The 62,842-nt window shown below is 42.8% G+C and overlaps 2 protein-coding genes across 2 annotated transcripts in view; one reads left to right on the top strand and one right to left on the bottom strand.

Annotated features, from left to right (window-relative positions):
- Nucleotides 1-6,688: 6,688 nt before the first annotated feature.
- On the bottom strand, nucleotides 6,689-36,622 carry TOP2A (DNA topoisomerase II alpha). Its single transcript, XM_044248030.1, has 35 exons — nucleotides 36,489-36,622; nucleotides 35,463-35,618; nucleotides 35,149-35,239; nucleotides 34,597-34,660; nucleotides 33,030-33,175; nucleotides 32,553-32,650; nucleotides 32,135-32,347; nucleotides 31,615-31,788; nucleotides 31,322-31,423; nucleotides 31,079-31,216; nucleotides 28,757-28,895; nucleotides 25,973-26,130; nucleotides 25,568-25,693; nucleotides 25,119-25,229; nucleotides 24,875-24,980; nucleotides 24,674-24,783; nucleotides 24,332-24,424; nucleotides 23,472-23,586; nucleotides 23,246-23,367; nucleotides 21,836-21,984; nucleotides 19,462-19,693; nucleotides 19,075-19,209; nucleotides 18,765-18,965; nucleotides 18,390-18,585; nucleotides 17,013-17,104; nucleotides 16,745-16,909; nucleotides 16,537-16,620; nucleotides 14,651-14,833; nucleotides 14,241-14,331; nucleotides 10,720-10,872; nucleotides 10,358-10,484; nucleotides 10,194-10,237; nucleotides 9,657-9,797; nucleotides 9,011-9,210; nucleotides 6,689-7,780 (listed from the first exon to the last, which is right to left on the bottom strand). Exons 1-35 carry the CDS (start codon nucleotides 36,507-36,509, stop codon nucleotides 7,652-7,654), a joined length of 4,605 nt encoding a protein of 1,534 aa, XP_044103965.1. The 5' UTR covers nucleotides 36,510-36,622; the 3' UTR covers nucleotides 6,689-7,651.
- A 20,830-nt stretch (nucleotides 36,623-57,452) lies between these two features.
- IGFBP4 (insulin like growth factor binding protein 4) overlaps nucleotides 57,453-62,842 on the top strand; it is a 13,287-nt gene continuing 7,897 nt past the window's right edge. The window contains exon 1 of the mRNA XM_044248029.1: nucleotides 57,453-58,149. Coding sequence (XP_044103964.1) covers nucleotides 57,801-58,149 — 349 coding nt within the window. The 5' untranslated portion in view covers nucleotides 57,453-57,800. The remainder of the gene's footprint in view (nucleotides 58,150-62,842) is intronic.

Genomic DNA, 62,842 nt, shown 5'->3' with positions numbered 1-62,842 from the left:
GGCGCATGGTCACCCTGCGCTGTCCCCAGCCCCTGATGCCACAGGGCCAGACACGGGAGACTCTGCAATCTCTGGGGCCCAACCTCCTTCTCAGATAGTGTTGTCCAGCTAGAGAGGAGGTGTCACTGATGCTGTCCAGGGCTGGTGACACATGGCCCCATTCTTGGCCGTACTCAAGATCGGGAGTCGGGCTAAGAGGCCCAACCTGCACGGGGTCCCACTCAATCCCTGTCCCAGACACCTCGCCCTAGCCTGTGGGGCTGTGGAGCCAGTTCCCATTCTGTCACACACGGACACATGTGCTGCCACAGCAGGGTCGTACCCAGTAAGTGACATCATCAAGACACAATTGTATTTCCTCCTCCCTGTTGCCCCTCTGACAGTTTTTAGTCTTCACAGAAGTGTTGCCTTTTAGTGAGGCCTTCCCTAGCAGCCCTCGCTGGAATTAACCCCTTCCTTCCTGTCCCCTTTCTCAGCTTTATTTCCTTCGCACTGGTTACTACCTAACATACTTGGTATCTTTTATTTTGATTTGTTTATCCTGTGTGGCACCCATCTCCTTCATTAGTATGTCAGCTCCATGAGGGCAGGGCTCTGGTCTTCTGTTCTCTGCCCTGTGTCAGCACCAACAACAGTTCCTGGCACCTGGTAGATGTTCAGTAAATATTTGCCAGGGGGATGAACAAAGTGGGAGGGGGTGGGAGGATTGCAAAGGGTGCAGGTCATCTGCACCCCAAGACCATGATCACGTTGATGGGTCGCAAGCCTCAGTTGCTCACTCTGCTCTCCTCTAAGGCTTGCGATCACTGAAATGGCCAATTTGGTCCAAGATCAGTAATCAGAATGTCCAGTCCTGAGTAGAAATGAAAACGCCACAACTGGTTAATGGCAAAATTCCTCCCTCACTTTCCTTCTCCCTCGGCATGGGTGGGAAAGGTACCGGCCTCAGAAGGTGGGTGTGTTCCTTTCTGATTACTGGGTGGCACCTCCCTACCACCCCCCACCCCTTCCGTGGCGTAGTGTCTGACACTTCAAACCCTTTCCTGGCTCCAAAACCCTCCAGATAAGCGACCTTCTGTTCACAGGTGGTCCCCGCTCCTCTCTCTTCTTCCCCAGCCTTCAGTCTGTGGCTCCCAATACCCGTACCCTACGGCTCTGCGTTTTTGTTATTTCTTTATTTAACAGAGAGAGAGAGAGAGATCACAAGTAGGCAGAGCAGCAGGCAGAGAGGAAGGGAAGCAGGCTCCCTGCTGAGCAGAGAGCACGATGTGGGGCTCATCCCAGGACCCTGAGACCATGACCTGAGCGGAAGGCAGAGGCTTAACCCATTGAGCCACCCAGGCGCCCCAGGCTCTGCGGTTTTATCACCCATGAGGACCTGCCAATCCGCTACCTCCTCCCTTGGCTCTGTAACTAAGATTAGGTTCAGCTGTAACAGCAAAACGCAAAAACAGTTGGCTTAAACAAGGGAGAAGCTTGTTTCCCTCTCGTTTAATAGGAGGAGGATGGTGGGCTGTCCAGTGGTGCCGGACAGCGCTGTGCTCCTCCCAACCCCTCCCACGTTGTGGCCCACGTTCTCCACCGTAGTGTAAGCCGCGCTCTAGGCCGCGCACGAAGCGATTAAGGCGGGAGAAGTAAGTGCTAAGCCGTCTCTCTCGGAAAGTCCTGGAAGCTGCCACGTGACCGATGCTCACATACCATTGGCCAGGATGACCTTCCGCAAGGAAGGCTGGGAAATGTAGTCTTTTTTTAAAAGACCCCCTCCCCCATGGCTTTGCACGCCAGAAAGGGGAATTTCAGCTTCACTATCACAGATCTGCTTCTGTTATTTGAGGTGGGGATTCAGAGATGGGGATTCAGAGAAACTCAGTTTCCCCAAGTCTGCTTCGGCCCCCTGAATAGTCCTATTTAGGTTCTCCCCGGTTTGGATGATGCCCACCCACATTGTTAGGAGATCTGTACTCAATCAACTGATTCAAATGCTAATTTCTTTTGGAGACGACACTCTAAGAGACACAAGCAGCTATCTGGGCATCCCTTAACCCAGTCAAGTTGACACATACAGTTAACCATCACATCCTCCTCATATTTGCAATGGTGCCGCACATGACTGAAAGACACATGAGACTGATTCCTGGAGTGGTTCAACTTCAGCATCATATTAGACCTGGAACCCACATATTACTTTTATAACCTGGAAAAAATTATGGTTATTTTCATTTGGAAAGTAGACATGTAACATTTACTATTTTTATAAACTATAGGAAGATGCAAAAAAGAAAAAAATAAATCACCCAAATCTCATTCTCCAAAAAAAACACATTTCATTTTGCTGCAACTTGCTGTTGGCCTTTCAATGCACATAGTGTTGGTCTCTAACTTCAGGTTGCATTAGAATTAAATGGAGTCAGTCCTTCCTTCCTTCCTTTCTCTCCACTGGCAGCATGGAGCCCAGCATGGGGTTTGAACTCAACAACTCTGAGATCAAGACCTGAGCTTAGATCAGGAGTCAGACTTAACCAACTGAGCCAGCCAGGTGCTCCTAACTGGAGCCCTCTTAAAACAGATGATTTTGGGGCACCTGGGTGACTCAGTTGTTAATCATCTGCCTTCTGCCCGGGATCCTGGGGTAGAGCCCTGCATTGGGCTCCCTGCTTGGCGGGAAGCCTGCTTCTCCTTCTCCCACTCCCCCTGCTTGTGTTTCCTCTCTAGATATCTCTCTCTCTGTCAAATAAATAAATAAAATCTTCAAAAACAAACAACAACAACAAGAACAAAAGGTGCTTTTAAGTTACCCAGTTACCCATTTCTGGAGTGGGCCTGATAATTGGAATTTCTACCAAGCTCTCAGGTCATGCTAATACTGCTGCTCTAGGGACCATACACAGAGAAGCAGTGGTATGTAGTTTACACCTTCGCTTTTCCAAGTTGGGTCTCCAAACAGCAGCAGTGACATCACTTGGGAAATTGTTAAAAATGCCACTTTAGACTCCACTCCAGACCTACTGAGTCAGAATGTGCAGTTCAACAAGATTCTCAATGGATTTTTTTTTTTTAAAGATTTTATTTATCTGACAGAGACACAGCGAAAGAGGGAACACAAGCAGGGGAACCGGGAGAGGGAGAAGCAGGCTTCCCGCCGCGCTGGGAGCCCGATGTGGGGCTCAATCCTAGGACCCTGGGATCAGGACCTGAGCTGAAGGCAGACGCTTAAGGACTGAGCCACCCAGGCACCACACCCCACCTCAATGGATTTTTAAGTACAAGTCTGAAAAGTACCTGTTTATATTTGAACCTTACACTGTCTAAAAGTTAGTGTTTTAAAATTCATTATTATTATTATTATTTAAGATTTTATTTATTTATTTGACAAAGAGAGATCACAAGTAGGCAGAGAGGCAGGCAGAGAGAGAGAGGAGGAAGCAGGCTTTCTGCTGAGCAGAGAGCCCGATGCGGGACTCCATCCCAGGACCCCGAGATCATGACCTGAGCCCAAGGCAGCTGCTTAACGGACTGAGCCACCCAGATGCCCCTAAAGGTTACCTTTTTTTTTTTTTTTTTAAAGATTTTTTATTTATTTGTTGGAGAGAGAGAGAGATGACAGGCAGAGAGAGAGGGGGAAATAGGCAGAGAGAGAGGGGGAAGTAGGCTCCCTGCTGAGCAGAGAGCCTGATTCGGGGATCGATTCCAGGACTCGAGATCAGGACCCTGAGATCACAACCCCAGCTGAAGGCAAAACTTAACCCATTGAGCCACCCAGTCGCCCCTAAAGGTTACCTTTTTATTGGAGTGTTTCTACACAGTAAAATGCACCATTTTATAATATAATCCAATGAGTTTTGATACATTATACAGGATAGTTTTTGTATCTTTTTCTCCCTGCTACCCAACGTGACTTTCCTGTTGTTAAATGTTCTGGGAGAATAAGACTTTTGATGACTCTGTAGTACATGGTAAGAGTGTACCAGTTTAACCAGTTCTTCCACTGTAGGTCACTTATTCCGTTCCCAATTTTTCACCAGTGTAAATAATGCTACAATGAATGCTTTTGGACACAAGCTTTTTGTTTTTTGGACTTCAGAATAATTTTCCAAAAGTGGAATTATTGAGGAAGGGGACACTGGGCAGGTCAGAACAGATATCCATCACTCTAAAAGCCAAAGTTAATGAATTAAAAAAATTTTTGTTGGGTGCCTTGGTGGCTCTGTGAGTTAAGCCTCTACCTTCAGCTCAGGTCATGATCTCAGGGTCCTTGGGTGGAGCCCCGCATCGGGCTCTCTGCTCAGCAGGGGGCCTGCTTCTCCCCCCACCCCCCGCCTGCCTCTCTTCCTACTTGTGATCTCTGTCAAATAAATAAAATCTTAAAAATATTTTTTGTCTTTGGGTTTTAGGAAAAAATGGCCAGAAACCACTTAAAAAATTCCCTTGCAGCAGAAGCAGTGGGATGCAATGTGTTTTAAAAGGCTTAGTAAGCTTATTGTATTATTTATCCATGAATGCAAGCTTTGAATGCCTTTTCTCAAGAACTGTTCTTTCGTAATTCTAACTGATGTAATATCTATTTATCTGAGCAGTGTTTCATGTGTAGGAAATAGCTATTCTATAAAGGATCTAAATGTACATAACCAGGTTGATTAGCACTAGAATTTTATCTTCTAGAAGGTCAGTTGGCTTAAGGAATGAAGTCAAGAGATACATTCATTTGGAGTCTTAGCAAGTGTTTTACTGATCAGGAGCAAAATTCTACCTTTTTTAAAAAAGGTTTTATTTATTTATTTATTTGACCGAGAGAGTTCAAGAGAGCACAAGCAGGCAGAGCAGCAGAGGGAGAGGGAGAAGCAGGCTCCCCACTGAGCAGGGAGCCCTACTCAGGGCTCAATCCCAGGACCCTGGGATCAAGACCTGAGTCAAAGGCAGTCCTTTAACCAACGGAGCCACCCAGATGCCCCAAACTTCTACTTTTAAAAGGTGAATGTCTTGGACTTTTTTTCTTTCTAAAGAGTGTTTATATGCTTTCCTCTGTCAACAAATGCATACTTAACAGACAGGGACTTCACCTGATTCGTAACCTGCTTTCTTCACTCAGTAAGGGTATCTTTTCATGTTAATCAGTAATCTACATGATCTTCTTAAGGAGTACCTGATAGTCCTCATTGTACCATAATTTGTTTAAACTAATTGTTTTATCTGACGTCTCTTGTTTTTGGACATTTAGATCACTTTCAATTTTACTAGACTTCAGCGAGCATCTTTGTATGTGGCTTTTCTTGAGATAATTGTAGATGTACATGTAATTTTAAAAAAGATTTTATTTGGAGAGACAGAGAGAGCGAGAGAGAGCATGAACTGGGGGAGAGACAGGTGGAGAGGGAGAGGCAGACTCCATGTGCCCCTCTCTCCCCTAATGGTAACATTTTGCAAAATTATGTGACTAGGATATTGAGATTTCCTGTATTTCTGAGCATTTACAATACTTGTAAATGTCCCAAATATCTTCTTAAAAAAGTTTTTATAGGGAGGAATCTTAAGCAGGCTCCACACCCAGTGCGGTCTGCTGTGGGGCTCATCCTCATGACCCGAGATGAAATCGAGTCAGGCGCTTAACCGACTGAGCCATCGAGGTGCTCCATGTCCCAATTTTTCTCTTGAACTACGTTTCTTAAAGTGAGAATTGTTAGGACAGAGTTAGACCTTTTGGACCAGATTCTGATGAGAGCGCTCATTTTTCCAGATCTTTCTCAACCCGTGGAGCTAGGTTTAAGCTCTCCCTCTGTAACTCAAAATTCCTTTTCTTTTGGTACCTTTTTAAATGGTTTTGTTTTTGACATTTTAATATTGTCTGTTTGAACTTAAACTTTGGTATAAGATGTGAAGGACTGGATTTATCTAACATTCTAACATTTCTTTTTCTTTTTCTCTTTTGACAGACAGAGATCACAAGTAGGCAGAGAGGCAGGCAGAGAGAGAGAGAGAGGAGGAAGCAGGCTCCCCACCCAGCAGAGAGCCCGATGAGGGGCTCAATTCCAGGACCCTGGGATCATGACCTGAGCCAAAGGCAGAGGCTTTAGCCCACTGAGCCACCCAAGCGCCCCTAACATTTCTTTCTTTTAAATGATTGTCCAGTTGCCCTAATGTCATTTACTGAGACCCTCAGGTAGTTGTCCTGATTATCAAAATTGTTAAAGGGATCATTAAAAAAATAAAACAAAAAAAACCCCAACCACACATATTTGACACTACTTGCTCATGGGGGGGCCAAGGCTTTCTGATGTGAAGGAGAGGGAGAACTTTGTACTCATGTATAAAAACCCAGGAAAAACCTGACTGGCTTTGATTAGGTCATGATGCCTATCTCAGACCTATGACTATTGCCAGGGGCTGTTAGGTAGGTACATCAGCAAATGATCAGAATTTCCTTTCCCTCAAAGGGAAGTAAAGGTGCGCCTGGGTGGCTCAGAGGGTTAAAGCCTCTGCCTTTGGCTCGGGTCATGATCCCAGGGTCCTGGGATAGAGCCGCTCATTGGGCTCTCTGCTCAGTGGGGAGCCTGCTTCTTCTCTCTCTGCCTGCTTCTCTGACTATTAGTGATCTCTGTCAAATAAACAAAGTCTTTAAAAAAAAAGGGAAGTAAAGACGAATATATTTTAGAGTAAGGAAAAGTGTATAGTGCAAGAGAAAAAAGGCAATCAATGGGTTGCTATCTTTAGAACATTTTATTAAAGTAAAAAATTGTTAGAATTAAGTGAAATAGAAAAACATAGTAAATATTTACAAAAACATTGATAACACTACTCAAGTCACACACATGTAAAAATGCAGAAATGTTTTACAAAGTTTGTAAATTGATAATTATGGAGATTTCTCAAAATGGATATAACCGCTCACTGCTGAGTATGGATGGCAATGATATAAGATCTTTGAGTGAATGTTGCCCCCCACTTTTTTGCAATCCAGTGGTCCCTAGAAATTTGCTCTTTGGGAGATTCAAAGTTGGAAACTGCCCAAGGGGACAAGTCAAGAATTGAGATGGACACGACACCAATTTTCTTCATCCTCTTGACTGTGTTGAGGTTATATGGACACAGCCAGGCTGTTTTTCCTCAGCCTCTGCTAGTATTCAAAAGTATATGAAGAATATGAGCAATTTCTCATTGCCTGAGCAAAAATTCAGCACATAAGAGGCTGAGAGGGGATTATTTGTACTAGAACCATAAAGTTCTATCTGATGGAAAATTACCTATAAAACTAAGGTAAAACAGAATTAATGATGCTCTATCTCATATTTACTGAAAGTAGGAAAGGAGGCAGAGAAGACATTTATAAGAATTTTAGCTTAATGAGTGGTCAATAAACTATATTATGCTGAAGTGACCACACAACTATCTCCAGAGCTCAGAAGAATTTAAAAGCAGATTCTAAAGACAAAAGAGAAGACACTCCAAACATAGACAAAGCAGAGAAGAAAACAATGCCCATGAGGTGATCACTACTTAGACAGTAATAGATACCTGGGCTTGACACACTTCACTTTGATGGTTCTGGATTAAAACCACCTTCCCCAAACAAAATTCAGAGGGGAAGAAATTAAGGGACTCAGGTAACTCTAAAACCAGTCTTGGGCTCAATAAGACCATTACTTAAAATAATCACGTTTTAGAACAGATCATCTTCATCTGATTCTTCGAGGTACTTTATAGGTTTCTTTGCCCGTCCCGATTTGGCCCGAGGAGCCATAGCTGAGTCTAAGTCCAGATGGAAGTCCTCACTCTCCGCCTTGGATTTCTAGAAGAGGAAGACCAAGTAATTTGCACAATGTTAGTTTGACAGCAACATTTCATTGTAAAAAATATATCAGTAGACTACAGTTCAATGAGTTTCTCTCCTTCTAATAAGTACTAAGAAATAGATCTAAGGCAACTCTCGTCGACTAAGTGGTATATATATATATATATATATTTTTTTTTTTTTTTTTTAAAGATTTTTATTTATTTGTCAGATAGAGAAAGCACAATCAGGGGAAGTGGCAAGCAGAAAGAGAAGCAAGCTCCCTGCTGAATAAGGAGCCTGATGGTGGGACTCAATCCCAGGACCCTTGGATTAGGACCTGAACTGAAGGCAGATGTTTAACCGACTGAGTCACCCAGGTGTCCCATAAGCAGCACATTTTTATTTTTTTTAATTTTTATTTAAAGATTTTTATTTATTTATTTGATAGACAGAGAGAGATCACAAGTAGGCAGAGAAGCAGGCAGAGAGAGAGGAGGGAAGCAGGCTCCCCGCTGAGCAGAGAGCCCGATGTGGGGCTCGATCCCAGGACCCTGAGATCATGACCTGAGCTGAAGGCAGAGGCTTAAACCACTGAGCCACCCAGGCGCCCCAGCAGCACATTTTTAAATGTAACTTGTTACAACTAGTAAAAGCTAAATAAATTATGAGATTTATATTTCTTTCTTTCTTCTTTTTTTTCTTTAGATTTTATTTATTTATTTGAGAGAGTGAGAGAGCATGAGCGGGTGGGGGGAAGGGGCAGAGAGAGAGGGAGAGGGAAGCAGGCTCCCCAGTGAGCAGGGGGCCTGACATAGGGATTGATCCCAGGACCCTGAGATCAGGGTCTGACCTGAAGGCAGACACTTAACCATCTGAGCCACCCAAGTGTCCCTACATTTATTTTCTTAAAAAGTGTCAGTTTAGTATTATTTATTTTTAAATCGATTCTTTTTTTTGTTTTTTTTTTAATTAAAGACTATTTGACAGAGAGAGACACAGTGAGAGAGGAAACCCAAGCAGGGGGAGTGGGAGTCGGAGAGGGAGAGGCAGAAGCAGGCTTCCTGCCGAGCAGGGAGCCTGATGAGGGGCTTGATTCCAGGACCCTAGAATCATGACCTGAGTCAAAGGCAGACACTTAGCGACTGAGTCACCTAGGTGCACCCCAAAATGTGTCAGATTATTAAGAACAAGTCTTGGTTATTTTTTTAAAACACCTACAGAGAAAGGACTGGCTAGGATAAATACCTTGTTTGTGACTGTTTTAGAAATCATTTTCTCAAAATTAGAGTCAGAATCATCAGAAGTGGATGGTTTCCTTTTGCGGCGAGTTTTGGTTTTGGGGGGATCAGGCTTTTGAGGTACATCGGAATTCAAGCCTAGATCCTTTTTAGTTCCTTTTGATGCAGCCCGTTTTTTGGCACCTGTAGTGGAGGTGGAAGACTGACCTGCAATTCAACACAAGCATTCATCATGAGGCCACTCTTAGACAAATTGTTCTCACTGTGAACTTTCTGTAGTAAGCTATTGATTGCTTATATTTAATATAGAAAAAATCTAATAGAGCTGAAAATACATTAGAGAATCAATGTATTTTAAGCATCTAATTTTTTTTTAATAGGTTTATGTTTTACATTAAACTTTTGCACTGTTTATAAACTCTGTCTCTGTCACAGAAATGAGCTAGAGAATGCCTGGCATTTTGAGAAACATGGTGATTTGAAACCTTTTGACCACCAATTTTGATTATAAAGAGCTAAATATTTGCTTTCATTTGGAAAAGGTTTTTAACTCCAATATTAATAGTAACTTTTGAGAGTAAAAAATTAGAATTGACTTGAGGAAGCCAGCTACTTAATCCTAATATTAACCCAGGTCAAAAACCGAAGCTCACTTTTTGCCGCTGTCTTCTTCACCACCACCTTCTTTTTAGGAACAGGGTTTATGATTTCAGTTTCAGTTGAGAAATCAGCAGCAGCAGAACCTGGAGGAAGTGGTACACTGTCCTTGGCATCATCAGCATCAACGTCCATTACTACGAATGGAAAGGAAAATAGTACATATAAGCAACACATAAAAATCTGTTTCCTGCTCGGAATTTCCATTTAAACGCCAAGTCCCTGACTCTTCTAGAATATTTAAAACATCCTCTTACAACTTTGATCTAATTTCTGGATTCTTCATCAGCAGTTATTTTTTGTACCTCTAGGACCCAGCACAGTAAACAGGAAGCACGAGATGACTTCCAGTATATGAAGTGTAGAACCCCTTTCTGTGAACTAACCCTAAAGAATAACATCAATGTAATGCTAATAAGAACCCACTTTTATCTTCTAAGGCAGGACTTAGATAATGTAGTCAGATTAGAACCCAGCAGGAACCGAGCGTCACAGTGAAGCAGACGTTTCTATATTTTTACTTAAATACATACCTGACGTGGCACTTTTCTGTGGCTTCAGTTCTTTGGTAGCATGTCTGGAACAAAAAAACCAAAAACATCCTGACAACCAATTCTAAATGTGTCAAGTAACAAAGACGGTATCATTAATCATTGGCAACAATCATGATAAAATCCATATTAGAGAAGATGCTTACTTTGGGGAAGCTTTGGTCTTAAGTGGGCTAACATCTGATGATGGGACAAAATCTTCATCTTGAGTTTTTTCATCAAAATCCGAGAAATCGTCATCTGAATCCAAATCCATTGTGAATTTGGTTTTTGCTATAAAAAACATACGTAGAGCAAAGAATAAGAGGGTAACAGAAATAATATTTAATCCACAGATTGATATAACATTTCATGAAGATTCCAGCTTTAGCTTAATCTCCTAAAAGATATGTCCATTTTTCAAAAACTTAAAATAATTACTTCTCTAAGATATAACAATTTCTGGGATTAATGCCTTGAAATACACTGGCCACTCAGATCTTTCAGCACATTCAGCACTTTTCCTTACTTGCTGCTCTCCGTGGCTCTATCTCTCGTGGAGGGACATCAAAGTTACTTTCGTCACTGCTCATATCTGATTCTGACTCAGACCAGGGGTTTCTCTTCTTTCCTTTTTTGATTGGTTTAAATGACAATGTAGTTTGCTTCTTTGTCTTGGTACCTAGAAGCGAGATAGGAATTAACCACCTTTACATGTTCTTTGACTCACTCTTCTCCATCTATTAACCAACCGTCTTTCAAATATTTATTGAGCTCTGTGCTAGTATTGGGAATACAGTGGTGAAGAGAAACGGACATAGTCCCTCTTCCTGTGGAGTTTATAGTTTGGTCTTCTAATTCCATAAATAAATTGTTGTCACCTCTAGTTATGTAGATGTGCACCTACACTGATCTCACCTTTCTCTCAGTCCCTACAATGGCTAGTATATACTGCTTTAATTTCTGTTCTTGATAAACCCCTTGAAGGTAAAAAGCCATGCTCTCCCACTTCTTGTGCCCTCACATTATTTGAGAGTAATCAAACTCATGGGAACATGAAGGGTCAAAATACTCAAATGATTCATTGGTTTTATATGCTAAAAGATCGCTAGCTAGGTTCAAAGTTAAAGGTGTGCTGCATTCAAAGGTCAGTCTATGACTTTGCACAGTATGGCATCCTTTTACTATTTCTTTAGTTTAATACTAAGATGTTTCCATTAGTTTTATTCATCTTTGTATGCCCCACAGAACTGAGCACATATTACCTATTAAAAGTAGATACTCAAGTTTAGACATATAGATCAATCGATGGAATAGAGTTGAGAATCCATAAACTCTAAAATTTATGGGCAATTGATTTTTTGACAAGGGTGAAGACAATGTAATAGGAAAGAAGGTTTTCAGTATGATGCTGGGACAAGAGGATATCCACATACAAAAGGATGAGGTTGGACTCTTTCCTTATGCCATATCCAAAAATTAATTCAAAATGTATCACAGATCTATAAGAGCTAAAACTAAAACTCTTAGAAGAAAACATAGGGGTAAATCTTCATGACCTAGGATTCAGAAAAAGATTAGACATGATACCAAAAGCACAAGCAACAAAAGGGGAAAAAAAGGATAAAATTAGACTGCATCATAATTAAAAACTTGTGGTTCGAAGGACACTATCAAGAAAAGAAAGAGAGGGCACCTGGGTGGCTCAGTCATTAAGTGACTGCCTTTGGCTCAGGTCATGATCCCAGAGTCCTGGGGTCGAGGCCTGCGTTGGGCTCCCTGCTCAGCGGGAAGCCTATTTTTCCCTCTCTCGCTCCCCCTGCTTGTGTTCCCTCTCTCTCTGTGTCTCTCTGTCAAATAAATAAGTAAAATCTTCAAAAAAAAAAAAAAAAAAAAAAGTGGCACCTGGGTGGCTCAGTTGGTTAAGTCTTCAACTCTTGATTTTGGCTCAGGTCATGATCTCAGAGTCATGAGATGAGATTGAGCCCCGTGTGAGGCTCTGTGCTCAGGGTGGAGTCTGCTTCAGATTCTCTCTTTCCTTTTCCCTCGTTCCTCCCTGCCTTACACACCTGTGCTTTCTCTCTAATTAAAATAAAAATCTTAAAAAAAATTAGAATACATAAAGAAATCTTACAACTAACTCAACAACAAAAGATAAATAACCCAATTAAAAACATGGGCAAAGGGTCTAAATAGATATTTTCCCAAAGATATATGAATAGCCAATAAGCATATAAGAAGATACTCAGCATCATTAGCCAATAGGGAAATGCAAATTAAAACCATGAGATACCACTTCTTATCCACTAGTATGGCTAGAATGAAAAAAAAAATGACAAGGGATTAACTGTGCTGCTGAGGATATGGAGAATATGAACCCTCATACATTGCTGGAGGGAATGTAAAATGGGGCAGCTGCTCTGAAAAACAGTGTGGCAGTTCCTCAAAAAGATAAACATAGAAAAAATCATATGACCCAAAACAATTCCATTCCTAGGTATCTACCCAAAAGAAATAAAAACATTAAGTCCATATAAAAACTTGTATATAAATATTCCTAGCAGTGTTCACAATAGCCAAAAAATGGAAAAAAGCCAAATACCTATGAACAAATGAAGAAATAAATAAAAAGTGGTATATCCATACTATGAAAAACTATTTGGTGATAAAAAAGAGTGAAGTAGGGGCACCTGGGTGGCTCAGTGGGTTGAAGACTCTGCTTTCGGCTCAGGTCGTGATCCCGGGGTCCTGGGATCGAGCCCTGCGCAGGGCTCTCTGCTCAGTGGGGAGCCTGCCTCCCTCCCTCTCTCTCTCTGCCTGCCTCTGCCTACTTGTGATCTCTGTCATATTAATAAATAAATAAAATCTTTAAAAAAAAAAAAAAAAGAGCCAAGTATTGATACATGTCACTACATAGGTGACCCTTTAAGACATTATGCTAAGTGAAAGATACCAGGGAAAAAAAGAACAGCTATTACATGATTTCATTCCTATGAAATGTCCAGAAAAGTAAATCTAGAGACAGAAAGTAGATTAATAGTTGTCTAGGAGGAAGGGAAGCTGGCAGGAAATGGGGAGTGACCATTAAACAGGTAGAGTGTTTTTCATGGGTTGAGTATACTAAAATGATGGAATGGCACACTTTGTTTTAAAAAGACTTTATTTATCTGACAGAGAGAGAGAACAAGCAGGGGATGCTGCAAAGAAAGAGGGAGAAGCAGGCTCCCCACTTAGCAAGGATCATGACATGGGACTTAATCCCAGGACTGTAGGATCATGACCTGGGCCAAAGGCAAATACTTAATTGACTGAGCAGTCCAGGTGCCCCTGAATGGTATACTTTAAGAGGATGAACTTGGTATGTTAGTATCTTATTAAAAAAAGTAGATACTCAGTAAAGGTATAATCAAATGGTTAGTAGAATTCTTAATTTTATTTAATTTACTGAGTGCTACTTATATTCTAGGCATTTTGTTCAACTTAAGGGATAATACAAACGTGACTAAGATGTGCTCATTGTTCAAGAAGCTTTATATATTAATTTAGGGCCTTATAGTTGGCTAGAAAAGTGGAATTTAATAAACTGTGTTTTCTTTAGATCCCAACTAAGAAACTCAAATTGCCAAATTAACAAACTATTTCAAAATGATCTCTCTCTTTTTTAAAAGATTTTATTTATTTATTTGACAGAGAGAGACACAGTGAGAGAGGGAATACAAGCAGGGGGGAGTGGGAGAGGGAGAAGCAGGCTTCCCGCCAAGCAGGAAGCCCAATATGGGGCTCGATCCCAGGATGCTGGGATCACAACCTGAGCTGAAGGCATGAAGGCAGAGGCTTAACCCACTGAGCCACCCAAGTGCCCCTCAAAATGATCTCTTCTAACATAAATCATATCCAAGGACAGTATTAGGGAGGTTCAAGTAAACTTTAGATATAGCCTTCCATCATATTACTCAGTAATGACTTACCAAACATCTATGTAGAATGTACTTGGTAACAGACACAACTTAATCTCAATTCTATACCATTTTACTTAAAATTTTTTCATACCTGGTTCTCTTTTCTGTTTTTTCTCCAACCTTTGTTTCAGACCTTCTAGTTCGTTACTGTCTTCTGGAGGGTTCCCTTCAGTGTTTTCATTCTAAAAAAGAGCAAGACAAAGATGGTCAAGTTCTGGTAACTTATAATTTGGAATAATGTAAGGTCAAATATACAAATATTTATCTGGTCGAAGAGTGATTTTTTTCTTTAAATTTTGGTTAAGAGCTCTGAATAAAGGTATGGGTATGACTTTTTCAAGATACTTAAACATTTTAAAAAAATCAGGCACATAGGAAAGCAAAGTTATGATTAGATACAGGATTAACTACAAACTATGGGATTCTAAGTTTTATATCATTGTGTAATTTTAAGCCAAAATAAGTCTTAAGTATTTATGTATAACTTTTTAAGAGTAGTACCTTAATTTTCTTTTTAATTTTCTTTTCCGCCTCTGCTTTCATCTCTACGGTCACTCGGGGGATGACTCTTTTCCCACACGGAGAAGGCAAAACTTCAGCCATTTGTGTTTTTTTCCCCTTTGCTTTCCCCCCTTTCCCAGGAAGTCCTATTTGTTCTTCTTGTTTTTCCTTTGTTTCAACAGCCTACAAAAGGGATAAGAGAAAGCAAGTTTATAAGCCAACAAAGACACTATAAAATCTAGGCTGCTTTATAGGGATAGAATAAAAGGCTGGTTAAACTGATTTCAATTTGTTACATTTTAAGATAAAATTTTTTCTTTAATTTATGTATATATGTAATCTCTATACCCAGTGTGGGCTTTGAACTCACGACCCTGAGATCAAGAGTTACATGCTCTTCTGACTGAGCTAGACAGGCACCCCACATCTTAAATCTGTGAATAGCTGTGCCACAACAAAGTATGCCATTGCCATTGAAGATATATATAATTAAGGCCCACTTTGATAAGTGTGGACACAGAAGACTGGGTTCTACTCTTGATTCTACCATTTAAGTTTTCTAAAGATAAAAAGGGGAAACTGTGTTAGGGATAAAATGCATAGATTTATATACACATATTTGTAAACTCAAATTAAGAAGTGAAAAGATGGCATTGGGGAGGGTATGTGAAATGGTGAGCGCTGTGAAGTGTGTAAGCATAACGGTTCATAGACCTATACCCCTGGGGCAAATAATAAATTATATGTTAAGAAAATAATTTATAAATAAATTTTTTAAAAAAAAGTGAAAGGATGGGATTCCACTTGTACATCCATACTAAAGTGTAATAATATAAAACTGCATGCAAAGCATTTTAGCTTAATTTATGAAATGCCTTTTTTAAATCTTAAAATAATTTTAGAAAACAAAGCACATTAGTGAGATTTAGATAACAAAGTATCTTTTGAAATTAATGAGCTAGCCCTGAAGGTAAACATCTTTGTCCTTTTAGATTGAGTTGGGAGATTGGGTTGGTCTTTTTCCATATTTAAGTAAATATTCTTATTCCATACTATTCCCAGTTAGTCAGAAATCAACTCCTACCCTTTTCTCTTTTTGTCCAAAAAGTTCTAGTAGTATGCTTCTGGCCATCATTTACTTTATTCTAACAATGTTCTTTTATGTGTTACCTTGGAATGTTTTCTTATGCCTTATTCTTTCTATTGCTAATCGTGAAATGTCTTTTTAAAAAATTTTTTATTTTTTATTTATTTATTTTTATTTAATAATTTGACAGACAGAGATCACAAGTAGGCAGAGAGGCAGACGGAGCAGGGGGGGAAGCAGGCTCCCTGTTGAGCACAGAGCCTGATGTGGGGCTCGATCCCAGAACCCTGGGATCATGACCTGAGTCGAAGGCAGAGGCTTTAATCCACTGAGCCACCCAGGCGTCCCCCCAAAAGGTTTTTTAAAAAAGATTTTATTTATTTATTTGAGAGACAGGGGTCGATCCCAGGACCTGGGGTCACAACCTGAGCTTAAGGCAGACATTTAACTAACTGAACCACCCACGCACCCCTAACTGTGAAATTTCTTGACCAAGAGGTATATTGTTAGAATTGTATATTGTAGGGGCGCCTGGGTGGCTCAGTGGGTTAAGCCGCTGCCTTCGGCTCAGGTCATGATCTCAGGGTCCTGGGATCGAGTCCCGCATCGGGCTCTCTGCTCAGCAGGGAGCATGCTTCCTTCTCTCTCTCTGCCTGCCTCTCCATCTACTTGTGATTTCTCTCTGTCAAATAAATAAATAAAATCTTTAAAAAAAAAAAAAGAATTGTATATTATATATTGTTAGAATGTACTATTTCACTAATAAAAACTCTAACATTAGCAATTATAAACTACATACCTCCAGCTCTTCAATAAAAGCAGCCAAGTCTTCTCTCCACAAATCTGATGGACTCTTTCTCTTTAATGTTTCTAGCTCTTGCTCCTTCATAAGAGAGTCAGAAAATTAAGTTAATTTATGGGTTAAATAGCACAAATTTTCATGAGGCACAGTTTTTACTTTCACCACTTTAACAACTGAGCAATGTTACCCTCCACCAACAACTCACTTTTTCATTTCTCAGTTTGCACAGTTCATCCTTCTTCTCCTTAGTGAGATACCAAAGAGGCATATCAAGAAGGTAGTTGAAGGTTGGTCCAGAATCTCTTACAGAGTCACTCTTTTCAGCTTCATTTTCATTGTCACTCTCTTCATTCTCTTCTTCATCTGGTACCTAGAGGAGAAATTAAAATGTAGCTTTAACAGGAAATTTGAAACAGAGACATTAGATTCTACATAGTCTTCAATAATATAGAACATGCTAACTGAGAATTTACCTTTTGCTGTGCCTCTTTCCAAGCCTTCACGGGATCTGAATCGTATCCCCTCTGAATCAGAACTTTAATTAATTCTTTCTTAGGCTTATTTTCTATTAAAAAATGTAAACAGAGATAATGGTTTTGAGGAATATTTTAGGAAAGGAATAGGTTTTACCATATGAATTCAAAAGACTAAAACTAAAAATTAAACTTTATCTTGCATATATCTATACATCCTGGTTTACAGGGAAGTCTTTTTCCTAAACCACTGACAAATGTAAATTACCACAAGTGGGACAGTCAAATCATATTATGAAATTGTTGATCTAATTATAATTCTTAAAAGAACAGGAGGCAATCAAACCTTTATTTCTGATAAGTCTCTACCTCAATTATGCTCCCTTTTCAAAACTTTAACATTAATTGGGCAATAATTCATGCCACCAATCCAACTGTGTTATACCCATTCCCTTTTTCTAGAGTACCTTTCTTCCAGTGACTACTGCAGTCAATTTATTACACTTTGAGGGATATTGAGTTACTAGCTACAAGGTATTTTGGGATGAATTTCTCAGCACCATTTTTTATCAATTAATTTGATACAGATTACATGTGTAGGCCCCCTACATTTTTATACTCAAGAAGACTGCATAGTCCTATTATTCCCTAAATTCTGGTAAACTAGACACAAATCTTACTTTCTGTTTTCTTTGAATCATGTCCATTATCACTCATTTTAGCTTTGCTTTAAGCAATAATTCTAAGAAATTAAGGGGTGCTTATGCTAGTGTTGTTAAAAAATATTCATGAATTTGAACATGTAACTATCAAGTTAAACATTTTTGTGTACGACCAGAAAATTATTCTGTGATCACCAGGAATTCATGTTGCCATGTTTTGGGACTTGCTACTATGACCCATAAGTTAGTTGCCTAGCTTTCCTAGTTAGCACTGGCCAGTGTTGAGTTTTTGTTTTTTTTTTAAACCTCCTTACAACCCAGCTTTTATCAAAACTGTTTCCTTCCTGGTAACTTAAACCCTGACTTAGTTGCTTCTAGAATGTCTTTAAAAATAAATAAATACATAAAAACCCAAGACATGACTCTTTCAGTCTTCCAGTACACAATTTAATTGTAATATAAACCATTTATAATCTTCCTTCTGGACTTTTTCTCCCCTCTCAGACTTAACAATTCTTCTCTTGATCAGTTTACACAGGTACCTTTCTATCTCTCTATTCTCTATCTACATGTCAACTAAATCTTGATTTTTCAAGATGTTCAATCTAAGGAAAGCTATATTTTCCAAACTGTAAATGACTAGGTATTTAAAAGAAATGTGTAAAAAGTTTGGCATAATTGTAGTTTTAGTACAGTTATTGATCTAAAAACATACCAATGATTATTTTGCCATCTATTTTCTCTAAGATAAAGCGAGCCTGATTGTTCAGTTTAGCAGATTCAGCACCAAGCATTCCTAGAAGCCATTCCTTTCTTAATCCATAATATTTAAGTCTGAGTTCAAAGAAGTCTCTTAGAATATCCAACACCGTGTCATATTTCTTTAAACATCCTACATGGTCGAAAAGCACCTAGAAAAGAAAAACAGATTATAAAGCCAAGAACAGTTGGACTGGCTAAACTTTAATGGTTTTAGAGAAAAGACTTTATTCTTCAAAAACATAAAAGTATTCCAGGATTTCCTTTTAAAACTGATATTAAACTTTAATATAAACGGAAACATGGGCACCTCTCATAAAATAAGACATACCATAGAGTTGCAAGTGAGACTAGTTTGGAGTTTGAAAACTTTGTGTAGTCCCACTCTCTCTGCCTCTGCCAGTTTCTCTTCAGTCATTTTCACAACAAACTTCACCGTAGTGTCTGTATGGTATTCCCTATAGTCTGTTATGAGAGGTGGAGTCTTCTCAGTTCCATTCAACATGGGTTCTAGAACCTGTTCTTTATATGTCTAAAGAAAGAGATAATCCTTTTTAAATACAGGCTTAGGAGTATACATCAAGTAGTACAAAGTGTTTCCCTGATCACAAAAATCAAAGAAGAAATCCACAGTAACTTACCTGGGTCCATGTTCTGATTGGAAGCTCTGAGATTTCAATGGTTGTGGAATTAAGAATAGCCACTTCACCACTGATCACATACTGATTTGGAGCCAGTTCTTCGATAGTACCCTTGAAGTTCTTGTAACTTGGAAGCTAAATTGATATTTTAAAGAAGAATAGGTTTTCAAAATGTGACATTAAAAACAGAAATCCCAACAGCATTAAACAATAAATCTGATAAACATTAAAGAAATCCCAACAGCATTAAACAATAAATCTGATGAACATTAAAATAAATCTGATGAACATTAAAACAATAAGTTTTATATGTGTCCTCTGACTATATAGTCTACTGAATTGAAGCCAGAGGAAAATGAGGGATCCCGATTTACACAGAATAGTTACCATTGGCAAAGGTTCTTCTCCATCCATCAAACGCCTGATATTATTTACAACTTCACGAATATCAAAGTTGGGGATTTTGCAGGACCACCCAGTACCAATTCCTTCAGCACCATTTATCAGCACCATGGGTATAATAGGAATGTACCACTCAGGTTCAACACGCTGATTGTCATCATATAAAAACTTCAATGTGTGATCATCTTTTGGTGGAAATAACAACCGAGCCAAAGGGCTAAAATAAATAATCAAAGAATGTTATTTTACAAAAACACTGACTTTGTACTTAACTTGTGAAAAGGACATGTGTTAGCTCATATCTATGCATGAAAATTACTTTGGCTTTACTTGCTGGCTGTAATCATTTAACAGTATTTTCTGTGCCCTTTGTATGTGCCAGTTACTGCAGACATAAAATCTCTAAGGAGCTCACATACATGGAGATAGACAATGCACATACATTTTGGCAGGTGGTGGGGTAAATGCTAAGGAGAAAGAAAAAATAGAGGTGATTGAATGATTAGAGGTGCTAAGGAATAGTAACACTTTCTGAAAGGATGACATTAGAGTGAAGAAACTGAGAGGATGAACCACCATGTGGTTATCTGGAGAAAGTATTGTAAGCAGAGGGACCAGTAAGTAAAAATGCCCTGAGGAGAGAGTGTGACTGGCAGGTTTGAATATAGGCAGAGGTCAGGTGTTTTTGGACCAGAGACAGTATGAGATGGAGTCAAAAGATATGGGGAGTGGGCACATAGATCATGTAGGTCCTTTAGATTTTACTCTAAATGAAAAAGTTGGAAGGTTCTGAACCAGAATGATCTATTTAAAAATATTAGTTGGCTGCCATAAGAAAGCAGGATGGTATATTATAGTACTTTAGATAAACGGGGTGCCTTAGTAAATATTGAGAGGGTAGTCAGCTATAAGAGATTCAGGATTGGAGCTGTTGAAACTAGATGAATGGGGCGTGCCTGGGTGGTTCAGTGGGTTAAGCCTTTGCTTTTGCCTTAGGTCATGATCCCAGGGTCCTGGGATCAAGCCCCACATTGGGCTTCTCTGCTCAGCAGGGAGTCTGATTCTCCCCCAACCTCTCTGCCTGCCTCTCTGTCTACTTGTGATCTCTGTCTGTCAAATAAATAAAAATCTTAAAAAAGAAAAAAAAAGGAAAAAAAAAAACAAAAACTAGGTGGATGGGTTATCATCCATGGATGGAAAGTGAGTATAGCTAGTGGAAAGAGAACAAATGAAGGAGCTTTGGGGCAGGCCAGTAGTTAAGAGTCTGGAGAGATGAGAGGGACCCAGGAAAAATGATAAATAAGAAAGAAAGCCAACAGTTTTGTATCTTGGAGGCCAAAGGCCAAATAAAGAGTTTCAAGGAGGATGAAGTAATTAACTAGTTAATGCTGCTGAAAGTTTGAATAAGATGACCGCAGAAAATTGACCATTCATAATGTACTTTCCATAGAGTATAATTTCAATTGCAGTATTTAGGAAGAATTAAGCTCTTCTTTACTCTGATCCCAAGTCTACAGCAGGGTTTCTCAACCTGGGCATTACTGGTATTTTGGGCCAGAAAATTCTTTGTTATGGGAGCTATCCTATGCATTGTAGGGTGTTTAGCAGTAGCTCTGGCTGCTGCCCACTAGACGTGGCACAGCTCCCCTAGTCATGACAATAAAAAAATGTCTCCAGTGTCTCCAGACATTACTGTCTTCCGGGAGATGGGGTGGTGGTGCAAAATCTACCCTGGTTGAGAACCACTGCTCTGTATAATTAAAGTGAAGAAAATATAAGAAATCGAAGTAAAAACATGTAGTTTGGAAAGGAAACAATATTTTTCAGAAATTCAAAGGCACAGCTATCAAACTGAAATAGAATTTACTTTCTGTTTATTATAAGGAGTAGCATAATTAAATTTAAGGAGCTAGTTTTTAAAAAATTAATACTGTAAACATCTACATCGAAAGTACATTTTCTGATTAGTTGAATTAAAAAAAAAAGATTTTATTTATTTATTTGACAGAGAGAGAGAGACGGACAGTGAGAGAGGGAATACAAGCAGGGGGAGTAGGAGTAAGAGAAGCAGGCTTCCCGCTGAGCAGAGCCCGATTCGGGTCTCGATCCCAGGACCCTGGGATCATGACCTGAGCCAAAAGCAAAGGCTTAACTGACTGAACCACCCAGACACCCCAGATCAGTTGAATTTTTATATTTTTGATCAACTAAATGTCACATTACTTCAAAATTGGTAATGGCAATTCACTAGAAATTTTTTTAAAAGTTCAATATATATTTTTTTATTATGTTCAGTTAGCCAGCATATAGTACATCATTAGTTTTTGATGAATTCACCAGAAATTGTAGGCATACCCACCTGAGCATTGTGAAGATGTATCGAGGACTAGCAGAATCCTTGCCACCATGCAGCCTAGTACCAAATTGACCAATGGGCTGCAAGAGGTTCAGATTATTGCTACCCACAAAATTCTGAGCCAAATTGATAATGGTCATCATTAGTGACATCTGGGGGTGGAAAAAGATTAGTTAATCTAAACTGTAGGCTTCTAATAATATATATCCATTATTATGACTAAGCCTCACTATAATCCTGTAAGGTTTTATGAGATATAGATGTTTATTGACTCTTCCTAGATAATTACATGACAGATGGCAGATATACCTAAACTCAAGACTTCTGGCTCCAAGTTTAGGGCTCTTGACTTCTAATAATTTCTACCAAGTCCTATTCAACCTTGAAGGCATAGCTCTTCTCTTCACCCTCAGCAGAATGAAATATTTCCTCTTTTGTGTCTAATACTTTGCCCATTTCTTTTTTTAGATTATTTATTTATTTATTGTACTGAGCGATAGCGAGAGAGAGCACAAGCGGGGTGGGGGGTGGGGGGGCATCAGGCAAAGGGAGAAGGAGGTTCCCTGCTGAGTCACTTTGATAGTTGTGTGGGTTGGCTGATTAAATTGTGATTATACCTTGAAGTAAGGAGCTTATTTGATTTCTTTATATACCTGGTACATGGTAAGTATCTGACAAATGTTTGCTGTGTGAACATTTATTTACTACATGCCCACTATGTTTTGATTGAAAGCAACAAACAAGACAATCATTACATTTAAAGTTCTAGAAACCTATAGACAACCTAGTTCTTTAAAATACAATGAATACAAAAAAACAATTTAATCACAAAATTAAAAAAAGAAATATATGATTATATAAAATCAAACAACTGAGGAATACAAAAAATTGGGAAGTTGTCCTTTTTAATCAACAGAAATAACCAAAATTAATAACTTCGAGCAAACCCTTCTAGGTTTTTGGTTTAAGTAATGTTCTGGCTTTTTTTCTCCCCACTGACAATAGATTATGGATATTCTCAATGTTAATACACACAGATTTACTTCAGTTATATAACTAATTCCAGGCATAGATGTATCATAATCAATGACAATTTTCCAGTTGATGGACATTTTTAATGTCTAAATTTTGGCATCACAAAGATATATTAAACATCACTATATATCTTTGAACATAGATCCTTATAGACTTATGGGTCTCCTTATTGGAATATTATTTTTAGAAATAGATTTGTTAAGCCAAAGGTAAGCATATTTATAGTTTCACAGATTTCACCAAATTGTCCTCTACTATGGATGAACCAGTATTCATGTCACCAAGTACTCTCACTATGTGTTTGGAAAATGATTTTGCAGGTATTATTGCTATAATGCTTTCTAGAAACATTAGGGATTGTATGGATTGTGTGTTTACCTCACCATGATGATAAGAGGACATCTCAGCCACTGACCCAGCTAACTGGGCAACCTTCACCTCTCGCTTGTCATTCCGCTTGAAACAGGTAAACAAAACCTTTCTTTGACCTGGTTTCAAGCCTTCAAAATGGAAGAAGTACAAATATTAGTATCCTCAACTTAATCATTTATGGACATTGATTTCTATGTATGATTAAAAAAAAGGCTAACATAGTGGAACTTACCATCCACCATAGATGGGATAGATCTCTCATTATCAGAATTTGAGAACAGGATAAGTTCCTTATTTATGAAGTCATTGTATGTCAGATATGTGGTAGTTTGTCCATACAAGTAATCCTGAGGGACCAAAGAGAGTTATTAGATGATCTAATTTAAAAAAGTTCATTGATCTTAACAATGCTTAACACCAAAGGAATCAATCTTTCAGCATATCAATTGTATGATGATTCTTAAGTCCCTCAAAGATACAGATTTATGTAGAAATATTTTACAGGTTTTTTTTTTTTTTAAGATTTTATTTATTTATTTGACAGAGAGAGAGGGATCACAAGTATTCAGAGAGGCAGGCAGAGGGGGAGGGGTAAACAGGCTTCCTGCTGAGCAAAGAGCCTGAGTCAGGATCCCAGGACCCCGAGATCATGAACTGAGCCAAAGGCAGAGGCTTAACCCACTGAGCCACCCAGGCGCCCCTATTGTACAGGTTTTAAAGAGAAAGCAAATTTAATTGCTGCACAATTTGGAAAAACTGCACTGCCTTTTAAATTTTTCAGTTCCCATACATTTATGCAGCAGTCTAAATAAGCACATTCATATATAGTTACATATTATTAAATTTTCTTCTGGAGCAATCAGTCATTGTGTTGTAGGATATATAAAAATGTTTTCTTTTAGATTGAGAGAGAGAAAGAGAGAGAGAACGCAAGCGTGAGGGTACGTGAGTGGGGGTGGGGAGAATCCCAAGCTTCCAGCACAGAGCCCCACAGATTTCATGACCCTGAGATCACAACCTGAGCCAAAATCAAGAGTCAGACATGCCTAACTGATTGAGCCACCCAGGTGTCAAGATGTATAAGATTTTTACCTCAGGAAGGCCAAGTAACTTTCGTTGCCTTCTATCCTCCATGAAATGGGTTAACCATTCTTTCCGATCATCTATCTGTTTCTTGCTAAAGGCCTACACATTGGAGATAAAAAAGATGTCACCAGTTCGGACAGTCTCCCAAAATCTGTTGTATAAAAACTAAACAAACAATAAACTGAGTTTCCTAAAACAAATGGTCCCTTTCTCTATGATATGCTTATTAAAAACATTCTATATTCTATAAAACATTTTATTATATAGAAATTTATATGTTTCAATTGACTAGCTATAATAGTGATTTAGAAAACTAGAATATATCTATGAAATAGAACTCAAACTGACCAGGCTAATGGCAGCATCATCTTCAGGACCAGAATATTTAAACTGAATACGATGTCTTTTCATATCTGCAAAGTATTCTTTAGCTTCTTTTGATGTGCTGGTGCCCAAACCTACACAACCAAGAATATCAAGTTACTCCATACAATTTTGTATAATGGTATATAACAAAATGAGAAGTACTTGATGGGTTTCCCTACAAACCTTTGTAGTACTTGACTTTCCATTTTTTATGATTTGGAGTAGAACTCTTCCATTCTTCAAATTCAGGAAGACTATAGAATGCCATTTCTTGTTTGTTTTTAGACACCTGTGGTAAAGAACATGTTGCTGTGGTTTTGCACACTGCTGAGTCCCCTCTTTACCATATATCACTGGGATTATATGCATATAAAACATTGAGTAGGGCCTTAAAATATCCATTATGGTAATTTAAAAGTTAATATACCTTTACAATGGGAGTGATAAATTCTTCCAGAAAACGATGCCGTAGAAGAGAGGGCCAGTTATGATGGATAAAATTAATCAGCAGGCCTTTGATATGGGAACCATCTTGGTCCTAGAAATATTTGGAAAGCCAAAACACAAAAGAATCATTTAAAAACTCAAAAAAATTATGATTGACCTATTGGTGATTTCTCTAAAAATTTTCTATGGGGATTAAAAAAAAGAAAAAGGCTATTTAAATCCACTCACTTAATCTGTATGTGTAACACACATGTGATGAATAAAGCTTCAAGTTAAGTAATTTCCTTCCACAGCATGAAAGCAATGCAACGATTAAGACATGTTTAGTATAACAATCTAAAATATTCTGTCTGCCTGTGCTCGCTCTCCCCCCCCGATAAATAAATAAAAATAAATAAAATCTTTAAAATATTTGAAAGCAAATCTAACCTGATCTGTCATAATCATTATCTTTCCATAACGAAGAGTCTTCAATGAATCTTCATCTTCATAGTTTTTCTTGTATTGAAGACCCACAATCTTGATGATATTGTTAATTTCAGCATTTTCCATGATCTGAAATGGACATATACCAAAAAAGGTAACGTTTTGTTTGCAAATTTGAAAAGAAATAGGACAGTTTATGTTGTTTGGGTTTTCTTGAGCTCCAGTATTTTCAGTTATTATTAGCCTACATTTTAGTCAGAAAGATCTGTTAAGATATGCTACAATGTACCCAATTTCTTAAAATAATAATAAACTAAAACATATTTCAAAATGCCCAGTGAGGCAATGAAACACAAATATGAAATCCTGCATTATAAAACTATATTTAGATTCTAAAGATGGCTCTACCTGTTTATGAGAAGCTTCTCGAACATTGAGTATTTTTCCTCTAAGTGGGAAAACCCCGTATTTGTCTCTCCCAACCACACCAAGTCCTGAAACAGCCAAAGTTTTAGCTGAGTCTCCCTCAGTCAGGATGAGTGTACATTCATTGGAGTTTCGACCCCCTAAAATAAAAATACACAAATTAATATTGACACATTTAGTTCAACCTCAAAAATACTAACTCAAATGTGCTATCAATAGTTTTGTGATAAAACCATAATAGATATTAGAACTAATGTTCATAGTAAAACAAACAAACAAACAAACAAAAAAACAAAAAACAAACCTAGTTTCTTAGACTATTTTTTTTTTTTGAAAGACTTTATTTTTGGGTCACCTGGGTGGTACAGTTGGTTAAGCCTATCCCTTTGGCTCAGGTCATGATCCTAAGGTCCTGGGATCGAACCCCACTTTAGGTTCCCTGCTCAGCCGGAAGCCTGCTTCTTCCTCTCCCATTCCCCCTGCCTCCCTCTGTTAAATAAATAAGTAAAATCTTTTTAAAAAAGAATAAATAGGGTGCCTGGGTGGCTCAGTGGGTTAAGCGGCTGCCTTCAGCTCAGGTCATGATCTCAGGGTCCTGGGATCGAGTCCCACATCGGGTTCTATGCTCAGCAGGGAGCCTGCTTCCCCCTCTCTCTCTCTGCCTGCCTCTCCGTCTACTTGTGATTTCTCTCTGTCAAATAAATAAATAAAATCTTAAAAAAAAAAAAAAAAACAACTCTATTCTCTAAATAAATAAATAAATAAATAAAAACATTTAACATTGGGGCACCTGGCTGGCTTAGCTGGAGGAGTATGTGACTCTTGATCTCGGGATTGTGAGTTTGAGCCCCACAATAGGTGTTGAGATGATTTACATAAATAAAACAAAAACAAAAAAAATTTTTTTAAAAGATTTTATTTATTTATTTGACAGGAAGAGAGAGAGATCACAAGTAGGCAGAGAGGTAGGCAGAGAGAGAGAGAGGAGGAAGCAGGCTTCTTGCTGAGCAGAGAGCCTGATGTGGGGCTCAATCCCAGGACCCTGAGACCATGACTTGAGTCGAAGACAGAGGCTTAACCCACTGAGCCACCCAGGTGCCCCAAAACAAAACATTTTTAAGTAATCTCCACACCCAACATGGGGCCTGAACTCACAACCTCACAACCCTGAGACCAAGAGTCACGTATTCCAATGACTAAGCCAGACAGGCGCCTCTTTTATGTTAATTTCTTGTGACAGTTATACTGTTGCTGAACATTCTTTTGATCATATTATGTTAAAAATATTTGTTAGTGGGTGCCTGGGTGGCTCAGTCCGTTAAGCGTCTGCCTTTGGTTCAGGTCATTATTCCAGGGTCCTGGGATCAAGTCCCACATTGGGCTCCCTGTTCAGTGAGAGTCTGCTTCTCCCTCTACCCTTCTCCCTGGCTTGTGATTCCTCTCTATCAAATAAATAAAATCTTAAAAAAATTTTTGTTAGTAATGGGGTTTAGAACACACTACCCCGGGGCGCCTGGGTGGCTCAGTGGGTTAAGCCACTGCCTTCAGCTCAGGTCATGATCTCAGGGTCCTGGGATCGAGTCCCGCATCGGGCTCTCTGCTCAGCAGGGAGCTTGCTTCCCTTCTCTCTCTGCCTGCCTCTCCATCTACTCGTGATTTCTCTGTCAAATAAATACATAAAATCTTAAAAAAAAAAAAGAACACACTACCTCAAAACAGAGCACTTTGCATATTGATTATTTTAAGCTAAGGGAGTTTGAGAAAATGCTAGAAGCAAGTTCTCTCTGACCTCATCCCCCAACCTTCTACCCTGAAGTAGGTCACAAGACCCTCATGTGAGAAGTGTCCTCCATATACCACAGAGGAAGGGAACATTCTTATCTCTCAGAGTGACACTGAAAAGAATGTGAATGAAAAGGCCTCATTGAGTTTACCCCAGTTTACTATACTTAGTTCATACTTTGCCCTTGTCATATCTTTCCACTCTTCCTCAAACCTAACAAAAACACTCAGGTTTAACCACTTCTTTGGGTATTCATTTCCCTATGAAAGCTCCTGTCAAGTAAAATTTATATTAAATAAATTTCTATGTTTAATTTTCAGACCCAGACAGGAACTAAGAGGGTTGAGAAAAAATTTTTCCTCCCCTATATTAGGTAATAGATCACTACAGATCCCTACATATTCTTCTTCTTCTTCATTTTTTTAAAAATAGTGTCCACACCCAGCATGGAGCCTAATGCAGGGTCTGAACTCCTGACCCAAGATTAAGACCTGAGCCGAGATCACGAGTTAGTTGTATAAGCAACTGAGTCAACCAGGGACCTCAGATTGCTACAAATTCTTATTTTATACTCTAAAAAAAAAAATTATTTATTTGATAGACAGAGATCACAAGTAGGCAAAGAGGCAGGCAGAGACAGAGAGAGGGGGAAGCAGGCTCTCCACTGAGCAGAGAGCCTGATTCGGGGCTAGATCCCAGACCCTGGGATCATGACCTGAGCCGAAGGCAGAGGGTTTAACCCACTGAGCCACCCAGGTGCCCCCTTATTTTATACTCTTAGTCATCTCAACATTACTATAACAGCCAAAAATTAGAAATGATCTAAATGTTCGATAACAGTAATTGGTTGATTTTTAACCATGTAGAAATATTCTGTTGAATATTACATGTTGAGGGGAAAGTATCCATGGTATGCTATTAATGAATAAAACAAATAACTGAACAACAAGATTAAAAGTTTAGAAGCATTATTAAATGTGTACCTGCATCATTGGCATCATCAAGTTTGGGAATTCCCTTGATTCTGTTATGTTTTACAGCTGAACACTTCTTGTTTAATTGGATTTGGGCCTTAAACTTCACCCAGTTTAGTATGCTTTCCACTATACCACAGCCAGTTGCCTGAAAATGAGAAGATTCATGTTAGGGAAGAAGAATTCTGTCAGAAATATAGAATACAGATGAGCTCCTATAAAAATAATTTGAAGTTTGAAAAGAGGTAAAAAAAAAAATTTTTTTTTTTTCAAAGGTGACATGTCTTCCTGTCTTAGGTTATCATAACTGAGGGAACTGGTTCCCTTGAGTTCATTCATTCAGTAGATATTTACTAATTACGTATTTACGTTGTGTTAGACACTGAGATCCATGTTGGAGATTTAGTGGTTAAAACAAGCTGGTCATGGTCCTTGACCCCATGGACTTTAAGAAAAAAATAAAGAAGGTGGAAATAAAATGAGAAATTGCAAGTGTGATAGTGTTATGGATAAAAGTATGCTACATCTGATAACATATATCTAGAAAGAAGGGTAGAATGTAAAGGCTTTCCTGAGGAAATGACATTGAAGATCTAAAGTAGCTAGCTAAGTGAGAAGCATTTCAGATAGAAGGATTACCACATGGAAAAGCTCTAAGGAGGGGGAAGAGTACAAATGCTTCTGAATAATCTGAAGGCAGTAGGATCGAAGCTTAGACAACACAGGAAAAAGTGGTACTAAGATGAGGTTGGAGATGGCAGGGTCCTGTAGGCCACATGGAAGAATTTGGATTTGAACATTTTTTTTAAAAAGAGCTTATTTATTTATTTGACAGAGTGAGAGCACAAGCAGGGGTAACAGCAGAAGCAGAAGGAGAAGCAGGTTCCCTGCTGAGCAGGGAGCCCAATTCGGGACTAGATCCCAGGACCCTGTGATCATGACCTGAGCTAAAGGCAGGCACTTAACTGACTGAGCCAGCCACCCAGGCACCCAAAACATTTTTTTTTTAATTTAAAAGACTTATTTTTTTAAAAAAGATTTATTTATTTATTTGAGAGAGAGAGTGTGTCCAAGTTGGGGGAGGGGCAGGGGAAGAGAATCCTAAGCAGACTCCCAACCAAGCACAGAGCCAATGTGCAGCTCCATCTCACAATCCATGAGATCATGACCTAAATCAAAAATCACAAGTCAGACACTTAACCAGCCGAGCCATCCAGTGCCCCATTTCTTCAACATGGGGCTCAAACGTACAACCCTGAGATCAAGAGTCACTTACTCCACCAAATGAAACAGTCAGACACCTCTGGACTTTTTTTCTAAGAGTGGAAGTTACCGAAAGACTTCAAAAAGAGACTGAAGACAAAAATGTGTGCTTTAAGATGAGAAGATTACTTAATAGCATTGCAAAGAAAGGACTGAAAGGTTATGAACATTAAGAATCATTATGGTAGGGGCGCCTGGGTGGCTCAGTGGGTTAAAGCCTCTGCCTTCGGCTCAGGTCATGATCTCAGGGTCCTGGGATCTAGTCCCGAATCTCTGCTCTCTGCTCAAGCAGGGAGCCTGCTTCCTCCTCTCTCTCTCTGCCTGCCTCTCTGCCTACTTGTGATCTCTGTCAAATAAATAAATAAAAATCTTTAAAAAAAAAAAAAAAACAATCATTATAGTAATACAGAAAAGAGGTAACAATGAGAGGCTATTGCGGCATCCAAAAGAGGAGTCTTACTGATTGGATTACAGGGGGGACAGGGGTAAAGAGAAAGCTCCCAGCTTTGTTTATGCTACTTAGGTTGGTTGGGGCCTTTTATTAAGACAGGAAACTATTTTGTTTTTGTGGGGTGGGGAAGGTCCTCGTGTAGAGGTCAGCGAGTATGGAGAGAACTAATTCAGTGTTGACAGGGAACCAACTTTAGGCAATGTTTGGAAAGCAGTGAAATGGGCTGAATTCAGAAGTGATCCAAACTGAATGGTGATAATGTAATGGGGAAATATAGGCATATGGATGGTAATTAAGGCTGTAGTAAGAGCAGTGAGATGAAAACTATTTCCTATTTCCTTTTCAGAGGCAGAAGGCATGTGGGAGGAATCTTGGTTTTTGCAGAGCAGAGAAGGGCAATGGACAATAAAGTAAAAGTAAGGTGCTTCTATTTCTTATGTCCCTGTAAGTATTTACAGCCTTTTTAAAGAGAAAGCAAGCATGAGCAGGGGAGGAATAGAGGGAGAGGGAGAAGCAGACCCCCTGCTGAGGGGCTCAATCCTGGGACTCTGGGATCATGACCTGAGCTGGAGGCAGACTCCCAGTAGACTGAACTACCCAGGGGCCCCAGTACTCACAGCTTTGATGAATTTTTCACTTAAATGGCATGTTGATCCAAAGCTCTTGACTTGCAAAGTCATGTTTTCTTTTGTCTGAGAGTCAAAGGTTGGGTTCTCAATTAAGGCATTCACAAAAATCCACATGTGATTTTTCACCTGCAGGAAAAGTTGATATTACATTGCTAAAATCTTATGCTATATTTATAGCCTTTCTCTTCTTCCTTGACTTTGGAAAAAGAAAACTGTGCTGAAATACCATACCTGATGCGCTTTTACTGCAACACCACCCTTGTTCTTCTTCTTCACGACATCAACAAGTTTAGTCACAATCTGATCAGCTATGTAATCAACATGTCTGCCACCCTAATAGGGAAAAATACCAAACTGTAAAGCTCAGGACCCCTCAAAATTATAATAATGATCAAATATTTTAAAAAATCTAATTTAGCTTTCTTTATGCCAGAGCAGCCAAATATTCAAGTTCATTTTATTTATTAAAAACAATAATACCTTTATGTAAAGATAAATTGTGATTAATACAAAAGTAAAATTACCTTGGAAGTAGCAATGCTGTTGACAAAGCTAATTTGCTGAAAGCCTTTTTCACTCATTGTTAAACATACTTCCCACCTGGGGTTTACTTGTTCATGGATAACTTTCAATGGATTGCCAGTTTCATCTACCTTATCCTTCAAATACATATCTACATAGCTACGAAATCCTTTTACCTGTACAGGAATTAAGAGTTATGGTATTAGAAAAAAGTTATAAAACGTGTTCGATGATAGACCACGAGGATTTTTCAAAACTAATGAAATGACATTTACTGATGGGCATAAGAGAATGGTCATTAAAGGGCACAAAAGTATTCATTTAGGAGATTGTTTGAGAAAAGACATTTCCTTTAGTGAGTTTAAAAGAGTTAAGTAAAAAAATGTGGCATACTGTTTTCTTTTCAGGAATGTATCTGAGAGGTGATTAAAAAATATATGGGAGGGAAAAAAAGAACACTTTTGCCTCTGATAGTGATCATATAAATTCCCTTATTGCCCTTAACACCCGGAAAATGCTTACCGGCAGCTTATTTCCATTGAGAAAGACTTTAACATCTTTAGTGGATCCAGCAATATCATATGCTCTTCTAACCATCAGTGCAACAATATCTTTATCTAGGCTTTGCATTTTAAACTTGGACAAGTCAGGCTGGAATGTAATACATGTATAATCTTCTCCATTAAAGGGCTTGAGTTCCATCTCACCAGCTTTCCCCATATTATTCATCCATGTCTGTGGAAGTAAAAAATTCAAGTTTATTCACAACAAACTAGAACTAAACACAAATTTCTAAGTCCTAAAAAATAACCTAATGTATATTCATGAATAACTTTCCATGATTTAATAGCCTATAAATTATGTTAAACCGATCACGAAAACTGTTATAAATTGCTAAAGTACAAGTTATAACTGAGGCAAAAGATACGTATTTACTTGCCTGTTTGAACATTTTCTTGTATTCTCTACTGGCTGTTTCCACAGTAAATTTGGTACTGAATATGTTACACAGTTTGGCTCCATAGCCATTTCGACCACCTAAGCAAATAAATTTAAAATACTTTAATTGTTATCATTGGCAATGCTAATCAATTATATAGATTTATTTCAGTGTTGTTGTTTTTTTTTTTAAAAAAGATTTTATTTATTTATTTGTCAGAGAGGGAGAGAGAGCGAGCACAGGCAGACAGAGAGGCAGGCAGAGGCAGAGGGAGAAGCAGGCTCCCTGCCGAGCAAGGAGCCCGATGTGGGACTCGATCCCAGGACGCCGGGATCATGACCTGAGCCGAAGGCAGCTGCTTAACCAACTGAGCCACCCAGGCGTCCCTATTTCAGTGTTTTAAACATTTATGTCATAGTCATTTAAAAGATGTGTTTTTTTTTAGCAACAAATATGTTATTTTCCTCCATACTCTACCTGTTACTTTCTTTTCATCATCATCATAGTTACTAGAAGTTAGGAGCTGTCCAAAGATGAGAGCTGGGACATACATCTTCTCAATTTTGTGTTCAACAACAGGAATACCTTTCCCATTATTCCATATACTAATTAAGTTATTTTCCCTAAGAAAAGAAGAATGAAACTTTTATTGTAAAACAGATGGTAAACTAGTGCTTGACATTTTTTATACTTAAATATAATTATCCTTAAAATACAGAAATTCACAAGTTTCAATTTCTTTGACTCTTTCTCATACATATTTTCTGAAATTCAGCATCAACTACCTTTCCCACCATGCTCAGTTCCTGATAATCCTGAAATAGAAGCCAAGAGGGGAAAAAAAAATTAATCCTTTTCCAACACCTGGGCAGACACTGATAATGCTGAAAAAATATGAAATTTTAAAATGTCAGGATAAACAAAGGGAAATGATTTATGCCCAATGGAAAGGAAAAATTTGGAAATTATTTATGCTTGCTTGCTTGCTTTCAAGATTTATTTGAGAGCAAGCAAGTGACCATGTGTGCTTGAGTGGGATGGGTGGGGGCAGAGGGAGAAGGAGAGAGAATCCTCAAATAGACTCCTTGGAAGGCGGAGCCCTATTTGAGGTTCAATCCCAGAACCCTGAGATCATGACCTGAGCTGAAACCAAGATTCTGACACTTAAATGACAGACACACAGGTGCCCCTATTATACCATTTTCAGAGGATTATCTATCTGAACTCTCCTAGCTCCCTTAGCTTTCTCACCCAGCAAGGCACATTGCAAAACAAATATGAAAGAGAAAAACATTACCAATTGTAAACTTCCCTGCTTGCCAAAAAAAAAAGCTAAAAATTTATTTGGATTTATTTCTCTTAGTTATTTTAAGTTAATTCTCAAAAGATAGTACAGTTTAGTTATAACTAGACAAAACACTATGGATTTTATTCCAAGTAGTGCTTAGTATTATCTACAAAAAAAGACTAAAACTAGCTCAACATGTTTTTAGACTAGGATATCAAGCCCTTAGGAGCATTCAAATACATCATTAACACACTTCTCCCAAAGAAACTAAAACATAGTTTATGCCGTAACTGATCAGGCTAATAAAAAGGTGATACAAGCATCCTGCGTACCCACAAAGGGACACCCAGCATTTATAACCAGAAATGTTAGATCCAATTATTCTCTATCACCATCTGCTGGTTTACTATTTGAATAGCATCATGAGAAAAAGTAAAAGCTCTAGACTCCTGAATGCTTATTAGACTGAACAATTATTGGAGATGCTTACCGAAAAATTTAGAGATGTTATGTTATAATGTCTGTAATTTATTTCGAAGTGACTCTAAAAACATAGATGGAGCAACTATGGTAAAGCATTGATAACTGCTGGATCTAGGTGGTAGGTATCATAGATCGTTCATTTTAGCATTCTGCTTTTCTGTGCTTTTGGAGAATTTCATTACTTAAAAAGGCCAATATTAGTATAAATCAAAGTAAATGCAACTAACAGTAACAATGAACTGTAACAAACAAAAGACCATTCAAGAGACTTACGGGTCAATTGTGACTCTAATACAAGACATTTTTGGGTCCCTTTGTTTGTTGTCTGCAGCATTGACTGAAAGAAAATACACATTTGTAAGAAATTAAATTTAAAAAGAAAACATTAAGATATAGAAAGAAAAAAGTCAGATTAACGAGGCATTAACATTTATTCACAGTACTGTTTCTAGGAAAGAATTCAACTTGCTAGACACCAGTAAACTGCTCCACCTTGTCAACTATTGTTTGAAATGATAGGAGCTCTGGTTATAGAGGGTTTGCTAGAAATAATACTTTTTATGAAGGATTTTACTAGTAGATCTTTTTTTTTTTTAATTTTTTTAAAGATTTTTAATGTATTTATTTGACAGAGAGAAATCACAAGTAGATGGAGAGGCAGGCATAGAGAGAGAGGGAAGCAGGCTCCCCGCTGAGCAGAGAGCCCGATGCGGGACTCGATCCCAGGACCCTAAGATCATGACCCGAGCCGAAGGCAGCGGCTTAACCCACTGAGCCACCCTGGCGCCCTTACTAGTAGATCTTTATGTGAAAGAGTTTACTTACCTAGAATCTCATCAAAGATTTTGTACAACCCAGGGACAAAGGTGACTTCCCTATAGTTAATGCCAATATCTTCATCGTAAACCCACATGTGCTAGAAATAAGGCAAGGAGATATAGTTACTTTTACCTTATTTATTCTGTTTTGTCATCATCATTACTGTAAATAAAGTCTTCTGGATTAAATACTACAATATACATATGATAGCTTAAGGCTTGTTCCAGTGACATTCAGAATACATGGACTATATAGAAAATTAACCTGGAAAAGCATACATTTTAACTACTTCGTAACTGCATGTAATTACTTGGTTTTACCTGGGTCACTAATTCCACAGAGCCAATGTAGGTGTCTGGGCGGAGCAAAATATGTTCCAGTTGGGTTTTCTTCTGATAGATTCTTTCAATAGACAATCTTTTCTTAGCATCTTCATTTTTCTTTGTTTTGCTGATTTGCATATTTTCATTTATAGGCTAGCAATGTTGGAAAATTGTAGAAAAGGGATATTTAATCGGAGGTTATATTAAAAACTATAAACAAATCACCCACCGTAATGACTTACGCACTATATGTCATCACACATACTGATGTGCAATCACAATCTTTTATCAGGTATTGGCGGAGTTTACAACGTTTTGTTGAAACACGGCAGTTTAAACTAACAGCAGCCAAGTTCCCAGGTGTCAGTTTGAATAAACATGTATTATCTCATCAAGTGCATGTAACATGGAGCTATTTTCCTTGAATGTTTTGAATGTCATCAATGAAATACACACACTCCTTTCAGACATTCAGCAAATATTTACTGAGTGCCTGCTATGTGCCAGGCACATAACAGATTCTAGTCAGCAGCAGTTTGGGAGCTCATCGAGTCAATCCTTTCTTTGGCCACCGTAACGTTTTTAACACAGGAAGGACATATTTTGAGTAACTCGGGCCTGCCGGCTCCTCACTTGGAACATCGTGCCATGCTCTGCACCTTCCAAGGTCAGGGGCATTCAATCCCGTTTTCCACCGGAGGGTAGGAACGTATCTGTGCTGCTTAAAGTCACACGCGGGCCATTAAAATATAAGCCAGTTGAGTACTGGCCCTAGAAACAGTAAAACAGAACCCAACACCCCAGAAGCCACTGTAGCCGATAATATTTCATTACTAGCATCATACGGGGGGGGTTATCCTCCTCACGATCACACCGAGTCCCGGAGACCCGGGACCACCCGGAAGACCGGCTCCCAGCCGGCGGCGATCTGACCACAGCCCAGGAGTCTAATTCTTCGCGGGCAGTCAGAGAGATGCGGGGCCGCGCTGAGGCTCCACGACCCGCCCCTTCCGCGAGCTGTACCTGCAATGGTGACACCTCCATGGTGACCGTCGTGAAGGGGCTCGAGAACCCTGCAAGCGACTAAACCGGCGGGACCCTCGAGACCACCGTGGAGCAAGCAGCTTCTCCACAGACGCTCGTCGGTTAGAAGAACGCCTCCCGTCCCAATAGAACTTTCCTGTAGCCCGCCCAAACCAAGTAAGCCAATCTCTGACTCTCTCTCACCGGCTCCGTTTCGAAGAACCAATCGTATCTGTTTTTTCACATTCACCAATGAACGCCTGCGTTGTCGGGGGACTGTTTGAACAAACCAATTAGGCAAGGGAGGCGGGACTAGGGGCTTTTCAAAAGGCACCACTCGGAGTCGTCGCGGAAAGACCGACAGGGAACCTAGCCAATGAGGTGGGGGCTATTTGTTCTCTCGGGGCCGACTGCTCTGAAGAGACTCGCGATGTTAGCGGGAAAAGGGTTTTCTGAGAAGCCCGCTCGGGTGCAAGGAAGGTTCCTCAGATGCTGCTAACTTATTTCAGATCTATAAACGGTCTCCCGTCCTGAGGCTTTTAAAGAGAGAAACAGGAGTCCTAGCTTAATTTTCCTGAGGAAATTTGAGCGCCGGCTTTCTGGATTGGCAGCCAGGCGATTTGGTGAAGTGAACAGATTTCTGGCGTCTGCCTCAACCTTCCCTCCCAAGAACTTATTTTCGAAGAAACGGAAGCGCCGTAGTTGTGCTTTGGGGATATAATAGAAGGGTGTGGCGGCGCCACTCAAAATAGCAGCATTCAAGTCCCCCTGCAGAGCGGCGTTGGGCGCCCCAAGCTGGTCGGTCAAAAGGAAGAGTTTGTAGTTCCCGCCTCAGGAGCGGAGGATGGGGTTTAGGGGCCATTCTAGGACAGAAACTTTTCCCTCAGAAAGCGAGAATTCCCTGAATTCTGCTGTCCAGAACGAGAACTTGCCAAAGACCGAAGTTTTGTTTTTTTTTTTTTTAATTTAAAAAATTTTTAAAATTCTGCCGTATAAATGTTAGAGTGGGTTTATTCTGTCCTTGTCAATCCACGACGTTAAATGACAAAAGAATGCACCCCTCCCCCACAAGATGCTTGAAAAAAGAACTGCACAATTTGAATGACTGCTAATTCTGTCATCTGAACCACCTCCTTCAATCGTTATTACCTGAGTGTCTGTCCCTGCGGGGCAATATGCCAGTCTTGTGGTCTTGATGGAGGCAGGCTTTTGGTACTTTTGTTTTCTCTGATGAAAAAAGAAACAAAAAAAAAACAGTAGTGCCTCAGGAGCGCCTGGGTGGCTCAGTGGGTTAAGCATCTACCTTGGCTGAGGTCATGATCTCAAGAGTCCTGAGATCCAGCCTCGCCGCCTCCTCCTCCTCCGGCTTCCTGGTCAGCTGTTTCTCCCTCTGCCCTTCCCGCCTCCCACCTTGTGGGAGAAGATTCTCTTCTGTCTCTTGGGCTCTTTCTCAAATAAATCTTAAAAACAAAGCAAAAACCCCCCAAACAAACCCAAAACTTAGTGCCCAAGAACTGTGTGAGGATTACCCTAGATAAATGTAAGGTGTTTAGAGTAGTAGGCTAACAGTAACAGAATCAGGAAGCAGGAATCTTCCTTAGGCTGGAGTGAAAATTTGTCGTTTTAATTTTTTTCCCCCTTTCTAAAAGAAATCAGAGGCCAACCAATTATTAAATCACCCCAGCATATCTAATGCCTACTCTGCCCAAGAGGGCCAGTGTGGAGGCTGGGGGTGGAGGGATGAGGGGTGGGGTGGTGGTGGTGGTGGGGTGTGACAGGAAGTCAAGCATGGAGGTAGCCTATGGGCTAGGGTGATTTTTTTCACCTGGCCTCCAGTAATTCCAAGTATTTCATTTCAATCTCCTCACCACATGTGTTGATACAGATAGGCAACCTCCAATGCACAGGATCACCCACAGTCTCAAAGCAGTTGCAGGGAAGCCCACCCAATCCAGTAGCTTCTGCCCATCCAAAAGGCTGGCCACGCCTGGGCTCCAGGGCAGCCTCTCATTCTCCGTAGTCTCCCCAGAACAGAAGGTGACCATGACAGAGACCAGCTATTCTATCTTCTGCCTCCTGGAACACAGAGACCCCACATGGTAGGGGGAGGTGGGCATGCTTTCCCAAGGATGACAGCCCAGCCTTTGCCTTTCTTGGTTTCTACCCTGTAGCTCATCTCAGCCTGTAGTACCTTGTAAGACTCATCTGGGGATGAGGTAACAGAAATTTAAAAAACAGTTCCAGTCCTATTTTCAGGGACCCTGCTGTTGAGCTGGATCCTGATTATGTGAGGCTCTGTTCCAAAAACCCAGAAGAACTGTGGAGTCAAAAGGACTCTGGAGTCACACATGCTTGAGTAAAGCAAAACCAAACCAAACCACTACCACCACCACCACCACCACAACACCCTTCCTGAACCTCAGTTTTCCCAGGTCTTCATCCTTTATTAAAAGTACAGAGGGCTATGGGGCACCTGGGTGGCTCATTCAGCTAAGTGTTTGCCTTTGGCTCAGGTCCTGGAGTCCCAGGATCCAGCAAGCAGCATCAGGCTCCCAGATCGGTAGGGAGTCTGCTTCTCTCGCTGCCCCTTATCCTCCTGTGTTCTCTTTCACTCTCTCTGTCTCTTTCCCAAATAAACAAAAATCTTAAAAAAATAAAAAGTACAGAGAGCTAAATGAGATACGGAAGCACTTGGGACAATCTTCCAGCCCTCTAGCAGGATGGTCTTGTGGGAGGTGGGGTTGGGCTTCTTTTTTGGACTCAAGCTGTTTGTCAGCCCCTCTCCTTTCCAGAGACTATCACAGGGTGTTCTACAGGACTTTTGGGGGACCACTAGGATGTCTGAGATGGGTGGGCCTGGGAGGTATTGTCCACAAAGAGGGAATTCCAGGTGCCTGCTAGCCACTACTCCTGGGAGGCAAGAAGGGATTGGGAGTCAGTTCCAAGGGCTTTGGTGGGCTGAGGGAGCAGCTACCACATCCTCATTACCTTCCTCCAACTTTACTAGCTACTCTTTGCCTTTGCCCCAAACCTACCCTTTCCTGGGAGCAACATTAAACACTAGAGTCAGATTCCTGGCCACAGTACTTGCCTGGCTGTATGACCTTGACAAGTCACTCAGTCTTACAGTGTCTCCATTTCTTTACCTAAAATGGGGATAATGAGAGTACCCCCACATAGGGGAGATAACATGTGTAAAGTGCTTACGGTGTTGCTTTGCAAATAATAAATGCACAAAATATTTTAGCAGTTATTACCTCTACTCTTTTTCAAGACTCCCTCCCCTTCCCACCTTTCCTTGTTGATTCTCCAAGTCCTCTCCTCCAAAACCAATTCAAAATTCAGGGAGTCATCTTAGACCTTTTTTTCCAAGGCTTCCTTTAGTTGTTTGGAGTACATTTGCAAATGTGGATGAATTCCTTTGATAAATATTTTTTGGTTTTCTTATGGGTATTTGTGTTTTCTGCCTCTCCACTCAGCAGCAGGGGAAGGGGGGGGCGGTCCTAAAGGAGCTGTGTCTCCATCCTCCACCTGGAAGTTCCTCTTGAAAGTGCATTATTTCTTCCCTCTAGCTGGCTGATGAATGCGGCTGGGCTGAAAGTGTGGCTCTGGATTTGGGAGGTGGAGCTGGTTAGGCTGGAGCTCAGGGGGAATTTCTGAATGAGGCTGGGCTGGCCCAGGTCTGGGGTGGTTAGGGCTGGGCCAACAGGCCCTGTTTACCTTGAGGTTAATGACTGGCAGGGTCCAATCAGTCATTTTTACCAGGGATACCAGCTTTGGGCTGGAGGACACGAGGAAAGCCCAAAATGCCCCATAGAGCTCAGCCTCTCCCTGCTGGTGGCACTGCAGGTCTGTTTCTTGGACTATTAATGGCCCCAGGCAAAGGGACAATGAGGGCCACCAAACAAAGCTGAGAAGAGAGCAAAGGAGGCTACAGTGGGGAGGACCTCAAGACCAGAGATTAGTCCCCAGTAAGTCTACTCAGGGGTATCCCTCAGCAGTCTGGCAATACAGTATCTATCAAACTTTTTCAAGTGTACACACCTTTTGACTCAGTAATCTAACTTCTAGGAATACTGATACACTCCCACAATTGTGCGTGTATATAAAATTATTGCCATATTGTTTTTGTTAGAAAAGAACTGGCAGCATGGAATTAAATGATATTGTGAAAATTAGTAAAGGGCATCTGACTCTTGGTTTGGGCTCAGGTCATGACCTCATGGGTCATGAAATTAAGCCTTGCATCAGGCTCCACATTCAGTCGGAAGTCTGTGTAAAGATTTTTTTCTGCCCCTTCCCAACTTGCACTCATGCGCTCTCTCTCCCTCTCAAAAATAAATGAATGAATCCTTAAAAAAAAAAATAGACACATAGATCAATGGATCAGAATAGAAAGCCCAGAAATAAACCCATGATTACATGGTCAATTAATCTATGAAAAAGGGGACAAGAATATGCAATGGGAAAAAGTCTCTTCAACAAATGTTGTTGGGAAAACTGGAACAGCAAAATGTAAAAGAATGAAACTGGACCACGTTTTTACACAATATACAAAAGTAAACTCAAAATGAAATAAGACCTAAATATGAGACCTGAAATATAAAAATCCTAGAAGAGAACACAAGCAGTGTTTTCTCTGACATTGGTCATAACAATATTTTTCTAGATAGGTCTCCCAAGAAAGGGAAACAAAAGCAAAAGTAAACTATCTGGACTACATTTAAAAAAAAAATTCTCCACAGCAAAGGAAACAGTAAAAAAAAAAAAAAAAAAAAGACAATCTACCGAATGGAAGAAGATATTTGCAAATGATATATCTGATATGAAGTTAATATCCAAAATATTTAAAGAACTTATGCAACTGAACATCAAAAAAAAACCCAGAATAATTCAGTTAAAAATGGGCAAAAGATATTTCTCCAAAAAAGACATATAGATGGCCACAGACACACGGAAAGATGCTCAACATCACTAATCATCCGGGAAATGCAAATCAAAACCATTATGAGATATCATCTCACACCTGTCAGAATAGCTAAAATTGAAAACACAAGAAACAACAAGTGTGAAGGATGTGAAGAAAAAGGATGTGAAGAAAAAGGAACCCTCATGCACTGTTGGTAGGAATGCAAACTGGAGTAGCCACTGTAGGAAACAGTATGGAGGCTCCTCAAAAAATTTAAAATAGAGGGGCGCCTGGGTGGCTCAGTGGGTTAAGCCACTGCCTTCGGCTCAGGTCATGATCTCAGGGTCCTGGGATCGAGCCCCGCATCAGGCTCTCTGCTCAGCAGGGAGTCTGCTTCCTCCTCTCTCTCTGCCTGCCTCTCTGCCTACTTGTGATCTCTGTCTGTCAAATAAATAAATAAAATCTTAAAAAAAAATTAAAATAGAGCTATATGATTCAGTAATTCCATTACTGGGTATTTACCCAAAGAATACAAAAACACTAATTTGAAAAGATATATGTACCCTATGTTTATTGCAGCATTATTTGCAGCCAAAATATGGAAGCAACCCAAGTGTGCTATCTATAAAAGAATGGGTAAAGAAGAGGTGGTACACACACACACACACACACACACACACACACACACACAGGAATATTACTCAGCCATAAAAAAGAATGGAATCTTGCCATTTACAACAACATGGATGGATCTAGAGGGTATAATGCTGAGTGAAACAAGTCAGTCAGAGAAAGAAATACCTTATGATTTCATTCATATGTGGAATTTAAGAAACAAAACAAATGTTCAAAGAAAGAAAGAGACAATTTTAGTATATGTGCTGCCGAAGCGAGCACAAAGAAAGAAAGAGACAAACAAAAAAACCAAACTCTTAACTATAGAGAACAAACTGGTGGTTACCAGAGGGGAAGTGAGTGGGGGGATGGGTGAAATAGGGGAGGGTGGGGCACCTGGGTGGCTCAGTGGGTTAAAGCCTCTGCCTTGGGCTCAGGTCATGATCTCAGGGTCCTGGGATTGAGCCCCATATTGGGCTCTCTGCTCAGCGGGGAGCCTGCTTCCCTCTCACTCTCTGCCTGCCTCTCTGCCCACTTGTGATCTCCGTCTGTCAAATAAATATATAAACTCTTTTAAAAAAAGAGATAGGGAAAGGAGATTAAGAGTACACTTATTGTGATGAGTACTGAGTAATGTATAGAATTATCGAATCACTGTATTGTATTCTTGAAACTAATATAACACTCTACGTTAATTATACTGAAATTCAAAAAATTTTAAAATTTAAAAACAAAGAATTTTGACCTGGTAAATACACATTTAGACAAGTAAGGAAGTATTCTAGTTCAGGATGGGAAAAATCCAGGATAAGATTTGTCTTTGGTAAGACAAAAAATTGTTCCTATAAAAAGGAACAATTAATAGGAGAGGTGTTGATATAAGAAAGTACCATGTAAAGAAAAAGTTTCCAATTAGAGCTATGCAAGAATGGACATTCTGAGGACATAGGGACTTCTACCACTGGAATGCTGAAGAGTCTAGATGACCACTTTCCAGATATGTTGTAAGAGAGATCTCTCCAGAGTGAGGGTTGGACTCAATGAGCTATAAGATCCTTCTGACTTTAAGATGTTATGGTGATTTTACCTAGGAGTTTGTTTCCATAAATCGTGCTTTAAATTGTTTATCATATTCAAACATTGTCTTATTATTTATTTATTTTTAAAAAGATTTTATTTATTTATTTGACAGAGATCACAAGTAGGCAGAGAGAGAGAAGGAAGCAGGCTCCCCACTGAGCAGGTAGCCCGATGCGGGGCTTGATCCCAGGACCCTGGGATCATGACCTGAGCTGAAGACAGAGGCTTTAACCCACTGAGCCACCCAGGCACCCCTCAAACATTGTCTTATTTAACATTAATATTTTACTAGTTTAACAAAGAGTGATTTTTCAGAAAGCATAACCAAGCAGAAAAATGTGACATAGTCCCTGTCTGGAGTAGTCTCTGCTTGGAATGACCTCTGTGATGGTTAATTTTCTATGTCAACTTGGTTAGGTTATGGCATCTAGTAGCTTGGTCAAACAGTAATCTAGATGTTGCAGTGAAAGTATTTCGTAGGTGTAATTAGCATTTAAAATCAGGTGACTTTAAGAAAAAGTCTTGCAATGCCCTTATAATGCCTCTATAATGTTGATGGGCCTCATCCAATCAGTTGAAGGCCCTAGGAGAAAAAAAGGGAGGTTTGTCAGAAAAGAAAGAATTCTGCCTCAGGACTGGAAGAGAAATCCCATAAGAGTCTCCAGTTGCCAGTCTGCCTACAGATAGCAGACCTGCCAGACCCCACTATCAGAGCCAATTCCTAAAAATAAATCCTATTACATATAAATTTTCTGAGTGCCAGTTATGTGCTAGACACAGTATTAAGCACTCTACATAATTTCCACCCTAACCTTTATACTGAGGAAACTGAGGATTAGAGGGGTTAGGTAATTTCCTCAAGATTTTAAAACTCTTTTTAAAAAAGATTTTATTTATTTATTTGAGAGAGAGAGAGTGAGAGAGAGCATGAGAGGGGAGAAGTTCAGAGGGAGAAGCAGACTCCCCGTGGAGCTGGGAGCCTGATGTGGGACTCGGTCCTGGGACTCCAGGATCACGACCCGAGCTGAAGGCAGTTGCCCAACCAACTGAGCCATCCAGGCGCCCAAGATTGTAAAATTCTACTTATCTTTCAAGACACAGATTCAACATCACTTCCCTTTGAAGTTCTTCCTAACCACCCACTCTGGGCTCCTCTCTGTTTTCTTGGCATCCAGCACATTTCTCTGTGTTACATAATACTGATCATGGTGTGTTTACCTGCAGGTCTCCTTCTTTGGCTCACAAGCTCTTCTGAAGGCAGGGATTTGTCTGCCCCTTTGGAAGGCTCAGCACCTAGTTCTTCAGTGTCCCTCCTCAAGACTCTCTGTGAATGCTATCAGTACTATCATTGTCCACCTGTGGGGAGCATACCCAGCCGCAGGCCCCCTTATGCAGGATGCACAACTTTGGAGGGATAGCCTAATAAAGTCAAACCCCAAAGTGAAAGGAAAGGTCCACACATGCCTCTGTTTACTAACCCCTGGAAGCTGGGACCCACTGTACCAACAGTTTGCTCCATCCCTTTGGGATTCAGTTGAAGACTGGGTAGCCATTGTTGACACTAGCTGGGCTGCCCTTGGGGACAATGGGCTTTTGCACCTTGAACTCAAAGATTCAGTGAGAGAGCTGATGGAATGAAAACCAGAGGGGGCAGAAAGGATCAGCTGCAAGAGTTCTACTTGAGGAGACTGTTCCGGAACAAGGCTGTATCCCCATGAGGTGAAAGGGGAGGAAGAGAATTCTGCACTAGGCTGAATGAACCCTGCTCCCAACTGGAGTGGGTAATGAGAAAGTCCAAGCAACCTCATTCACAAGCCCCTTACCTCCAAACCTTCTCTTGGATGTTCTAGTCTTCCTATATCACTTCTAGGGATAGGGTGAGCTGGGGGTATGGACAGGTGAGGTGCTCCTACATCAGTGTGTCTAACCTGAGCTCAACACAGAGATTTTAGACCAAGTCTCTGTCTGTAGTACAGACAGGGCAGTCACAGGGGGTCTCTGCAGATACTCTCCTACTTCTCTTAATTGGAGCTACCAGGAGGCAGAAAGTATGTCTTGGGCGGGTGGTCATGGCAGTACTGGGGGCAGCAGGGAAGAGGCAGGAGAGAATCCAGTCATGTCAGAGCACGTTGAGAGAGGTGGAACAGGGGAAAGAATGAGGGAATGACACAGTATTGCCGATGACTTAAATTTTGAGCAAACAGATGAGAGAAGAACAAGTAAGGGAGGAACCTGGAATCATTTATCCAGAGAAAATAAAAATATTTTCATAAGCTTCACTGACATATAAGAAGTGGCATGTCCAAGATTACATATAATTCCCAGTCTTTTGACTACATACACTGCCTCCTCAAAGCTAAAAGAATTAATGATGGAAGGTGAGACTTAAGAGGCATATGAGGATATTCCTTCAGGGAGGAAAAGAAGTAAAAGAGAAAGAGGAAGAACAGCCATGAAGGAGGGATGCTCTGGCCTCTTCTCTCAGGGAGAGCCATCTAAGCATGGATCCTTTTTCCCATTTGGACCTGGGGCTCTAGGAGGCCCCTGCAAGATTCTTTCTCCAGGCAAATCTGGGCCACTTATTGAGCCTCTCTTTCCCTTTTGGCTCTGTAGTAGGAAGGGGGGGAAGGACATAAGATGAGACAAATGATTAGCTCTAGGGGAAGACCCCTAAGGGGAAAGAGATACAAGCAGAGGAGGGGTAGAGGGTCAGTGAATCAATGAGTGTAACTGAGTATATATCATGTGCCAGCCCCAGACCACACAGGATGTATGAACACTGTGTCTTACATGTGAGCACATTTATTATAGGAAAGGGTGTAGGGAAGGATGGGAGAGGGGTTGCTAAAGAAAAGGACAGAGGGAGTAAAGAAATAAAGGGAAGAAGAGGAAAGAAGTGCAGAATTGTTAATGTCTAATAACTCACATTCTAGTTATAGCAATAGGGCAGCTGGCTAAAAAGTGAGCATCCCTGGAAAGAAGTTAAAAAGAATGTTTATGGAGGATGCAGGAAGGCCTGGAATAGAGGAATTGGGCTAGGGTGGGTTTTCTCCTCCTCTTCTTTTTCTTCTTCTTTATTTTTTATAAAGGAAAGGAGATTTGAAGGTATTTTCAAATAGGCTCCACACCCAACATGGGGCTTGAACTCACAACCCTGAGATTAAAAGACATATGCTTTACTAACTTAGCCAGCCAGGTGCCCCTAGAGTGGAACTTCTCACCTGTGGACCAGGCTGGGTTGGCTGGTCTGGAGGAGACTGTTTTTTGTTTTATTTATTTTTTTGTTTTGTTTTGTTTTTGTTTTTGTTTTTTTTAAGAGAGGGAGAGAGAGAGAGAGAGAGAGAGATGGGGTAGGAGGGGCAGAGGGAGAAGGAGAGAGAGATAATCCCAAGTAGGCTCCACTCCCAGTGAAGAGCCTGACTTGGGGCTCAATCTTATGACACTGAGATCATGACCCAAGCTGAAATCAAGAGTCAGAGACCTAACTGATTGAACTACCCAGGTGCCCCCTGGAAGAGATCCTTACCCAGAAGGTCCCACTGGTACCTGAGCTCCATGGGAGCCGATCTGGGCCTGGCAACCTTGAAGGGCCAGGGTAGCCCCAGGTCCAGGAAGGCCCAGTGTCCCCAGGGTTCCTTCAAGCCCATCAGTCCCAGTCCCTAGGTATCCACAGTGGTCCTGGGAGTCTTCATGGCAAGGAAGTCCTGAGGTCCTGGGGGTTCTGGAAACCCTTGGCAACCAGGGGGACCAGGAGGTCCAATTCTATCTTGCACCTGGAATGAGAGGCAGGAAGGATGGTGGTGAACCACAGAGCTGACAATGTATATTTTGGGTGTGGGGGACTCTTGTAGGGAAAGGCAATGCAGCCAAGCCAGAAACTGTGATGGAATAGAATGTGTACATGGGAAAGTGCCCATGGCCCTGGAATTATTTAGAGATTTTTGAGATATCCTGGGGGAGAGACATTAACTGAATCACCCACAGAATCATTAATTCTGGGTTCAAGGCCCTATTACAGTACTTGGACACACATATAGAGACTGCCTTAGAAGGAATCTGGGTTCTCAGTTTGAGATTCCCGTTGCCAACTTTACCCCAGCCCCTGACTCAAAGGACTCAACCAGCCTTCTACTCAAAGAACACTATCATTTCTCATCCATTGACCATTTGCCCATTACCGTCTCTACTTACGTACCATTCATCTAGCCCCATCCACCACTTACCCTCCCACCCACAAACCATCTACCAGTTTTTCCACCCACCATCTACTTACCACTCACCTCCCACCAACCATACACCATCTACCCCTTACCTCTGGTCTGACTTCTCCCTTCAAAAGTGAGGCTGATCTGGGGCTACAGGGATGTGCTTTGAGGCTAGGGATAGCTGGGGGCCCTGGAGGATTAGGGGGTCCTGGGCTCCCCATAGGCCCCTTCTCATCAGTAGAGCCAGGAGTCTAGTCCCTGGGGTGCTCCTCTCCCCTTGCTTTCCCTGTTGGGGCAGAAAGGCACGTAGTAGAGGTAGAAGTGGGAATGGGAGAGTGAGTTTTCTATGTTGGTCCAGCTCCTCAATCTTCCTTTTGTTCCCCTATCCCACCCCCACTGTCATCCCAAAAGTTCCCAGAGTTCCTGAAATTCCTACCCAGACAGGAACTTACCTGACATTCGGGGGTCCAACAAAACAGACACATCTAGAATATGTGACAGGAGCAGAGTTGGATCTCCTTGGAAGAGAGGAGATTCAAACTGGCTCTTAGATTACCAACCTTCTCATTGTACAGATGGGGAAACTGAGGCCCAGGGAGAGATATAACTGCAGGTGGCAGCAATGGGGCAACAAGCTGGCCTGGAGGATGGGGTGAAAAAGTTAGTATGTCTCCTAATGTGGTGGGGAATGTGATCACCTGAACCGATCACATTTTTTTAAAAGATTTTTTAAATTTATTTATTTGAGAGAAAGAGAGAAAGGAAGAATGAAGGAGAGGAAGAAGTGACCTGGAGCTGGATCTCAGGACCCCCAGGATCATGGCCTGAATCGAAGGTAGACGCTTAACCGACTAAGCCACCCCGGCACTCCTGGACCTGTCATCTTCTACACAGTTCTGAAATTGGCATAAATCCCAGAAAATGTCCTTGGGAGGTGTGATGTTGTGATAAGAAATATGTTGGTCTTTCTTTGATCCTGGCACAGAGCTAAAACGCTTGGAGTTTCCGAAGCGATCAGAGCTGTAAATGTGTCTTTTGTTATGTTAATGAGGCAACTTTTAGAAAGCCCCTAGGTAACCTGAGGATGGGGGCTGGTTGCCAGGGAGCCACCCCAGGGATCAGAGAGTGGGAACTGTTCCAAACCCCTACCTCTGAGGAGGGGAGAGGTGCTGGAGATTGAGTTCAATCACCAATGGCCAATGATTTAATTAATCATGCGTCTGTAATAAAGTCTCCATAAAGAATGGGGTTCCTCCTCTTTCTGGGCCCCACCCGAAAGTCTTCTATGATTCTGATACCAATTCTGATATGTGGGTTTTCCAACACCATCAAACAATGTCCACTGGGATCCCTGTCCCATTCCTTAATGAGAGTCAGGGTGGGGGTAGTGGGAGAGGACAGACATTCCTAGGAGCTAGCTGCTTTCCTACCTCTGACTTTGGTTTGTTAACCCCAGGGGTCTGATCTGAGGAAGAGGTCACCTGGAGTTGCAGAATGAGTGAATGAAGGAATGAATGAATGGAGAGGGGGAGTCTGGACTGCGAATCTTTGGCCTCATAGCTATCTATAAATCTCTCCCATCTCTCCAAGTTCTTCATTTCATCACATCTACTCATCTTTCTCTGCCTTCCATCTCTGTGTCCTACTCCTTATTCAGTCACTTCCTCTCTTGGCCTTATTCTCTCCCCTTCTTTCTATCCTTCCACCTCAAAGGATCATAGAATCTTAGAATCAAAAAAGGTCAAAATAACGACACCACTCATTGGTAATCTGTTTTCAGGTATACATGTCCTTACACTTACATAGGTAGTAGCCTCACCCAATGCTCCTTAATAGCCTTTTAGGGTGAAGTAGGGACTGACATCCCTATTTTACAGATGAAGAAATTGAGGATCATCATGGTGAAGAGAAAAGCACATGGTACATGGATTATAAGGATGGAGCTGGGATTTGAACCCCTAGCTTTGACTGCAAGACTAGAGCTCTCTGCCTCACAGCTTGTGTACTCTAACCTGAGGGCAAAATTCTCCATTGCAGGCGGCCTGCCTTTCCCCTGGCTTGGGGCCCAACTTCTCCTGCTTTTTAGATCATAAAGATTGGGTGGGGGTGAGGAACAGATTGCACAGATCTTGAGGATTATTGGCTCCAAACATCAAGCCTCTGGAAACAGTGATGACTGAGTGGGTGAAGGTGGGAGGAATCCAGGTTTCAGGAGAGGCAAGGTGGAGGCTATGTGAATTAGGGGCTCCAGGCAGGATGGCCCTTCTTTCTAGGCTCACTCAGCCTGTCCCTTTGCCCTCAAGTTCTCTCCAGCCCTCACTGGCCATCTATAGGACTCTCCCTACCTCTCTGGGGACAAGGAAAATCAAAGACTGCAGCAGAAGAGGGCCCTGACATGGAAGGCCTGGTGGGCAATGTGGCTCTCTCTGAGACCCTCTCTTCCCACAGGTGGGGCTAGATCTGGGTTCTAGGCTGCATCACCAGCATTCCAATGGAGGGTACCAGAATGATCAGATTTTTGCTAGAACTGGGCAGGCAGGGAAGGCACAACAGCCTGTGGGCGCACAGAACCCCGAAAACTGGGGCTAGGAAGATAAGAGCTTCAGCTGCAAAAGGGCAGGCCAGCAGGAGCAATAGGTGCTATTTGGGTTTGGGCAAAATTCTTCAAGGCTATGGTGCCTCTGGAGGTGGTGTGCGGATGCCAGTTGGAGCCTGGGATCCATCAGGACACAAATGGGTTCAAATCACCTTTAATTGCATGTGACCTTAAGCCAGTCTTTTTACTACCTGGAGGACCATCTATACAATGGGTCTAGGTTACCATGGTGATAATAATAATAATAATGTCTGGCATGGTTGAGCCTTACTCTGCTGCGGCCCTGTGCTAAGTGCCTCTCTGCATTGTTTCTGTAAGTTCTCATACAGCCCTATCAGGCAGGGCTGCTATTAGCCCTCCTTCACAACCAAGGGTATTTAGGATAAGAGGGAGGGTGTCACTTGGCCAAAGTTATAAAGCTAGTAAATTGCAAATCCAGGTTTCAGTGCAGGCATTTTGGTTCCAAGCTCTTAATCTCACTCACTTGATTGGTCACGGCTAATGACCAACACCTTCTGGTACTTACTATATAGTAGGCACTATGGTAAGTGTTTTATACAGATTCATTCATTTAATCATTATAGCCACTCTATATAATAGTCAGTTAATGTGAAAGCTGAGGACTCTGAGGCATGGAGAGGTGTGCTAACTTATCCTAAACCTACTGCCAAGAATCCAGTCCAGGCAGGCTACTTGAAAGCCAGCAGTCTTTAAAAAAATAAACAAAGAAGTTTTAAAAATTAAAGGGTGCCTGGGTGGCTCAGTCGATTAAGTGTCTGTCTTCAGCTCAGGTCATAATTTCTGGGATCTTGGGATGAAGCCCCTCGTCTGGCTCAATGGGGAGCCTGCTTATCCCTGTCTCTCTGCTGCTCCCCCTGCTTGTGCTCTCTCACTCTCAAATAAATAGATAAATAAATAAGTAAATAAGATCTTTAAAATAGTTAAAAATGAAAGTACATACTGAAGAGTGCAGAAATAAGAAATGTTTAGCTCAATGAATGTGTTCATATGGTGAATATACTATGTAACAAAATAATAAATATCACCTGTACCCCATGAGGCCCTTTTTAGTAACATCCATTCTCCCCAAAAGTAGCCCCTATCGTGATTTCTGAACCATAGCTTAGTTTTCCTGTTCTTGAATTCTATGGAAAGACAATCCTACAGTAGCAATCTTTTGCTTGCTTTGTGATTCCTCTATGTTGTTGGTAGAGCAATAGTTTATTCAACTATAGATTTATCCATTCCCCTGTGTTTGGCTATTCTGAATAATGCTGCTATGACCACTGTATATGTGTTTTGGAATACAAACATGCACACACACACACACACACACACACACATTTCTAGTGGGTATATATCTCAGGGTAAAATTGTTGGTGCTTTCAAGCAGTTGTACAACTTTGTTCTCTTACTGGCATTATATGAGAGTCCCTTATTTCACACTTGGCATTGTAAGAATTTAAAATTTTTACCAATCTGGTGGCTATAAAGTGGGATCTCAGTATGTTTTTCCATATCTATTTATTAGATGAGGTGAAAGCAAGCACCCTGTAAGCTTGTCCCGACAACCCTAGGAGTGCAGGTATCATTCCTATTTTGCAGATGAGGAATGGAGGCCACGGTTGCTCCTTTCCCCTTCCTTTCACGAGCCACTCACCTTTCCTGGAGGCCCCTTCCCCACTTTCCCCAGTGGGGTTGGGATGCCTGGTTCTCACTAAGTTTGGGAGGCCCTCAGGTCAGGATGTTCTCCTGGATAAGGAAAAGACGAAGCCTGGGGTGAAGTGGGCAGTGATGGTAGGACAGAAAGGATGAGGCATAAAGAGGGGTGTGAAGAGATTCTGGCTCTTGGCCTGGATGAGGGGACCAGGAAGAGAGGTCTGGGAATATAGAGAAGGCACGACAGTGGATATTTGTGAATTTTGAGTGCTGGTGTAGAAAGAGGAGTTGTGTAGCCGGGGAATATGAGCCCACGTGTGTATGGATGTTGGGGATTTTTCTGGATCCCAGGACCTCTTTCTGGGGTTTTTGCTAAGTCAGAGGAGTCTGTGGGGTCTCTCTAAGCTTAGAGCCCATTTAAGGGGTCACTCTGGGTTCAGCAGTCACTTAGTAGAGTCTTTTGGGAGTTTTCTAAGAGGTAGGTAACACTTTGTTCTCCATGGTTGGGAGAGTAGAAGGCAGGACCTAGTGGCCCTGCAGAGAATGTGGGAGAAGAACCTGGGGTCTATTCTGATTCTGGCCTTCTGCTCTGTCAGGCTAAGAGGCATCCTGGCAAACAGGTATGCTGTTCTTTTATTCAACAGCTGTCAGGGGGGGCTTTCTAACATCTGTCACGCTCCTCCCAGAGTGCCCTCTGCATCGGTACTTTTGCAAGTGTTGTCTGTATAGATTCTCCCAGGTTGTACTTCCTTCTCCTCCCACTCACACCTTCCTTGAGCCCTTAGTCCATGGCTCACTGGAAATGCTCTGGCAGCAGAGGCAGCCTGGCTCAGGGCACTAAGTCTGTAGCAGGTAGTAAATATATATATATTATATATATATATATATATATATAATATTATATATTATATAATACATTATATATATATTATATAATACATATATATTATATATATATAATTAATATAAATATATTAAATCTTGGTTCTATTAATTACTAGCTGTGTGCCCTTTGGTGAAACTCATCACCTTTCTGGGCAGTGACAGAACTCTCAAAGGACCTAGCATCATTCCCTTGACTTGCCTCCTACACAGGCTTTGGCTGATGAGTTAATGAGAAAGTGATTCCACGGGTGCCAATTGTCTTGGTGCAAACTCTGGAGTGTTGGGACCCATGCTGGCCTGGGGTCTAGGACCGTGTGAAGACTCCAGAGGTTCTAGATTCCTCAACTGCCCAAGCTGGAAGGGGGTTCCCAATTCAATGTATTCCCCTCCCCCATTTTACAGATGGAAAACTGAAGCTGAGGAAGGGGAAGTAGTCACAAAGCTGGCAAGTAGTGGAGCTGGTTGGATTGGAGATAAGAAACTGAATCCTGGCCAGTCCAACTACAGATGGGCTCTCCTCTTCCTTCTGCATCCTCTGTCTGGGCGTTCATTTCTGTCTGGGTGTTCATTTCTGCTACAGACTTAGTGTCCTGAGCTGGGCTGCCTCTGCTGCCAGAGCATTTCCAGTGAGCCATGGACTAAGGGCTCAAGGAAGGCGTGAGTCGGAGGAGAGGGAAGTATAACCTGGGAGAATCTATACAGACAATACTTCCTCTGTCTGGAACGTTCATTTCTGGGCGTTCATTTCTGGAGCCTGTCCTGAGGAAAGGATCCAGGCTCTAGCTCCTGAACAAGATTTCCCTCTGCACTGTGGGATCTCTATGGAGACTCTAGCTCTCTTGATCTGATCTCTCCAAGTATGGGGCCCTGGTGCACAAGGAGGCAGCTGTACTGATGGGCCATTGCTCAGCTCACACCTGGAGTGACTGTGAAGGATGTTCTCCCTGGGGTCTGGACATCAGCAGACATGGAGGGGAGTTGAGTCCCCTACTCAGTTTGGGCACTGTGGGAAGTCCAGGGCAACCAGGGAAGGGCTGGGAAGCCAAAGGTATGGGGAGGCCTGGGGCCCATTTCTCTGCTACCACCTCCTCCACTCTGACCCCCTACACCCATCTTGCACTCTCTACAATAGTCTTTTGCCCTTGGCATTTGTTTGTGATACTTCTGACAGCTATTTCGGAAGGCTGTGAAACATAAAGGTTTATCATATAAACTCTGGAGCCGGACTGGTGGGGTTCAGAACCCTGTTCTTTGACTTACTTGCTGTGTGACTTAAGTAAGTTACATATCTTTCTGTGCCTTAGTTTCCCTGTCTTAAAAAGGGGATAATGATAGCCCCTACTTCATGAGATTGTTGTGAAGTGCACTCGTGAAGCACTTGGAACCGTCTAGCACATGACTCAAGCTCATTAAGTGTTAACCTCCATTATTATTCATATTTTGCCTACTCCATCAGACAAGACACTCTATAGGACAAGCCCATGAGATTGGGGGTACCCTGAAGGCATGACTGTCAATTCTCTAAGAAGCCCATCCTGAACGCAGTAGAGTTTTGAAACTGAACAAACAAGGAGCCTAATTAGACTCTAAGCAACAAGCCAAGGAGATTGTGGGCTGGAAGAAGTGGGCGGGGAGTGGGGATCATTCTCACTTCTCCATCCGTAGCATCTTCCTGGCATCCTGAGTACCCAGGAGCTTAGGGACAGACAAGGATGAGAGAGGGAGGCAGGGGTTCTTTTTCTTTTTAAAAAGTTTATTTTCTTTTTCAGTAATTCAATGTGAGGCTGGAACTCACAATCTCGAAATCAAGAATTGCATGATCTTCCAACTGAGCCACCCCGGTGCCCCAAACAGGTTCCTTTTCTGGTAGAGCCCTGGGCTGGAAAAGATGACAGGGAAGGAAGGCGATGTTTCTGTCTCCGGGGGCCCCTGGAGGTGCTCTCAGTCCTCAAGGAAGCAGCAATCATTTGGAGAAAATCAATGAGCAGCCTCTGTACCCCATTTCTTGGGTTCCAGAACCCTTTCTTATCCATTGTCTCATTTTCTCTTGCAATTGTCCTGTGGGGTAAGCCCAATTACCTCTCTCTTGCTCTTTTTTTCTTATTTTTATTATATGTTTTTAGGGTTAATTTTTTAAGTTATATCATTGTTTCAGGAGCATGTAAAAAACACAGAAGAACTGAATTCAGAATTTTTTTTTCTCTTTTTAAAATAGAGGATGAAATGATCCTTCCAGACATTAAGTGGGTATCCAAGGTCACATAGCTCTTAAGTGGCTGTGCTACAACTTGAACCCAGGTCTTCTCATTCCAAATCCTGTGCCCTTTAGGTAGCCTATCCCCAGACACCAGCAAGCCCAAGAGGACACTAAATCTCTAGTCCTCTGAGAGCCTCCAGTCCACCGGGGCTGGAGATGGGGGGGTGCAGGACAACAAAGATCCTTAGTTTCTAGCAGGGTGGCTGATAGGAAGGAGCAAACACTCAGTGCCCCCTGTAGGCTGGACAATTTGCACAATCCAGTCTTTCTCTCTCTCCCCTTCTTACGCTTTTATCTTTCTTATCACAAAGCCCCATTTTCCAGGTAAGAACAGTGAGCTCAGAGTAACTTGTTTCAGATTCCCCAGTGAGTCCAGTGGCAAAGCTGGGATTAGAATCCAGGTCAGCCTAATGCTAATACCAGTGCTTTTTACTCTAGCGTGGCAGATGGTTGGCTCATCAGTCACCTTCTCTGTGAAGTTTTTCCATGCCTTGGTCGTAGAACTGACCACTTATGCGTCTGGGTCCCCACGGTGCCCCACACGAATGTCTCCCAGGGCACCTGCACACTTCTTAGGTTCATTTTATTTATATGCCTGTCCCCCCTCACTAGGCAGTGAGATCCTTGAAGGCAGAGAGTGATCTTGGTCATCTCTGTGTCCTCAGTATGTAGCACAAAGCCTGCGCAAATCACTGTCCAGTAAATATGTGTTGCACGAATGATGGGGAGGTGCTTGGATGGCCTACTTATGTCTATTTTTCTGCTTCCTTGGAATTATCCCAGACGGTGATGTGGGGTGGTGGGTGGGCACCAGCAGATGGATGGGGGTTGCTGGGGTAGAGGTCTGGGCACCTGTCTCATCTGGAAACGTTTCTGGATTTCTCACACCTGCACTCATGCTTCACTTCAGGTACTTTTTTGCTCTGAGTCCAGCCTCTCCTGCACGCCTTCCTCTGCGTCCCAGTGTCTTTAGCTCTCCCAAGTTCGCTGTCTATGAGGCAAGTCTGGCATTGGTATCAGAACTGTCCTTTCTGAACCCATTTTACTCTCATAAGAGCTTTAAGAGGCAGAATAGGTGGAGATGACCTACCTCTATTTTACAGTTAGGGACATTCACACTCCAAGGAGTGGTGTCCAACTTCATACAATAAGTTGGTGGCAGAACTGGGTTCAAGGTGATTGAGGGGGAGAGGGCTGGGGGAAGTTTTCTGAATCAGGGACAGGCTGGGCTTCCCCCAGGGACATGAGGATCCTGGCTCTCTTTGCTGTGCTCCAAGACAGAAGAGACCCCAATATGTCTGCGAGATGGCAGGGAGAGGATTGTACAATCTTGCCCCCTGCCAGAGCTCTCCAGACCTTCTGCAGTCTTGATGATTGCCAGTAGGTGCCGTCAGTTTGCAACTTTTTGGTTCTGTCCAGGCAAGTTCAGCTTCCAGCTCCTCTCTTCCTTCTATCACCTGGACAGTCTACACTTGGAGAAAGTAGGAGAGGGCCTAACGGCTGTGAGACTGAAATGAAAGACTGCTGCTTTGGGAAAGGAAGTAGGAAGCAGGAAAACAGTCTCTGATCTGCACTTGGCTTGGCTGCCTTGCCGCTTTCTAGGCTAAGTCAAGCCAAGCCAAGCCAAGCCAAGCCAAGCCAAGCCAAAAAAAAAAAAAAAAAAAAAAAAGTCCACAGTGGGTCACTGATTGTGCCCTGACAGGCACTCTTACTCTGAAACTAGGTCCAGGACAGGAGAAGCCTTTGTGGGGGAGGACCGGTGAGTACCTGCGGGACCAGAAAGAGAACCTAGGAGATGGGTCTCTACTCAAATGTTACTCCAGCTCTCTGGATCGCAGCAGGACTGAGGGAAGAGTGAGGGAAACAGGCACCAATAGGATATCACAGAGGGCCTAGCCAGCCCCACGCACAATGCTGGCTGAATTAGAAGGCACCCCTTCCTCGAAATGCTTGACTGCCCTCTGCTGGAAAACTGTCTTAACAGCTACACAAACCTACAATGCCCACAAGAGAAATGTTGCCCCCTGGAGTTGTGCTATGCATAGTTTGCACACTGAGAGTGGCAATCTCCCCAGCCAGTCCTCCTCTGGGGAAGGAGTCGGGCAGTAGAAGCAAGCATCCTGGAGGAAGAAGAGGCTGGGCACCTCCTTCTCCAGGAGTTCGGTGGATTCAGTTCTCAGGAAGGTAGAGCAGATCAGGAGGACCCAGATGAGCCCTGGGGAGATAGGGCGCGCGCGGCCGGGGCGGGGAGTTGGAAGGGCAAGTGGGAAGAGAGCTTACTAACTTCTTAGGGCCATGAGGCCCTTCTGGGTCCCTCGTTGGGTGCTTGCTTCCCTTTCCCCGCTTCACCCGACTTGGTCTCCAGTGGTTGGGACTGGAAGCACTAGGTGGGGGTGGAAAGGACTCTGGCCCTGGAGACTGAATCGCGGAGCCGGGAGTCTCGGCTAGGAGGTCGCGTTCTTGGAGGGCGGGGGGTGGGGCTGCAGCCGCCTTGGCGGGGAAGGGGAGGAATCCTCCAAGGTCGGAGGAGGGGTCCAAAGAGCAGCCCCTTGGCGTCTCCTCTCCTTTCTCTCCCCTCCCAGGCTCCGGTTCAGAGGCGCTCTCGGCGCCTGGCACGGCTTCCAAACTGCTCCGCTTCCTTCTGCGGCAGAAAAGGACTTTCAGATGTTGTAGCGGCGGCGGCGGCGGCGACTCAGGACAGCGCCCCCTCCCCCTAACGGCCGCCTCTCCCTCTCCCCCTGGCGCCCCCGCTCCCCCACCTCTGGGAAGGCTCTGGGGGTGTGGCCAGGGGCCGGTATAAAGTCCGGGGGAGCCGGTCCCAAGCAGCCGCTCAGCCCCCTGCCCCCCCTGCCCCACCGCCCGCCGCCTGGGCCCGGCCGAGGATGCGGCGCAGCGCATCGGCGGCCAGGCTCGCTCCCCTCCCGTCCGCTTGCTAACTTCCCTGGCTCCGTCCCTGTCCGCCCGCGGGGCCGCCCCGTCTCCCCGCGCCCTCCGGGTCGGGTCCTCCAGGCGCGCCAGGCGCTGTCTCCCTGGGTAACTGCTGCCAGTCTGCGCGCGCGTTCTCAGCTCCCGCGCCCCGCGCCCGCGCCCCCGTCCTAGCTCGGTCATGCTGCCCCTCTGCCTCGTGGCCGCGCTGCTGCTGGCCGCCGGGCCCGGGCCGAGCCTGGGCGACGAAGCCATCCACTGCCCGCCCTGCTCCGAGGAGAAGCTGGCGCGCTGCCGCCCCCCCGTGGGCTGCGAGGAGCTGGTGCGGGAGCCTGGCTGCGGCTGTTGCGCCACTTGCGCCCTGGGCAAGGGGATGCCCTGCGGGGTGTATACCCCTCGCTGCGGCTCGGGCCTGCGCTGCTACCCGCCCCGGGGGGTGGAGAAGCCCCTGCACACGCTGATGCATGGGCAGGGTGTGTGCATGGAGCTGGCGGAGATCGAGGCCATCCAGGAAAGCCTGCAGCCCTCTGGTAAGGTGCCCCTGTCCTTGCGTGCCCTACCTGGTGTTCTCCTCTCCTAGACACCCCTTTCCCTTTCAAGCTAGTCCGAAAAGCCGTTGAAAATCTTTCGTGAGTTAAGGAGACAGGTACCTGGCAGGGCTGGAATGGCATGGGACAGGCTCACCCAGGGAAACTGCTGTAGAGTCCCTAGCAGCCTGTTGCCACCAGCAAGGAAGACTGTCGTCCCAGCCCTCCATCTCAAACCTCCCAAGGGTGCCTATTTGGGAAGAGAGGTCTCGGTGGTAGTCCTGGCTGCTGCTGCTGCAGGAGTGGAACATAGCCTGACCTGGTCCAGCCAGCAGCCTGCGAGTGAGCGGCTTGGGGTCAGATAACTAGAGGATGGGGATGGCAGTGGTGGCCGCTTTCTGTTCCTGATCCTGGAATGTCCCTCACCCTGGCCACACTTGAAACCCAAGGGGTCTAAGAAGCCTTTTGACATTGAGGTGGGGTGGGGTGGAGTGGGACATGCAAATCAGAGGGGCTTTGGTGGTGGGGGGCATCAGAGTTGCCCCTCCCCAAAGCCCCTAGGCAGCTCAGCTAGCTGTTTGAGAGGTATTGGGAAGACAGAGGTCTCTCTGCCAGGCCTGGGCACCTCATCCTGCTCTGGTATATGGGCACCCCGCTCCTCTCCCCTGGCAGGTGTCATCTGAGGTGGCGGAAGAGAAGCAAGTCTTGGCTCCCAGCCCAGAGCTGTAGAAACCTAACGGTGTGGGATAGGGAGTAGAGAAAGGAGAAAGAGGGGGAGAGAGAGGGAGAGGGGGAGGCGGGAGAGAGGGAGAGGATTAGAAGGCCCTTTGCTCTAAACTCATTCTTACACTTTCTCTTTTTCCATTTTTCAGTGAGCCTCTCAGTTTCTCCTTCTAATCGTTCTCAGTCTTTCGTATTCTTTTATTTCCTGCTACATCTCTCCGCCTCTAGTTTCACTACCAACATGCCTGAGTTCTCCTTAGTTCTCCTTTCCTCAATGTCTTCTGCCTGTTATCAGTTTCTCTTTCTCTATGATGTTCCCTTTCTGCTTTTGTTGTCCTGCTTCTCTCACTTTCTCCTCAGCCCCTTTCTGTTGCTCTTTCTCTTTGTGTCTCTGTCACTGTTTCTCGTTCTTTGTTCCTAGCTTTCTGTTACTTTTGGATTCTCTCTGTCTGCTTTTCTGTATCTCTGCCTCTGTTTCTTGTTCCCTCTCTGACTGTTTTGCTTTCCCTGTGCCTCTGTCTGTGTCTGTCTCTTTTCCTGGTGCTTGAAGCTTCCATTGTTGCAGTCCGGATGCTGGGACTCTGGCCCCAAGCTTCCTGCCTCGGGTCCCAGACCGTTCCACTTCCTCAATCCTCTGCAGCTTGTTAGTGGAGGAAAGCAGGATGCAGGGAAAACAGGAAGGAGGTGGACCCCAGGGGTCTGGGCCTCAGGCCTCTCTGCCCTTCCTGTCCTTAGGCAGTGAGAGATGGGTCAGCAAAAAACATTCTAGGAGAAATGCCAGCCTGGCACCCGACACATCTGGGAAGTGGGGGGCTGGGGGGCCGGGGGGCAGGGGTGGTGGTCCTGAGGAAGTAAGGCACTGATCCTGGGGCATAGATGCTGGAGAGGAGCGGAACTGGTACCAGACCAGACTGGGAGTGAGGGCTGAACCCTTGGCTCCCTGAGTATAATGGGACCTCTTTCCTTCATATCTCCATCCTCCACTGGCCAGTGCGTTTGTATCTGGCACCAGATTAGAATGGGTGCTTCTCCTCTCTCACTGACTTGAACTCAGGACAAAAGAGCTCTCAGAGGGTCTTGAGTACCCTTTCCTCCCTGGCTGAGCAGGAGCACCTCATCCTGTAGTGGGGGAAAATCTAATCCCCTAGGGGCTTTGGGGGAAATGGTATGAAGTTCTGTGGATTGCCCTGTGGACATCATGTGAATTGGTCTTTATGTCCCCTTGGGATTACAGGGTCCAGGTCTCTAATGCCCACCCCCTCCCTCCTTGCCTGTCCTCCACCCATGCAGGGTATGCGAAGATCTGGAGAGGGAAAGGGCAAGCCTGGAGAACCCTGGGGAAAACTTGGTACCTCCTCGGCAAGCTGTGTCCGTGCCTTCTCACCTCCTAGTCATCACAGAAGCTTCCCCCGCACCATGTGAAAGGTGCCCCCTAGAGTTGTGCAATAGCCCTGCAGGGTCTCTGGTGTGACAAGATGGCCAGAGCTCAGCCCTTATCCCCACTATTCTCTCTAACCTTTCACTGTCAATAGGCCAGTGTCCCTCCTAGGTCCCAAGACTTGGACCCTCTTGCCTTGGGAATAGTTTGGCAGAGAGTATCAGGCTCTTCTTTCTGCCTTTTCCTCTTAGAGCTAAGCTTCAGCAGGTGACTGGGAGCGGACAATCACTTGGCATGTCCCTTCCCTTGGCCTGCTATGTCCAGCTGCTTACTACTTGCCCCAGGAGCGGGTTTCCTCCTTCCATCTTAAGCCTTTGCCCCTAACCTCTCCATAGCCCTCCTGTCCCAGCTTTCTGAGCCAGGAAATGTTGTGGGTTAACACTGCTCAGGCCCCCAGAGGTGGGGGTGGGAAGGGACGTGTGCGTCAGAAGTCCAAAACTCTGCATCAGTGGACTGACCCTTGACTCATGGAATCTGGGGGAGTGGACAGTACGAAGATCGGTGCTTGGACTGGGGAGCTCCTAAACTGTGCTCCTGGGTCTCTCTGGGACAGGGTTAGGGCACAGACAGACTGGGTTAATTTTTAGTCAACGCAGCAAATATTGTCCCCCTTACTTCAGTACTGGGAATTCAGTCATGTCATGGGAACAGGGCCTTCCCAGAAGTTCTGTGCCTTGGGGGAGGTAGGGGGAGGAGCATGGCTGCTTAACATTTTTTCTTTAGTATTGGCAAAGCCAGAATTATTGGTGCCTCGGGTATCAGGAGTCTTTCCATTTAAAGACATAGGAGCTGCAGGGATAAGTCTGTCCTCCTTCCCCTCCACCCAGGCTGCTGCATTTCCTCATCTGTAAAATAGAGATGACAGCGGGACCTGCCTCACAGGCTTGGGGTGTCTGGCATGGAGTAAGAGCTTCATCAGTTAGAGCCATGATGAGGATGGTGAAGAAGAAGAAGAAGCTGAGAAGATTTTGGTCCAAACTTAAATCCTCCTCTGATGCTGGGATTTTTGAGGGACATTAGGGCAACTGAGCAAAGTAGGGGACATTCAGAGTTGTTGAGGGGGGTGGGGAGGAACTTGGTCCTTTTTGATGATGTAAACAAGGGAAGAACAGATCAGCTTTCCTTCAGTCTGAGGCAAGCAGCGTGGCATGATGGTGAAGGGGACGCCTTCTGAACTTGACCTTGAAGTAAGGGCTGGGTACTTGGTATATGTGCTGCCGAAGCGAGCACAAGGGCTGGGTACTTGGGATGGGTGATCTTGGTTTCTCTAGAGGGAGTCCAGGGGAAGAAAGAAAAAGCCTTTCTTGCAGGGTAGGGGGGGTGAGCTGAAACGCCTGTGTCTGGGTGGCTGGGCCCACCTACGTCACAGCCTCACCCTGGGTGTCTTGAAGGGGATGGGGGCTGGAGTTGAGGAGGAATCATGGGGTTGGAATCAGGCTTCCAGAAAGAGGAAATCCTCTAGCTTTGACCATGAACTTTTCAGCCATTGGTGCCAAAGCTGTGAAGTCTTTTCTCTGTCTGGGCACCTAGTTGCTAGAGCAAAGACCAAGGTTTGCATTGTGGTTGCATTTGTTGGCCTAGCTCCACGCAGGGGCTGGAGGAGATGACCTGGCCCACCTTGGAAGTCCCACCCCCTAAATAAGCCTTTTAGAAGTCTGAAAGTCAGATCTTTCAGGGGGCTGGGTCTGACTCTGGGGGACCCACAGGGATTGAGGGCTCCACCTGGCTGAGCACGACCAGAGGGATGGAATTCCTGAGTGAGCGGGGAAGTAGCAAGAATTTAGCCAGCTTTGGAGAGTGGAAGGTTAACATTTTTCAGAGGCCCAAGGTTACAATGACCCTCACCCTCCCAAATCCAGTGTCTAGGGGTGGATCCTGGGGTGGATCCTCAGTCCGCCTGCTAAGCAAGGCTGAGCAAGGAGAAGTTACAGATTAAATGGAAAGTCAACAAGCGATAGAGCAGGCAGAGTGCCCTGCCCCCAGTCTCTGTGTCTCTGCCCAGGGCAGGGTCAAGGTGACCAAGTGTATGTGGGTGTGCCTGTGTGGACCAGTGTGCCCGGACACGTGATTGTTTGTATATGTTTGTGGTTCTTGAATCCTGGCCTGTCTGTGTCCGAGTGGGAAGATACGGATATACTCTGTGTACCTGTGTGCCTGTGAGAGTAAGTGAGCAGCTACTCTTCCTCTCTGGTGTATTCTTCCCTGAGCTTAGACTCGAGGTAGGGACAGACCGGGACCAGATCTGCAGAGTGGCAGAGCAGCTGGAAGTTGGCCTGCTTGGTGTTAATGAAGGACTGATCTCCTCTGTGGAGTGCCCTTTTGGTGGGGTGAAGCAGTCTGTTCTTGGACAGGAAGGGTCCAAGTATGGCATGGATGAGTATCTGGACTCAAGTATGTGTATTTTGGAGGCTTGTAGGATTCTTCAGTTCTTCAAAAAATAAAAAAGGAAGTTGGCCTAGCAACAACAAAAAAGTGGGGAAACCAAGGAAGGGGAGGCCAGGCACACTGCCTGCTTAGCTTTCCCAGATAACCCCC

Source organism: Neovison vison, chromosome 5 (assembly GCF_020171115.1).
Source record: "Neovison vison isolate M4711 chromosome 5, ASM_NN_V1, whole genome shotgun sequence".
Classification (NCBI taxonomy): Eukaryota; Metazoa; Chordata; class Mammalia; order Carnivora; family Mustelidae; genus Neogale; species Neogale vison.
The sequence above is the reverse complement of the archived record's forward strand: the minus strand, read 5'-3'. Positions and strand labels throughout refer to the sequence as shown.

What these genes read in the sequence shown, in the direction of transcription:
- TOP2A (XM_044248030.1), bottom strand. Translation starts at nt 36,509, where the DNA reads ATGGAGGTGTCACCATTGCAG. An exon ending in TTATCACTCCCATTGTAAAG is followed by an intron (nt 24,981 to 25,118) that starts GTATATTAACTT and finishes TCTTTACCACAG; the next exon opens with GTGTCTAAAAACAAACAAGA. An exon ending in CTTTTATTGAAGAGCTGGAG is followed by an intron (nt 14,834 to 16,536) that starts GTATGTAGTTTA and finishes TCCCTTTTGTAG; the next exon opens with GCTGTTGAAACAAAGGAAAA.